General features: G+C 42.6%; 1 pseudogene; it reads left to right on the forward strand.

Moving 5' to 3' along the window:
- Positions 1 to 22,687: 22,687 nt before the first annotated feature.
- LOC115107849 (terminal nucleotidyltransferase 5A-like) lies at positions 22,688 to 27,289 on the forward strand (annotated as a pseudogene).
- Positions 27,290 to 72,089: the final 44,800 nt, after the last annotated feature.

Raw genomic sequence — 72,089 nt, forward strand, 5'->3', positions numbered from 1 at the left:
AGCCGTTACCATGGTGGAGAATAGAGCTATGATGATAACTATACTGAATAAAAATCTAAACGCAACATACAACCATTTCAAAGATTTTACTGAGTTAGTTTATATGAGGAAATCTGTCAATTGAAATAAATAAATAAGGCCATAATCTATGGATTTCTCATGCCTGAGCAGGGGCACAGCCATACGTGGGAGGCAGGCCCACCCACTGGGGAACCAGACCAGCCAATCAGAATTAGTTTTTCCCCACAAAAGGGCTTTATTACAGATCAAAATACTGCTCAGTTTCATCAGCTTTCCAGTTGGCTGGTCTCAGGCGATCCCGTAGTTGAAGAAGCCGGGTGTGGAGGTCCTAGTTTGGCGTGGTAACACGTGGTCTGCGGTTGTGAGGCTGGTTGGACATACTGCCAAATTCTCTAAAATGACGTTGAGATGGCTTATGGTAGAGAAATGAACATTCAATTCTCTGGCAACAGCTCTGGTGGACATTCCTGCAGTCTCATGCCAATTGCACACTTCCTCAAAACTTGACATCTGTGTCATTGTGTTTTGTTGACAGAACTGCGCATTTGAGGGACCTTTTATTGACACCAGCACAAGGTGCACCTGTGTGATGATCATGCTGTTTAATCAGCTTATTGATATGCCACACCTGTCAGGATTATCTTGGCAAAGAAGAAATAATGACTAACAGGGATGTAAACAAATTTGTGCACAACATGTGAGAGAGAGAGTTTTTGTGCGTATGGAACATTTCTGGGATCTTTTATTTCAGATCATGAAACATGGGACCAACACTTTACATGTTGCATTTGTTTTTATACTGAACAAAAATATGTATACTTTAGTTAGGCATAAGCTAACTAGTAGAAGCCTTACAGCTAAAGCTAGCTACAACCGTGAAGATAGCTTGCTAACGTGTCACTATCAGCTACCCTTGCTAAGGCGCATTGTAGCTAGCATCGTGTTGGTCGAAGGCTTGTGCTAACCTGGTCAGACGAAGCTTAACGGTGAGGGCAAACCCAACCTCGATAGCTAGCCATGTGGAGCCATGAATTCTATTCAAAGCAAAAATCTTTCTGTCGGTACCAAACTATTGACAGAAGCTGAAGTTCTATGTTTCGCAGCTAATGCTGCGGTTCGCGTGATCAGTTCAGTAGGAAACCAGGAATCTAGTCAACTAGTCAAGCTGAGTAGAGTTTAGTGAACATATTCTCCTATGTAAGGATGAGAGGTGAGAATTACCAGTTTGGCGGGAGAGTGGCTCCCCTTGTGGAGGAGAGGGGCTCACCCCATTCGCCACTCGACCTGTCTGTCTCCAACAGACTCTGTTTGATTGGATGCTTTGAGCTTATGGACACACTCAGGCGCATCTCATAGTACGACATTGAAAAGAGTATTTGAAATGTAACTAGGTAATTCCTATAGACATCATTATATATCATAGTCTGAGTTAACCCTTGTATTTAATTTTTATTTTGCATGGTCTCGATGCACACTCACAGCTTCCACACACTCACGTGCACTGACACTCCAACACACACATACTGTAACATTCACTCACATTAACAGTATACTGACTCTAGACACACACACACTCACATACAATTATAACGGATGCTGTTTCTACCCTGTTTATCATATATTCTGATGCCTTGTCACCTTTCCACTATACATATCTACAGTGCCTAAAGAAAGTATTCACACCCCTTTACTTTTTCCAGATTTGTTGTTACAGCTGAATTGAAAATGGATTAAATTTAGATTTCGTGTCACTGGCCTATGTGTCAAAGAAATTAACTATGTCCTGAATACAAAGTGTTATGTTTGGGGCAAATCCAACACATCACCGAGTACCACTTTTCAGATTTTCAAGCATGGTGGTGTCAGTATCATGTTATGGGTATGCTTGTCATCGGCAAGGGCTGGGCGATATGGCCAAAATATATCACAGTATTTATTTATTTATTTAAGAGGGGGGGGAAGAAGAAAAATAAATTGACGGTATTTGACAGTATTTTATGTTTTTGAGTAATAAAAGTTCAACATGTTCTTTATGAGTAGTGCATGACCCTAGGGTGGCAACACATCCAGTCTACATGATTTCAATGGGTATTTCTCCATTCCCATTGTTTTATATTGTTCAATTCTATTTGACTTGTGATTTAAAGAAAAACACTTTGGTGAACTGTTGGGAGTCATGGAAATAGAATGATTATTCTAATTCTATAGTTAGAATATAATGGTGAATACAGTGTTGTTCGAAATGACTACGAATGAAAACGCCAGGGAGGAGTTATTGTGACAGGGTAGGAACCAAAGTGTTTCCTAGGGGACCCTGTAGTATTTGGCTACATTGAATGTTCAATCTTAGCTACTTCATGTAGCTAACATATTCTTGCTTCACGTATTCCTCTTTGATTTAGAACAGTGGTTCCCAAACTTTTTATAGTCCTGTACCCCTTCAAACGTTCAACTTCCAGCTGAGTACCCCCTCTAGCACCAGGGTCAGCGCACTCTCAAATGTTGTTTTTTGGCATCATTGTAAACTTGCCACACACACTATATACAATACATTTATTAAACATAAGAATGAGTTTGTCACAACCCAGCTCGTGGGAAGTGACAAAGTGCTCTTATAGGACCAGGGCACAAATAATAATATAATAATAATCAATCATTTTGCTCTTTATTTAACAATCTTACATATAAAATTGTGAATAACTCAGAGTCCACTCTCACATAGGTACGTGGTTGCAAAGGGCATCAGTGCGATTTGCCAAGGCAGGATACTCTGAGCACAGCGCAATCCAGAAATCTGGCAGTGGCTTCTGATTTAAATTGAATTTTCACAGAACCGCTTGCTGCAATTTTGATGAGTCTCTTGTTCAAATCAAATTTTATTTGTCACATACACATGGTTAGCAGATGTTAATGCGAGTGTAGCGAAATGCTTGTGCTTCTAGTTCCGACAATGCAGTAATAACCAACAAGTAATCTCGCTAACAATTCCAAAACTACCACCTTATAGACACAAGTGTAAGGGGATAAGAATATGTACATAAAGATATGAGTGAGTGATGGTACAGAGCGGCATAGGCAAGATACATTTTACATTACATTTAAGTCATTTAGCAGACGCTCTTATCCAGAGCGACTTACAAATTGGTGCATTCACCTTATGACCTCCAGTGGAACAGTAGTGCATCTAAATCTTTTCAGGGGGAGGGGGGGTGAGAGGGAGTACTTTATCCTATCCTAGGTATTCCTTATAGAGGTGGGGTTTCAGGTGTCTCCGGAAGGTGGTGATTGACTCCGCTGTCCTGGCGTCGTGAGGGAGTTTGTTCCACCATTGGGGGCCAGAGCAGCGAACAGTTTTGACTGGGCTGAGCGGGAACTGTACTTCCTCAGTGGTAGGGAGGCGAGCAGGCCAGAGGTGGATGAACGCAGTGCCCTTGTTTGGGTGTAGGGCCTGATCAGAGCCTGGAGGTACTGAGGTGCCGTTCCCCTCACAGCTCCGTAGGCAAGCACCATGGTCTTGTAGCGGATGCGAGCTTCAACTGGAAGCCAGTGGAGGGAGCGGAGGAGCGGGGTGACGTGAGAGAACTTGGGAAGGTTGAACACCAGACGGGCTGCGGCGTTCTGGATGAGTTGTAGGGGTTTAATGGCACAGGCAGGGAGCCCAGCCAACAGCGAGTTGCAGTAATCCAGACGGGAGATGACAAGTGCCTGGATTAGGACCTGCGCCGCTTCCTGTGTGAGGCAGGGTCGTACTCTGCGGATGTTGTAGAGCATGAACCTACAGGAACGGGCCACCGCCTTGATGTTAGTTGAGAACGACAGGGTGTTGTCCAGGATCACGCCAAGGTTCTTAGCGCTCTGGGAGGAGGACACAATGGAGTTGTCAACCGTGATGGCGAGATCATGGAACGGGCAGTCCTTCCCGGGAGGAAGAGCAGCTCCGTCTTGCCGAGGTTCAGCTTGAGGTGGTGATCCGTCATCCACACGGATATGTCTGCCAGACATGCAGAGATGCGATTCGCCACCTGGTCATCAGAAGGGGGAAAGGAGAAGATTAATTGTGTGTCGTCTGCATAGCAATGATAGGAGAGACCATGTGAGGTTATGACAGAGCCAAGTGACTTGGTGTATAGCGAGAATAGGAGAGGGCCTAGAACAGAGCCCTGGGGGACACCAGTGGTGAGAGCACGTGGTGTGGAGACGGATTCTCGCCACGCCACCTGGTAGGAGCGACCTGTCAGGTAGGACGCAATCCAAGCGTGGGCCGCGCCGGAGATGCCCAACTCGGAGAGGGTGGAGAGGAGGATCTGATGGTTCACAGTATCGAAGGCAGCCGATAGGTCTAGAAGGATGAGAGCAGAGGAGAGAGTTAGCTTTAGCAGTGCGGAGCGCCTCCGTGATACAGAGAAGAGCAGTCTCAGTTGAATGACTAGTCTTGAAACCTGACTGATTTGGATCAAGAAGGTCATTCTGAGAGAGATAGCGGGAGAGCTGGCCAAGGACGGCACGTTCAAGAGTTTTGGAGAGAAAAGAAAGAAGGGATACTGGTCTGTAGTTGTTGACATCGGAGGGATCGAGTGTAGGTTTTTCAGAAGGGGGTGCAACTCTCGCTCTCTTGAAGACGGAAGGGACGTAGCCAGCGGTCAGGGATGAGTTGATGAGCGAGGTGAGGTAAGGGAGGAGGTCTCCGGAAATGGTCTGGAGAAGAGAGGAGGGGATAGGGTCAAGCGGGCAGGTTGTAGGGCGGCCGGCCGTCACAAGACGCGAGATTTCATCTGGAGAGAGAGGGGAGAAAGAGGTCAGAGCACAGGGTAGGGCAGTGTGAGCAGAACCAGCGGTGTCGTTTGACTTAGCAAACGAGGATCGGATGTCGTCGACCTTCTTTTCAAAATGGTTGACGAAGTCATCTGCAGAGAGGGAGGAGGGGGAGGGGAGGAGGATTCAGGAGGGAGGAGAAGGTTGCAAAGAGCTTCCTAGGGTTAGAGGCAGATGCTTGGAATTTAGAGTGGTAGAAAGTGGCTTTAGCAGCAGAGAGAGAGGAGGAAAATGTAGAGAGGAGGGAGTGAAAGGATGTCAGGTCCGCAGGGAGGCGAGTTTTCCTCCATTTCCGCTCGGCTGCCCGGAGCCGAGCGGAGTGCAGTATATACATATGAGATGAGTATGTAAACAAAGTGGCATAGTTAAAGTGGCTAGTGATACATGTATTACATAAAGATGCAGTAGATGATATAGAGTACAGTATATACATATACATGTGAGATGAATAATGTAGGGTATGTAAACATTATATTAGGTAGCATTGTTTAAAGTGGCTAGTGATATACGGTAAGTGGACTGTAGACAGGCCATGAAAGGGATAACGAATCCAGTTATTTGTGTCATCAGTTTCGGGACAGTACCTGCATAATTGCGCAGCCAACTCACTCAGGTGCTTTGCTATATCACATTTGACATTGTCCGTAAGCTTGAGTTCATTTGCACACAAAAAAAATCATACAATGATGGAAAGACCCGTGTGTTGTCCTTGTTAATGCAGACAGAGAAGAGCTCCAACTTCTTAATCATAGCCTCAATCTTGTCCCACACGTTGAATATACACTGCTCAAAAAAATTAAGGGAACACTAAGATACAGTGCCTTGCGAAAGTATTCGGCCCCCTTGAACTTAAAGCTTGGGAAATCTTTTTGTATCCAAATCCGGCTTTAAACTTCTTCACAACAGTATCTCGGACCTGCCTGGTGTGTTCCTTGTTCTTCATGATGCTCTCTGCGCTTTTAACGGACCTCTGAGACTATCATAGTGCAGGTGCATTTATACGGAGACTTGATTACACACAGGTGGATTGTATTTATCATCATTAGTCATTTAGGTCAACATTGATTCATTCAGAGATCCTCACTGAACTTCTGGAGAGTGTTTGCTGCACTGAAAGTAAAGGGGCTGAATAATTTTGCACGCCCAATTTTTCAGTTTTTGATTTGTTAAAAAAGTTTGAAATATCCAATAAATGTCGTTCCACTTCATGATTGTGTCCCACTTGTTGATGATTCTTCACAAAAAAATAGTTTTATATCTTTATGTTTGAAGCCTGAAATGTTGCAAAAGGTCGCAAAGTTCAAGTGGGCCGAATACTTTCGCAAGGCACTGTAACACATCCTAGATCTGAATGAATGAAATATTCTTATTGAATACTTTTTTCATTACATAGTTGAATGTGCTGACAACAAAATCACACAAAAATTATCAATAGAAATCAAATTTATCAACCCATGGCGGTCTGGATTTGGAGTCACACTCAAAATTAAAGTGGAAAACCACACTACAGGCTGATCCAACTTTGATGTAATGTCCTTAAAACAAGTCAAAATGAGGCTCAGTAGTGTGTGTGGCCTCCACGTGCCTGTATGACCTCCCTACAACGCCTGGGCATGCTCCTGATGAGGTGGCGGGTGGTCTCTTGAGGGATCTCCTCCCAGACCTGGACTAAAGCATCCGCCAACTCCTGGACAGTCTGTGGTGCAACGTGGTGTTGGTGGATGGAGCGAGACATGATGTCCCAGATGTGCTCAGTTGGATTCAGGTCTGGGGAACGGGCGGGCCAGTCCATAGCATCAATGCCTTCCTCTTGCAGGAACTGCTGACACACTCCAGCCACATGAGGTCTAGCATTGTCTTGCATTAGGAGGAACCCAGGGCCAACCGCACCAGCATATGGTCTCACAAGGGGTCTGAGGATCTCATCTCGGTACCTAATGGCAGTCAGGCTACCTCTGGCGAGCACATTGAGGGCTGTGCGGCCCCCCAAAGAAATGCCACCCCACACCATGACTGACCCACCGCCAAACCGGTCTTGCCGGAGGATGTTGCAGGCAGCAGAACGTTCTCCACGGCATCTCCAGACTCTGTCACGTCTGTCACGTGCTCAGTGTGAACCTGCTTTCATCTGTGAAGAGCACAGGGCACCATGAATTTGCCAATCTTTGTGTTCTCTGGCAAATGCCAAATGTCCTGCACGGTGTTGGCCTGTAAGCACAACCCCCACCTGTGGACGTCGGGCCCTCATACCACCCTCATAGAGTCTGTTTCTGACCGTTTGAGCAGACATGCACATTTGTGGCCTGCTGGAGCTAATTTTGCAGGGCTCTGGCAGTGCTCCTCCTTGCACAAAGGAGGAGGTAGCGGTCCTGCTGCTGGGTTGTTGGCCTCCTCCACGTCTCCTGATGTACTGGCCTGTCTCCTGGTAGCGCCTCCATGCTCTGGACACTACGCTGACAGACACAGCAAACCTTCTTGCCACAGCTCGCATTGATGTGCCATCCTGGATGAGCTGCACTACTTGAGCCACTTGTGTGGGTTGTAGACTCCGTCTCATGCTACCACTAGAGTGAAAGCACCGCCAGCATTCAAAAGTGACCAACACATCAGCCAGGAACTGATAAGTGGTCTGTGGTCCCCACCTGCAGAACCACTCCTTTATTGGGGGTGTCTTGCTAATTGCCTATAATTTCCACCTGTTGTCTATTCCATTTGCACAACAGCATGTGACATTTATTGTCAATCAGTATTGCTTCCTAAGTGGACAGCTTGATTTCACAGAAGTGTGATTGACTTGGAGTTACATTGTGTTGTTTAAGTGTTCCCTTTATTTGTTTGAGCAGTGTAGTTGCGGAGAGTCCCTGTAATCCTAGATTCAGATAATTCAGCCGAGAAAAAACATCACCCAGATAGGCCGGTCGTGTGAGAAACTCGTCATCATGCAAGCGGTCAGACAACTGAAAATTATGGTCAGTAAAGAAAACTTTAAGCTCGCCTCTCAATAAAAAATAAAAAAAACGTGTCAATACTTTGTGATAACCAGCGCACTTCTGTATGTTGTAGAAGTGTGACATGGTCTCTGCCCATATCGTTAGATGTGTAGAAAATACACAATAGTTCAGGGGCCTTGCTTTAACAAAGTTAACCATTTTCACTGTTGTGTCCAAAACGTCTTTCAAGCGGTCAGGCATTCCCTTGGCAGTGAAAGCCTCTCCGTGGATGCTGAAGTGTACCCAAGTGTCGTCGGGAGAACTGCTTGCGTTACCACTCCACTATGTTTCCCTGTCATGGCTTTTGCACCATCAGTACAGATACCAACACATCTTGACCACCAAAGTCCATTTGATGTCACAAAGCTGTCAAGTACTTTAAAAATATCCTCTCATGTTGTCCTGGTTTCCAGTGGTTTGCAGAAGAGGATGTCTTCCTTAATTGACCCCCCCATAAACGTAATGGACATATACCAGGAGCTGTGCCAGGCCCACCACATCTGTTGATTTATCCAGCTATAACGCATATACAGTGGGGCAAAAAAGTATTTAGTCAGACACCAATTGTGCAAGTTCTCCCACTTAAAAAGATGAGAGAGGCCTGTAATTTTCATCACAGGTACACTTCAACTATGACAGACAAAATGAGGAAAAAAATCCAGAAAATCACATTGTAGGATTTTTTATGAATTTATTTGCAAATTATGGTGGAAAATAAGTATTTGGTCACCTACAAACAAGCACGATATCTGGCTCTCACAGACCTGTAACTTCTTCTTTAAGAGGCTCCTCTGTCGTCCACTCGTTACCTGTATTAATGGCACCTGTTTGAACTTGTTATCAGTATAAAAGACACCTGTCCACAACCTCAAACAGTCACACTCCAAACTCCACTATGGCCAAGACCAAAGAGCTGTCGAAGGACACCAGAAACAAAATTGTAGACCTGCACCAGGCTGGGAAGACTGAATCTGCAATAGGTAAGCAGCTTGGTTTGAAGAAATCAACTGTGGGAGCAATTATTAGGAAATGGAAGACATACAAGACCACTGATAATCTCCCTCGATCTGGGGCTCCACGCAAGATCTCACCCCGTGGGGTCAAAATGATCACAAGAACGGTGAGCAAAAATCCCAGAACCACACGGGGGGACCTAGTGAATGACCTGCAGAGAGCTGGGACCAAAGTAACAAAGCCTACCATCAGTAACACATTACACCGCCAGGGACTCAAATCCTGCAGTGCCAGACGTGTCCCCCTGCTTAAGCCAGTACATGTCCAGGCCTGTCTGAAGTTTGCTAGAGAGCATTTGGATGATCCAGAAGAAGATTGGGAGAATGTCATATGGTCAGATGAAACCAAAATATAACTTTTTGGTAATAACTCGTTGTGTTTGGAGGACAAAGAATGCTGAGTTGCATCCAAAGAACACCATACCTACTGTGAAGCATGGGGGTGGAAACATGAGTTGGGGCTGTTTTTCTGCAAAGGGACCAGGACGAATGATCCGTGTAAAGGAAAGAATGAATGGGGCCATGTATCGTGAGATTTTGAGTGAAAACCTCCTTCCATCAGCATGGGCATTGAAGATGAAACGTGGCTGGGTCTTTCAGCATGACAATGATCCCAAACACACTGCCCGGGCAACGAAGGAGTGGCTTCGTAAGAAGCATTTCAAGGTCCTGGAGTGGCCTAGCCAGTCTCCAGATCTCAAGCACATAGAAAATCTTTGGAGGGAGTTGAAAGTCCGTGTTGCCCAGCAACAGCCCCAAAACATCACTGCTCTAGAGGAGATCTGCATGGAGGAATGGACCAAAATACCAGCAACAGTGTGTGAAAACCTTGTGAAGACTTACAGAAAACGTTTGACCTCTGTCTTGCCAACAAAGGGTATATAACAATGTATTGAGATAAACGTTTGTTATTGACCAAATACTTATTTTCCACCATAATTTGCAAATAAATTCGTTAAATCCTACAATGTGATTCTCTGGATTTTTTTTCTTCTAATTTTGTCTGTCATAGCTGAAGTGTACCTATTATGAAAATTACAGGCCTCTCATCTTTTTAAGTGGGAGAACTTGCACAATTGGTGGCTGACTAAATACTTTTTTGCCCCACTGTATACAGTTTCAGAGTGGAATAATTTAGTCATTATCTTAAACATCCAAATTCTTCTATCAGGGCCTTTTCCCCCATTAATGTCACCGCCATATCCGCGGCAGCAGGAAGAATTGTGTCCTCCACAATAGTATGGGGTTTGCCTGTCCTCGCCACTCGGTAGCTCACCATATAAGACATTTCTAGCCCCTTATCAATGATATCTGTTGCTTTTATACATGTCTACTACTCGAAAGTTGTCTTAATTCTCACTCAAAAATCTCCTGTGACTTAATTTTCAAATTGGCATGTTTTGTTTCTAAATTTCTGTGAGTGAAGGTTTCATCGAGTTGTTAGAATACTTTTGCACATATAACACACTGTGGCTGAGGAAAGACACTACTCCCAATATAAGTGAACCCCAAATCAATGTAGTTCTCATCATATTTGCGCCTCTTCGATGGTCCAATGCCCCTGGTTGTTCGGTGCTTTCCCGGGTAAGGAGGCAGTATCTCTTCGACTGCATCATGTTCACAATTGTCAGTGTCCATGATAGCTAGACAAACAACAAATGTAGAATTACTGATGCTAACATTGGATGTGCTCGTGGAAGCAGAACAACTTGTCTCGTTGACAGGTGCAGGTGTAGTACTGCTGGTAGTAGCAGTACTACCAGTAGAGCTGGTATGTGTCTCTATGGACGTGGGCCATTTTTTTTAACCATTTCAAATTTTTTGAGCAAACAGAATGAGAAGCAGCTACGTTTGGCTACATTACAGACCGTTAGTGGAATTCCCTTGAGAGAGTAACGGTTAATGTGATTGGATATTAATTATTTGACTAGGTTACCTGTATTTGATATTGTGTTGTTATTTTACTGAAAACTAGATGGTTTAATTGTATTTTTGCCAGTGAAACGAGGCTACTCAGGTCGAGGGAAAAAAACTCACCCAAATGTATAGCCCCGTTGGAAAATATAAATGGACTGTTTGAAAATGTGAAGAAACATTGTTTTTTAAACGTGAATACATTTTTTATTTGGCGTACCCCCGACGGCATTGCACGTACCCCAACGCATACACCAGTTTGGGAATACCTGATTTAGAAGATACTGTTGCACAAACATGTTGATTTAGGTCAACACCATTACTGGTATTATCAGGCTGTATAAAGTGGCTTGTGAAAGTATTCACCCCCTTGGCATTTTTCCTATTTTGTTGCCTTGTTTTTAGGGGGTTTGTATCATTTGATTTACACAACATGCCTACCACTTTGAAGATGCCAAATATTTTTTTATTGTGAAACAAACAAGAAATAAGACAAAACTAAAAAAAACTTGAGCGTGCATAACTATTCACCCCCCAAAGGCAATACTTTGTAGAGCCACCTTTTTCAACAAATACAGCTGCAATTCTCTTTGGGTTATGTCTCTATAAGCTTGGCACATCTAGCCACTGGGATTTTTTTCCCCATTCTTCAAGGCAAAACTGCTCCAGCTCCTTCAAGTTGGATGGGTTCCACTGGTGTACAGCAATCTTTAAGTCATACCACAGATTCTCAATTGGATTGATGTCTGGACTTTGACTAGGCCATTCCAAGACATTTAAATGTTTCCCCTTAAACCACGCACATGTTGCTTTAGCAGTATGCTTATGGTCATTGTCCTGCTGGAAGGTGAACCTCTGCCCCAATCTCTGGAAGACTGAAACAAGTTTCCCTCAAGAATTTCCCTGTATTTAGCGCCATCCATCATTCCTTAAATTCTGATCAGTTTCCCAGTCCCTGGCGATGAAAAACACCCCCACAGCATGATGCTGCCACCACCAGGCTTCACTGTGGGGATGAAGTTCTCGGGGTGACGGGTTTGCATCAAACAAAGTGTTTTCCTTGATGAGACAAAAATTGAGCTTTTTAACCATCTGAACAGTTTGGGGAGTCTCCCACATGCCTTTTGGCAAACACTGAATATGTTTGCTTATTTTTTTCTTTAAGCAATGTTTTTTTTTTGGCCACTCTTCTGTAAAGCCCAGCTCTGTGGAGTGTACGGCTTAAAGTGGTCCTATGGACAGATCCTCCAATCTCCGCTGTGGAGCATTGTAGCTCCTTCAGGGTTATCTTTGGTCTCTTTGTTACCTCTCTTATTAATGCCCTCCTTGCCTGGTCCATGAGTTTTGGTGGGCGGCCCGCTCTAGGCAGGTTTGTTGTGGTGCCATATTCTTTCCATTTTTTAATAATGGTGCTCCGTGGGATGTTCAAAGTTTCAGATTTTTTTTAGAACCCAAACCTTATCTGTACTTCTCCACAACTTTGTCCCTGATCTGTTTGGAGAGCTCCTTGGTCTTCATGGTGCCGCTTGCTTGGTGGTGCCCCTTGCTTAGTGGTGTTGAAGACTCCGGGGCCTTTCATATACACACACCTGTTCTATAGGTGTATATATACTGAGATTATGTGACAGATCATGTGACACTTAGATTGCACACAGGTGGACTTTATTTAACTAATTATATGACTTCTGAAGGTAATTGGTTGCACCAGATCTTATTTAGGGGCTTCATAGCAAAGGAGGTGAATACAAATGCACGCACCACTTTTCCGTTTGAAATTTTTTGGACTTTTTTTAAACAAGTCATTTTATTCCTTTCACTTCACCAATTTGGACAATTTTGTGTATGTCAATTACATGAAATCCAAATAAAAATATATTTAAATTACTGGTTATAATGCAACAAAATATGAAAAACGCCAAGGGGGATAAATACTTTTGCAAACCACTATAGCTACAATACCAGTCAAAAGTTTGGACACATACTCATTCAAGGGTTTTTCTTTATTTGTACTATTTTCTACATTGTATAATAATAGTGAAGACATGGCAGCACTAGCACACTATTTGGTAGACAGAGATACTAATGAATATCCACCAACAAACTTCATTCTAGAGCTGGCAGAATATGTTTTGACGTACAACTATTTCAGGTTTGATGATGAATACTACCTCCAAACGAATGGAACATCGATGGGCTCCTTATTCGCTCCTAGCTATGCTAACCTTTATGTGGGTATTTTTGAAGAACGTTTCGTTTATAATGAAAACGAAAATCCATTTTTGAATAAAGTCCTGAAGTGGTATGGATATATTGACGACATTTTCTGCATATGGGAAGGAACTGAAAAAGAGCTGTCAGATTTTATGGCACGACTCAATGACATTGACCCCAATCTCAAATTCACGATTGAATGTGTGACACTCAACGTGTTCATTACCTCGATATGTGGATTGAGAAATCAAATGGAACACTGTTTACAACTCTGTATTGAAAAGAAACGGACAGAAATACTCTATTACAGAGGGCCAGCTTCCATCCTGGGCCATTAAAAAAAAGAGGACTTCCAAGAAGTCAATTTTTCAGACTGCGCCGTATATGCCACTCCACAGAGGATTATCTAGAAAAAGCAGTGGAGATGCGCATTAGGTTTCTAAGAAGAGGCTATTCGCCACTATGTGTGGATGAAGCTCTTAATTTGGCATTGGGAAAAACACGAGATCAACTGTTACAAAAAAAGACCCGCTGAAGTTAAGGAACACTCCGTAATGTTCACAACCACATATGCTTTGAATTCGCGAACAGTGGGAGGTGTGGTCAAGAAACACTGGCATATTTTATCATCGGACCCAGTTTTGCCGGCTGAATTTACAAATCCACTACTTATTGTGTATAGGAGAGGTCGCAATTTACGCGATAAATTGGTTCATGCCAACTGCCAGCCACAAAAGAAAATCAGCCAGGCTCTTTTACGCCAAATGGTAGCTATAAATGCAGAGGATGCGCACAGTGCAATAACAATATATATATTTCTGCCACAGGGATGATCCAGTCGCAGTACATTTTAATGATTTAAAGCATGACATTTCTACCTTTTTAGATTTTGTGGCATAGAGAAAGTTAAGATATCAGACAGGGGAGGAGATATTAATAATACTCTGAGTAAAAGATAATGTTTTGGGATTTTCACCCTCCAGACATGATTTCTTAAAGGACTTATTTATGAAATGCCTATGTATGTTATGTTGTGAATTTGAACATGACATGACACACAGGAGAAATCTTGTAGATTATTCTGACGTTTTTCGTACGATGTACCCAGTGACTAATGAAAACTTACTATGTCCTCATTGAGATTTTACAGACGTGTTTAATACTCCTTATTTATACACTTTTGTAAAATTTATTAAATGCATATTGTTATTTTGTAGCACTTATTTGTTTTTCCTTTGCCTCCAACAGTCTTCGATGTGTAGAACGGATGTGGGTGGGGCCAGGTCTACATAAGGGTGAAAAAAAAAAAAATCACAAAAGCTCTGACGAAGGCCGTGTGGCCGATACGTAAGCTTATTAAATATCGGTGATATTTTCAAGAGCAGTGTGCGGTTTCCTTTTTCCTTCAGTCTGTAACACAGAAAAATGTGGAATGTTAATTGGTATGAATACTTTCTGATGGCACTGTATTTCTATCACTCCAGTATCCCTGCACAATGTAAATATGGTATTGTAACTGACTGTATATAGCTTCTTACTTACTCATGTTTTTATTTATTTTTATTTCTCCTGTGTTTTTTCTACCTTATGCTATTTTTAGTGCTATATTGATTACTGCATTATTGGGTTTGGAGCTTGCAACTAAGGCATTTCACTGTACTTGTGCATGTGACATTAAAATATAGTAGTTATGACCACTTCAAGCCTGACTGTGACTCACCCTTCAGTGCATGCGACAGAGACTGTGCGCTCATGGTCTCACCAACTATAGATCCTGACTCCAAACCAGCTGGCTCAGACTCACTGACTGTATAATGCCCACATGAGTTAGTAAGTATGGTCACTGTCTGCATTTTCTCTCCAGCCTAAAACCATCAGAACAGTGATTGATACAGCATGGAACGTAAATAACCTCAGGATAAGCAGAGAGAGGATTAGAGTGTTTACAGAAGGATATTTGATTGAAAACATGGCTATTTGAAGAGATAAAATAATAACCTTCGGGCCCTTTTCAATCAAATGTTTCCGGATGAGTCAAAATCGAATTCTTCCCATGCAAGAAGACAACATTTGCATTTCCTAATGTCTCTTATAAATATTTATTTGAATTTAATAGGGCCCTTAGCGGAGTTATTTTTTTAAACTTCCTGTATGGTCATTGAACCAGATAATAGCCCATGGACATAACACAGTACACACTACAGCGTTATATAATGGTCTGTAATACACACGTAACTATCTTACTTATGAGCGTGATATTAAGATTGGATAGTGGTCCAACAGCCCCTGAATGATCATATACTGTGGGAAACCCCAGATACTGTATGTTGATTTAACCCCACAGTATGTTTCTGTAGTGCTTCTACACCTGCATTGCTTGCTGTTTGGGGTTTTAGGCTGGGTTTCTGTACAGAACTTTGAGATATCAGCTGATGTAAGAAGGGCTATATAAATTGATTTGATTTGTAGTGTTGGTGTTACCAGGGAGAAATCCCTGTAGGAGGTGAATGAGGGGTTGACAGGTTGTATCAAATCCAGTAACCTGTAGACCCCAAATGTAGAACCAGAATTGCTTTACAAATGTCACAATAAAGTTGTATTCTATTCAGTACTCCAGGCTACAGAAAGATGGATGACATAAACCCTCAGAACCCAAAAATTTACTTCAGTGTTTGTAAATAATGTACATGTAAACAAACATTATGTAGCCTCAAAACAATAATTTTAATATCATGGATGGTCAGAACTTGTATCCATAGCTCTATGAATTTGAGGGTGGTTACATTTCTCCAGACCCATCGCTCAGCTTTTTACTGAAACAGGTGTGGAGAGCAGTTTGTTGTTTCTACTGCTTATAGACTAAAATATATCTGAAATCAATCAATTACTACCAGATATGGGAGAAATAACTCCTCTAGTTGCATAAAAAGTAATGTGCATCTGATTTTCATTTGTGTTTGAACTTTTGTTTAAATCACAACGCTGTGTTTGACAACCAGCAGAAGAGAACCTGCTTACCACTTGAGACATCCTTACTGTTTGACTGGAGAGGACAAAAGGACTCGAGCATTCTGTCCCATCATTTCTTTGCCTGGGTGCAGTGAATGAGAGCTGGGGCCGTTGTAACTGTGTGAAGAATGCCACCTAGTGGTTACATTTCTCCAGCCCATCACTCAGCCTTTTACTGAAACAGGTGTGGAGAGCAGTTTGTTGTTTCTACTACTTATAGACTAAAACATATCTGAAATCAATCAATTACTACCAGATATGGGATAAATTACTTTTTTATGCAATTAGAGAAGTTATTTGCATATAAGTGTCTCAGTCACCATAATGACAAACACTAGTTGACGTTATTCTCATTTGTGTTTGAACTTTTGTTTATATAAAAATGCTTTGATTTGACAACCATCAGAAGAGAACCTACTTACCATTTGAGACCTTACAGTTTGACTGGAGAGGACACAAAAGGACTCAAGCATTCTGACCCCTCCTGCATTTGCTGGGTTTGCAGTGAATAACTGTAAAGACTGCCACCTAGTGACAGCTAAGAGGGAGACTTCTTGGAGGCATTTCCATTGATAGAAAGTCTCTCGTTGATGGACCTGGTGCTGTTTAGTCCAGCAGATGGCAGAATGGTACCTTATAGTTGTATGACTTGTTAGACAGTGAGTGAAAGGGAGAGACAAGACAGTTCTGGTTCCCTACCTTTCTACCCAAGTGTACACTTTAGGGAGCAGGGTAGAGAATCTCACAGCAGCTTGTGTGTGACGGGGTGAAAGACTGTGCTGTATCATAAGAAGATGTATTGTGGGTAGATAAGCAGCAGGAAAGTATGGGGTGTTGCTGTGTGTGCCTTTGTGAAATAATTGATAATAATATTAATGTGGAGATCACATTTCGTTACATGGAATCAAACAGGAACTGAGTCAGAGTTCTCTCAGCTAACTGACTCACTTCCTGTTTATGTCGCCGTGGCAATCAATGTCAGTCTTCCGGAAAGGTCACTCAACATGAGGGGGAAACAGCCTGATTAAAGACAATCAGCCATGGAAATAGATTGGACATAAGTAGAATGGACATGGGTTTCAATCCGACATGCAATGCAATAGCTATGTTTCCATTAACTTGATCAGTGATTTTTTTCTGTCGACATTTAGAATGTTTGCATAGAAAATAGATGTGACAATTGTCTGCTAGGCTCCGTTTCCATTTAACCATCTTGTGTTGATAAAAACACCTGGACATAATGACACACCAAAAATGTTCACATAAAACTACAATGTCAAATCAAAGGTAGTGGTTGAAGTGTTTCTATTACCCATTTTGACAAATTAAGCATTAACAAATGCCCAGTGGCGACCTGTCATTCAGGGCAGGTGGGGCCCAACCTGTTTTGAGACCCACATTTTTAGCATGTTATTTTTGCATTAATACATGTCACATATCAGTATGCAAACAAAGTGAAACAAATATATAGATATCATTGAGTTAATAAAGCTGCATACAAATATGGTCTCTTTTTTGTTTTCTTGAGTAAGGCACTCCAAAATGCAGGTGTTTCAGCCCAGCTCAGTGCTTTCTGTGGTGGTGGTGCAAGCCAGCAGACCGTGATTGGCTCAGTGTTCTGTCACTCATGGGGATACAACATCACCGCTAAGTCTAAGGGTAGAGCTAGAAAATGCAAGCCCCTTGGGTGCTGCCATTGTTAAATTAGAAATGCCCATCCAAGAAGGCTCAAGGTAATTGGCCACAGATAAAATTACATCAAATCACATATCTACAGTAGCTTTGATTGGACTGATTATGTCAACATCATACATTCGAAATCTTAGCTAGCAGTCATTATGAATCAAGTCGACAATCAACTGGCAAATCCTTTTTAATCCTTGTCATATGAAGATAAATAATAAAGAGAAATTATAGATACAATGTATCGGTGTTCATCGGCCATTGGACATTATACAACAAGTTGGAAATCCCAAATTCAACAAGTGAGCACTGCACAAGGTGAGTCCAAAAATGATGTAATATGCCAGGGAGAGATAAACTCAGTAAAAAAAAAAAAAAGTCTAAGTAACTTCACAGATCTTCATTGTAAAGGATTTAAACAGGGCTTATTCAATTAACTATCAACAATTAATGAACATGCGCCTGTGGAACGGTCATTAAGATATACAGCTTCCAGACAGTAGGCAATTAAGGTCACAGTTATGAAAACTTAGGACACTAAAGAGGCCTTTCTACTGACTCTGAAAAACACCAAAGGAAAGTTGCCCAGAGTCCCTGCTCATCTGTGTGAACGTGCCTAGGCATGCTGCAAGGAGGCCTGAGGACTGCAGATGTGGGCAGGGCAATAAATAGCCATTTCCGTAATGTGAGACACCTAAGACAGCGCTACAGGGAGACGGGACGGACAGCTGATTGTCCTTGCAGTAACAACACCTGCACAGGATCGGTACATCTGAACATAACAACTGAGGGACAGGTACAGGATGGCAACAACTGCCCGAGTTACACTAGGAACGCACAATCCCCTCCATCAGTGCTCAGACTGTCCACACTAGGCTGAGAGAGGCTGGACTGAGGGCTTGTAGGCCTGTTATAAGGCAGGTCCTCACCAGACATCACCGGCAACAACGTCGCCAATGGGCAAAAACCCACCGTCGCTTGACCAGACAGGACTAGCCAAAAGTGCTCTTCACTGACGAGTCATGGTTTTGTCTCACCAGGGGTGATGGTCGGATTCGCGTTTATCGATGAAGGGTTGAACCGAGGCCTTACTCTGGAGCGGGATCGATTTGGAGGTGGAGGGTCCGTCATGGTCTGGGGCGGTGTGTCACAGCATCATGGGACTGAGCTTGTTGTCATTGCAGGCAATCTCAACGCTGTGCGTTACAGGGAAGACATCCTCCTCCCTCATGTGGTACCCTTCCTGCAGGCTCATCCTGACATGACCCTCCAGCATGACAATGCCACCAGCCATAATGCTCGTTCTGTGCTTGATTTCCTGCAAGACATGAATGTCAGTGTTCTGCCATGGCCAGCGAAGAGCTCGGATCTCAATCTTATTGAGCACGTCTGGGACCTGTTGGATCGGAGGGTGAGGGCTAGGGCCATTCCCCCCCAGGAATGTCTGGGAACTTGCAGGTGCCTTTGCAGAAGAGTGGTGTAACATCTCACAGAAATAACTGGCAAATCTGGTGCAGCCCATGAGGAGGAGATGCATTGCAGTACTTAATGCAGCTGGTGGCCACACCAGATACTGACAGTTACTTTTGATTTTGACCCCCCCTTTGTTCAGGGACACATTATTCCATTTCTGTTCGTCACATGTCTGTGGAATTTGTTCAGTTTATGTCTCAGTTGTTGAATCTTGTTATGTTCATACAAATATTTACACATGTTAAGTTTGCTGAAAATAAACACAGTTGACAATGAGAGGACGTTTCTTTTTTTGCTGAGTTTATATACTGTAGCTAAGAAAGTAATACTAAGTGTATGTTGTGTAGTAAGCTGTTAGTAGCACATGTGCCTCACCCTAATCATTTGGTCCCTTTCCCCCACATAACTTAGCCAACTGTTCTGACTTGGTGGTGCACATGGGCCTGTTTTAGAGAAATGTCATCATCGAATATTGTAAGAGCTTTCATTTTCTGCCTATATGTCCCCTTTATTTATCGTACGGTTCTGAATTGGTGTACAGGGAGACTACTGTAAGAACGGGCCATGTTATGAATTATGTCGCTGTACATTTCAAAAGTGCTGAACAAATAGTTTTGTTGACTATGTCCTTCTTAACTCGCTTATTAATGTCTTCATCGAAAGGAAATCATTTAAAGTGATGTTGCCTTGTGAACAGCAATGCCTTAAATAGCCTAATTAACAAGTTACTAATTTATCAAGACACACAGTCACACTGTTACATAGTACCCTTTAGGGATGGGAGCTGTCCATCTTGGTTTAGCAGGCAGGCAGAGTCAGCGAATCTCATTAGCAATGGAGCCGTTTAGCTAAGGCTTACTAAGTGTGCTCCAGAAGGTCAGTTCTGGAGCGGTAGCTCATTAAGGTCAGTGCCACAGGGAGGGGTGAGAGTGGCCATATAGAAATGCAACCTGTAGAATGAAAATATGTCTGTAATTTTACACCTATTGTATCATGGGCCAACAATTCCAAAGTACATTGTCTAGAAAGGACACTACTCCACCTGTGCTAGCACTTCTATTCCACAAACCATGTGCTTTTTACCAGCTATATATCCTTGTTAGAATCTATATTTCACAGACGTGTGTGATTGCAATACAACTGAAGTTACCTCTCCAAACTGTAATGTCCAGTGAGTTCTATGTACTTTCTATCTATGAGTATCAATTAAGCACAGTAGGTCAATGCATCTTTTCTGGGCCTGCTCTGAGGGACAGTGGGAGGGAGGAAGGGTGGGGATGTACATTCGGCTCTCACAGGCTCATGGTAATCTTATAATGAATTTCCGGAGGGGAGGGGAGGATCTGCAGTCTTCACCTGTTCATCTAAATGGCTGTATCATGGGGAGGGTCTCCTAAGCCTGACATTGAGTCAATAGCTGATTGGAGACTGTTAAATGGATCCTCTATTTCTCACCTATACGCTATAGCTGATATCCTTTTTATACAGGTACATCATATTTCTGCACTATAGCTGTGTGTGTACTTACTATGTAGCCTAATGTGCATGCTCTGCAACCTTGAAGAAATACAGTTTTACTGTATTGTATAATGTGTAATTAATTTATTGCACTGCATTTTATTATATTCTATTGCAAGCTTCCTTGTGGGACAAATAGAAGCTAACACATGGTGAAAAAGGCTAGGTAACTAGAGGATTCATAATTATCTCTTGTTACAATAAGTCTTCAAAGATCCTTTTGTTATTCTTGGTAAAATCAGCCTCTATAAACCAATCAGTTCACTCAACTGCCCTCTCTTTCCCCTCCTGTGTGAACGTAACTATGTATAATCTCAACCGGAAGCACGTAGCTGCATTCTGACCTCTAACCCTACTACCTCTACGACTTAGACACACAGAACGTCCCCGAGACTTGAGTAGATGGTCCAGGATTGTGTAACATTATGTAAGTCCTATGTCTTACCCCTTCCCCCAGATGTTGACCACCATCTTCCTTAATCCATTATGATTCTGGGGTTAAATTGTTTGGGTGGAGGTGAAGGTAGGCTATACTGTGCTGAATTTCTTGAGTCATTTCATTGGCAAGTTTGCAAGTCTGGGAAAGTAGGCACACAGAAATGGTGGGTTGAAATTGCAGTCATTCTTTCTGCATGGACTATATTCCAGATACTATTGTGAAACGATTCATCTAAAAACCACTGTGTAATTATGATATCCAAATGTAGTTAATGGAACTATTTTCCATTCTGTTCCTGGATAGGGACTCCCTTTTCAGAGGTGTGACATGTCAGAGTGTTGTCTTTCGCCACCTCTTCCCTCACACGCCTCTGTCTTTTCCAACAGGTTAGCCCTGGGGAAGAGTGTATGGTTTCATAGCGTGACTGTGCAAAGGTTTCTCTTCCAGGTCTCTGTTTATAGACCCAAAATGGCCATGCCCTCTGTGTCACTAAAAGAGTGGTTTTACAATGCGGAGCATGCACAGGGCCAGGTCATTTGCCAGGGTGGTCTTTCCTTCCTGGTTTCTGCCAGGAAGTTATACATGTAACACTGTAAAAGAGCAACTTAGGTTTATCAGTCATGGGAAAAACACAGGCCTACTAGGAACAGTATGAGCTGTGTGTGTGTGTGTGTGTGTGTACATACAGTACATACATGCGTGTGTGGGACTGTGTGTATGCATGTATATGTGTGTGTGCGCGCAACTGTGTTACTGTACATACAGGGTAATCTGCAGTAAGATGGTTTATGGGCTAGTCAACAGTGACGCAGATATGCCAATGAAGCTCTATCTGATGGATTCTGAGTGAAAAGTACTGTAAAATTGGGAATTGGGAATAATGACTTTTTAAAGATTTGACATGTGACGCTTACACTTCGAGAGAGATTTTGCCACCCCTAGAGGGCGATATAGGGAAGGATCGTGCATAGCCCAGTTTATATCAAGAGATGAATATGACTGATAGTTAACATTAATATTTGTGTAAACAACATGATCTACATATCCGACACAATATTACACATCATTAAAGGTACTCTCTGTGACACATGTGAAGGGTATGATGTACACATTGGAGTTTGTCAAACAACACATGCATGTGGCTTTTAATAGTGAATCTTCAGGGTGTAAAATAACTGAAAAGCTTATCAAAATCCCTGTGCAAAGGGTGTTGCGTCTTTAAAAACAGCCTTTGTCAGTTTGCAAGACTTCTGGTAGAATGTGACAGATCTAAAATCAGCGTTCATTCTGCCAATATAACGTTAATCTATGGGGTGGGTGAAACTGACCTCAGATCAGCATATGGGACAACTTTATTCGCTTACTACATTTGCACACACTGTACATATATTTTTCTATTGTGTTATTGACTGTACGTTTGTTTATCCCATGTGTAACTCTGTGTTGTTTTTGTCGCACTGCTTTGCGTTACCTTGGCCAGGTCGCAGTTGTAAATGAGAACTTTTTCTCAACTGGCCTACCTGGTTAAATAAAGGTGAACAAAATGTTTAAAAAATAATTGCGCGTTGCGAGCGATGTACCCTGAAGCACCGATTACAGCGATTGGTGGAACGAGCTGCCACTCAAACTAACCACCCCCGCTGTTCCTTCGCAGGGGAAAACATTTTCGACGTCAGAACCTCTCAGTGGTGCGACGCACTGCCATCAAGCGAAACACGGGAAACATGTAACGCGCAAGTAGAAGCAATACACCATTTTATGTCATGGTATGTGAAGGTGTATAGGAATACGTCTTTCGTAGGTTAAATCTGATGCGTAAAAGAGCAGCAGAGATATTCGAAAAGACGCGAAACCTGCTGCGTATAAAAGTGGGAGGAAAATAAACTTTTGGAGGTGCTGAAATGTTTTTGATTCTAACAGAAGAGGCGATTTATGTTAGGGGTGGGGATACAATTTAAGAAAGTGAAAGACGCTATTCTGTATCAATGCTAATTGACAGGCGCAACTTTAGGCGATGGCGACCCAGACGGAAGAGAAAGCGCACAGTGACCTAACGAATACGGGACAGTGAGCTAGGCCCATGGCTGTACAAGCCATTGAGACCCGCCCAACAATCGAATAATATCCCGGTGAACTTGGGGAAAGGGAAGAGATTGGACAGCTAGCTTTACGCAGCGCAACGAGCTGAACATATACCCCGACTTCACTACAAGCAACTGAGAAGTGGAACTACGTCTGCTGTGCGTAAATTGGAGACGACACGGCTTGTTATGATGAACAACGTTATCTAAAGGACGGCGATAAAGGTAAATACAGCCAGTTGATGTGGCCAAAGCACTCTGGCAAGCTACTCCTGCGGCAACACGGCTGCCTTATTTCACAGCAAAGCAAGAGACGGAGGGAGTGAACAATTTTGTCGTTTACATTTTCATATCTACCTTTTATCAGTATGGGCGAGAAAGTCGACTCGAGACGACCGACTCCAGTGGAGGGCTGTTTGGTCGACGGGGAGAGCAGCGACCTCAGCGTGCTGAACTGGGAACAAGTGCAGCGCCTGGACGCCATCCTGGCTGGGTCCATCCCCATCCACGGCCGCTGGAACTTCCCTACCCTGGAGATTAAACCGCGGGACATAGTCAAAGTGGTCCGGTGTCGCATGGAGGAGAAACGCATACATGTCCGGGAGGTCCGCCTGAACGGTTCCGCGGCCAGCCATGTTCTCCACGAGGACAGCGGTTTGGGATGGAAGGATCTGGACCTGATATTCTGTGCCGACATGAAGGGCGAACTAGAGTTTCAGACGGTGAAGGATATAGTTCTTGACGCTCTACTAGACTTCTTACCCGAGGGAGTGAACAAGGAGAAGATCACACCAGTGACCTTAAAGGTAATTCAACTTTTATTATCATTTGACATGATAATTTCAGATTCATACTGCTGGTTAATACAGTGTATTACGTAACAGTTTAGATGCGCAAATGTTTGTATGAACATTGAATGCTGCGTATTTTTTGTATTTTATTTTACTTTTTTTAAACTAGGCAAGTAATTTACAACAAATTCTTATTTTCAATGACTACCTAGGAACAGTGGGTTAACTGCCTTGTTCTGGGGCAGAACGTATCACATGGCTGGCGTTACAATGCAACCAGTGAAAGTTATACTCCAGTATGAGAATGCAGTACATTCGTCTTACATCTTAATTTCCCCTCAATGAGCTTACTGCATGCAATAAGTTATGCATGTTACAGCAGCCTATAAATTACAGTTATGCCAATCCACATCGTATTAACATACATTTTTTGCAGTATGCTTGTGATGCATTCAGATTTCTGCCCTGGATTCTAAGCTGCATGGTGATAAGGCTGCAGATAGTAGAAACTGTGGTTTCCACTACAAAGAGGATTCAAACTAATCCAATTGGAACGGGATCCGCTCATTTACCCAGATACCTACTTACGCATGACCCGACACTAGAGCTGTCCAGCAGACCAAATGAGGGAGAAGATTACCTCTGTTCAATGCACAACCTATAGGGTGTTTCTCAATATGCATACTACCGTGCTCCACACTCATATTCTGAGTGCATTCTCCGAGGACGTTCTTGTAGGGACGAGAGTGTGGAGAATACATAAAACAATACATTTGAGAAGCACTCACACTCCCCCTACGATATATCGTCAAAAATAATATCCCGATATGTAACTATATCAATGATTTCCGCCCCTCATCACTAATAGATATGCTGTTAATACTATACTTAAGCAATAAGGCCCGAGGGGTTGTGGTGTCTGGCCAATATACCACTGCTAAGTGCCTGGATACAGCCCTTAGCAGCAGTATATTGGACTTTTTCCAACAATCCTCAAGGAGCCTTATTGCTATTATAAACTGTTTACCAATATAATTAGAAGAGTAAAAATAAATGTTTTGTAAGGTATATAGTCTGATTTACAATTGTTTTCAGCCAATCAGCTTTCAGGTCTTGAACCAACCAATTCATAAAATAAAAATATAATTAATGGATTTAATGTATCTAATCTTTCATTTATTATTACAATTTACCATAGATATGTGTTCTTATGACTTTGTTGTTGTGTTTTCAGGAGGCCTATGTGCAGAAGATGGTGAAGGTGTGTAATGACTCAGACCGCTGGAGCCTCATCTCCCTCTCCAACAACAGAGGCAAGAATGTGGAGTTAAAGTTTGTGGACTCTCTGCGTCGCCAGTTTGAGTTCAGCGTGGACTCCTTCCAGATTCGCCTGGATTCCCTTCTCCTCTTCTACGAGTGCTCCGAGCACCCCATGGCAGCCACCTTCCACCCCACCATCCTGGGAGAGAGCGTCTATGGTGATTTCTCCGCCGCCCTCGACCATCTACGCAAACGCCTCATCTGCACGCGGAGCCCTGAGGAGATTCGCGGTGGTGGTCTACTGAAATACTGCCATCTGCTGGTCCGGGGTTTCTGTGCGGCTTCCGGACCCGAAATGAAACTTCTGCAGCGCTACATGTGCTCCAGGTTCTTCATAGACTTCCCAGAGGTGGGCGAGCAGAGGAGGAAGCTGGAATCCTACCTCCAGAACCACTTTGTGGGTCTCGAGGACAGGAAATACGACTATCTGGCCACTCTGCATGGAGTAGTGCGGGAGAGCACAGTGTGCCTGATGGGCCACGAGAGGAGACAGACACTGGGCCTCATCTCCTCCCTGGCCCTTCGGGTCCTTGCCGAGCAGAATGTTATCCCCAACACGGCCAACGTCACCTGCTACTACCAGCCGGCCCCTTACGTCGCAGACGGCAACTTCAGCAACTACTACGTGGCCCAGGTGCAGCACGTTTACCCGCATTACCCCCCTCAGCATTACCCCCTCAGCATTACCCACCTCAGCATTACCCACCTCAGCAGTACCCACCTCAACAACACCCTCCGTCACAGTATCCCCTTCCACACCATCCACCTCCACACCACCCCATGTACACTGCATGGATGCCCTGCAACTGAGTGTGTGTGGACACACAGTCACTCATGGAACGACAGGATTCTCATCCTAACGAATGGATAGATCACAGCATGATCATGGTCCCTCTCTGTATTCTGATAGAGAGATAAAGATAGGTGTAGTTTTGCTTTGGTTTCGAGCAGGATGGATGGGAGAGAAAAGGCCACTTGGATGTGGTCAGACCCTGGAGAGAAGGCTTTCATACAGGGCAGAAAGCCAGCTGTGGAGGAGAGGAGGGTTAAAAGAGGCGATTGGTTGGCTAATAAGACAGAGCGTTGACATTTCTCTGACCAGTGAAAACAAGAAGTGTGAGAGTCTGACCGCAGACAATGCAAAAGAAGAACTGGACATAGTTTACAAACCAAAGATCTATCTTGTCGATACCCACCATTTGGCTGATCATGGGGGAAAATATGCAATATGTATGTGAATATTTTGCTTTAAGTGCCTACATGTCTAAAAGGAAGAAATAGGTTGTTATATTTTGTCAATAAACCCAGGCCTGTTCATTTTAGACAAAGGACCATGGGCCTTTTTAAGGGTGATAGTGTGTTACCTGTGTAAATGAATGTATTTTGGACCAGAAAGGGACACAATCTGGAATTGTTATTGAAGTAGAGGGACACGGTTGGGACCTTTGACTTGGTGTGTTTCATATCTCCCAACTCAAGAAAGTATAATTGGATGACGAGAGGGAGATGGGTTAGAGTGCAAAAGAAAGTAAGTGAGAGAAGGAGTTTACAAGGAGAGTATGTCAACAGAGCGTACTGTAGGTGTTTTTACCAGTATAGAGAGCGTCCTGAAAGTGTATTTCGGAAATATCTTTTAGAGTGTGTATGGGAAATGTGTTTTTTCACAAGGTGGAAATTGTCCTTTGCCATTTTCTTCTTTGTGACATTTCTAATGTTTTATTTGGGAGAGGTTTCCATGTGACGTGAGAAAGGGGGAGCGTGAGCATTTTTACCTGTGCAAAGTTTGCACCTGTAATTTTTTAAGTAATTAAACATAAAATAAAGAACAAAGTAAAGATTAAGAGAAGAATATCTAAGTTAACATCTCAATAAAGGTATTTTTTTAAATGATCTTGTATTCCCCTTATAAAGATGTTGGGTGCAAACTTTGAGCAGGTGAAAATATTGGGTTAAACTAACCCTATCAATGCAGACACCTCACATCATTCTATTAAACCTGTTCTTGGATATCTTATTTTTGTATCAATCTCTATTTTTTGTACATGTTCGGCTCATGCCATAGTTTCTTGATTGCCTCGTTCCAAGAGGCTGTACAGAGAGTGTTAATGCAAGTGTGCGTGTGTGTTTGCATGTGTGGGAGAGTGTTATTTCAATCAAATCTCTGGTTTTCCCCAAATCCTGATTGGAGAATTCCCGGAATCAGGAAGGAATAAGCTGGAAATCTCGAATCCTCCAACCAAGAGTTCTGGATAAACAGGGAATTTATTGAAAGTTACCAGAATTTTGCAAACCTAATGATGACTCATACACACAAGGTTAATGGTGTTGCTCATGTTACCTTTTTTCCTTTCTTTTTTGTTTTAAAAACATTATTTTCTAACTAACACGCAAACCACACCGAACATGCGTGCGTGAGCGTTGCAAAATAAATGTACGCATATGTTATTCAATCATTTCACCCACACAGCCCCCGAACGAACGAGTGTCTGCATAGCCTGCTAAAATAGTACTTGGTTCTATCTGAGATACTCCACGAGCTTCAAGTTCCCTCTTATTGGATATCTGGAAGATACAGACCCACTTGGATGCTTGAAAGGCAAACGAGGAGAGATTAATTATAGATGACTAACTAGGTATCCCTTTATATCTGTGGATTAATCATCGGAGTAGATTTTGTATGACTCTGGGTAATAACCTAATGTTCATCTCCCAGGACAAACTAACTAGCAACCGCTAGCTAGCTAAATGTCCATGAATGTTTAATGTATAATATAATTAATTGGTATTTTGGTATTTTAATCCAATATGTCTGGGACACGTGGCTGGTGTTGTCGGCATGTAAGAAAGTCTTAGTCTTATTGTTGTGTAAATGTCTATTTTGATTGCCATCCAATATGGGGTTTGTCAAAGAGTTGGAAATAATGTTTAAAGCAAGTGTCTGAGATTAAATACTTTTATAATTAAATAGGAAGGAAAATAAGTTATGCACTCCTGTAGTCAGTTATGAATACACTGAGTATACTAAACATTAGGAACACCTTCCTAATATTGAGTTCTGCCCCCTTTATCCCTCAAAACAGCCTCAATTCGCCAGGGCATGGACTCTACAAGGTGTTAAAAGCATTCCACAGAGGTTTTGGCCCATGTCGACTCCAATGCTTCCTACAGTTGTGTCAGGTTGGCTGGATGTCCTTTGGGTGGTGGACCGTTCTTGATATACTAGGGAAACTGTTGAGCGTGGAAAAACCCAGCAGCGTTGCAGCTCTTGACACAAACCGGTGCACCTGGCACCTACTACTATACCCCGTTCAAAGGCACCAAAATCTATTTGTCTTGCCCATTCACCCTATGAATGCCACACATACACAATTGAAGTCTCAATTTACGAAAAGGCTTTCTTTAACCTGTCTCCTCCCCTTGATCTACACTGATTGAAGTGGATTTACCAAATTATATACAGCATTTAAATACTTAACTGTACGTCCGTCATCACCCATGCTCTTTCTGTATATGGTTCTTTTCTGCTCATTAATTCTCATTTCGATGCCAAACCCACCACTAGTGTGCATGGCCAGGGCTCTATTTTCATTTCATCCAACAAATGTATACGCCTTGAGTTTGCTAAACGGCATTGACACTTGGATTGGAACCAGTGCTTTGGTCAGAAGACATGAAAATAGAGCTGTTTGGCCACGCACACCAGTGGTGTGATTGGTGTCGAAATGGTGAATGCAGAAAATAACTTCATACCTACTGTAAAAAATGGTGGTGAATCTTTGACGTTATGGCACTATTTTGATTCCACTGGTCCTGGGGCACTTATGGCCAATGGCATCATTAACTTTACCCAGTACCAGGACATTTTAGCCCCAAAAAATGGGTTGCCTAAAACTTGGCTGCAAGTGGATCTTCCAGCAAGACAATAAACAAGCACACATCCAAATCCATAAAAAAATGGTTAATGGGCCACTAAATCACAATTTAGCAATGGCCATCTCTGTCTCCGGACTTGAAACCACTTGAAAACCTGTGATTTGAATTGAAGAGCCATAAGCGCAGACAAAGGATATCAAGGACCTGGAAGGATTCTGTATGGAGGAATGGTCTAAGATCCCTCCCAATGTTTTCTCCAACTCAAAACATTTTAGAAAAAGGCTCAGTGCCATTATCCTCCCACGGTGAGGTATTGAAAACAGGTGTGTCAATAATTTTGACCCCTACCTTTTTGAGAAACAGTATTGCTTGTTAAACAAAATATCTTTCTCTGAGTAATTGCTTAGCATACAATTGAAGCGTCTGGAGAAGTTTGTTTGGTGCCCCCCCCCCCCCCCCCCCCCCTGTGATTGAATGTAATAAAAGCTTAGACAAAGAGGCAGGGTCATAGTGATTTGCATTAGCAATACACATATAGAAATAGACCACAATGATTAAGTCAATTAAGAACAAATTCTTATTTAAGATGATAGCCTAGGAACAGTGGGGTTAACTGCCTTGTTCAGGGGCAGAACAACATATTTTTTATCTTGTCAGCTCAGGGATTCAATCTAGCAACTTTTTGGTTACTGGCCCAATGCTCTAACCACTAGGCTACCAGCCACCCCAATTTGTCAAACTCAACATATATGCCTCTGTGTGTTTTTGTTTGCAAGTTCAAATGGACAGTGAGCACCTCTAGATCACATTATAGCTCTGTATTTTTTATTATTAAATACAGTCATTTTTACTACTCTTTATCAACGGTGCACACGTCACTCAGGCGCGTCATGCCATTGTTTTTCAACATTCTAAAAAGAGGCCCGCCATAGTGGTGCCCAAAAGCACTAATGCCCAGTCATTCTGAAAGGGGGATAATGACTTAATCTACGGCGAGTAATGTCACTATTCATGGGTTGCACGTTTCATCATAATATTTTTTGAATGTTCTCTCTAAAGTAAATCTGGTGACATCCCAATGATGACAAAAGGTTTTCATATTAATTATTTTCCTCCTTTTGAAATTGTATCGTGTTTCCAAGCCCCACTATGTTACACTTAAGATGAAATCTTCATCAGCACCCATTGAGAATGTATTGAGTGGAACCATCAGTCAAGTTCAAAACAATATTATGACGAAACGTGCAAAAAATGAGTAGTGTGACACGAATCCATGTGGCTCAGCTTTGGCCAATGTTCCAATAGGGAGACTGCCCAATATGCTCGTATCACATCAAGCAGACCGTGTAGGATTTCCCTTTCACAGACGTCATTGTCAGACGTCACCCACCATCACTGGGAGTATATGTCAAACAAAAGCCAGGTGTGTATCTACCAGTAACCGAAAGGTCGCTGGTTTGAATCCCAAGCCGGCTAGGTGAAAAATCTGTCTGTGCAAGGCTCCTGTAAGTCACTCTGGATAAATCTGTTAAATGATGTAAATGTAATGAACTTGAGTGTGGCACTCCCAGCAGAGCAACGTAGAGAAGAGGACTGAATGGATTTGCTCCAGGCCTGCGTCATACTAATGTAACCAGGACAGGCCTCCAGAAATCACTCGCCCTGGTGAAAAACTGGCTCTCCTGGCTCTCTTCTGTCTCACTTTCCCCTTGTCTTTCTGTCATTTCTCAGAGGAGGAAAGGACAAAGGTAGTTTTTCCTCACACCTGTTGCATGAGGTGACTCTCGCTTCCCTCTCTCACTATGTCTGGTCCCTTTGGGGGTATTAGTGTGTATGATCACCAACGGTAGGGAACCAGGGCAATGTTATCCCCTGCTAAGAGGGAGAGTGGCTGCTAAATATAGTGCTGGCCATGATAAGGGCATTTCCCAGTCGTCTGGGAAAGCTGATTTGCTCCTTTATAAGCTTTTGATCACGGTCTACTGTGGTTGCTGCAGGGGTATTTACTACCACTGTATTGATCATCACTCTGTTAGGTCACCCTGTCTCCCCTGCTGACTGAACCAGTTCACTTCCTTCTCAGGTGAACACTTAAAAAAAAAATGCCAGAAATGTTTCTTATGTTGCACAACACAGGACTGACCTAGATAGAGTAATACTGTAGGTGGCCTACATAGCACTGTGATAGTGTTACTAATCAGGTAGCTGTCCATTTGGTGATGGTGCAATAATGAGGTGATAAGTTTGCCACATTGTGATGTCACAGTGAAGATAATGACAGTCTAGGTCGTTATCAATAAAACGGCACAATAAGGTGCAGAGCATTCGATTTCCATGCTGGGGGGGAAGGAGACTCCCAGCTCCACTAAAATAATTGACATCTGCGTGCCGTTTTCAAGGGATTGCTAAATAAATGTTAACTATTTGGTTGTAATATTATCTGCTCTTGAAGGGCATAGTCAGAACTACAATTGTCTGCTTATTTCATGCAAAACTATTGTGCACATTTAGCTCTATCATCAGAGTTATACAGGAAGTAACTGCCTGCTTTTCATGATCAGTAAACATCAACGATCTTGTAATTTCAGATACATGAGGGTAGCCTCAATATAAAGAGTGATATAAAATAAAGGTGAACTATACCTGACAAGTATGAGAGGTTAATTTCACATCCGTTGTGGCCTCCCTTGATTAAAAAAACAGTGGATTGTCCTGGTGTAGCAAAACGCCAGTTTGGATTTGGCTTCACACCAATCAAAACATCCTAACCAAAACTTCCTTTTAGTTTCTGGTCAGCTTGTGTTGATGTCCTGCAGTAGCTAGCTTGCTAAATCATCCCTTTCGTAAGCCATGGATGGAGATGGTAATTTGGACTTGTGGTTTTGTCTTAATTCTCTGTACATGCCAATGATTATGATGGCCATTCTGACCTAACCGTGAATTAATATATTGTGCCACTGGCCTGACACGATTGAAGTTCAATATGTAGCCTAGATGTAGTCTAGTACTTTTAGGCTTACGTTAACCTGCTAGCTAACTTAGCTGGTTCATTGTTGACCTTGCAAAGAAGTTATGCTAGCAAGCATTTTAGCTAGATAGCCTATGACAATAAAACCGAAAATCTTTCTGTATGACAAAGCCAAAGACTGTGAGGTTGAAGGAATTGTCCATAGGGCTCTGAGACAGGATTGTGTCTTGGCACAGATCTGAGGAAGGGTACTGAAACATTTCTGCAGCATTGAAGGTCCCCAATAACACAGTGGCCTCCATAATTCTGAAATGGAAGAAGTTTGGAACCATCAAGACTCTTCCTAGAGCTGGCCGCCTGGCCGAACTAAGCAATTGGGGGAGAAGGGTCTTGGTCAGGGAGGTGACCAAGAACCCGATGGTCACTCTGACAGAGCTCCAGAGTTCCTCTGTGGAGATAGGAGAAACTTCCAGAAGGACAACTTTTCTGCGGCACTCCACCAATCAGGCCTTTATGGTAGAGTGGCCAGACGAAAGCCAGAGGAATGGGAAAAACTCCCCAAATACAGGTGTGTCAATCTTGTAGAGAACATACCCAAGAAGACTCGAGGCTGTAATTGCTACCAAAGGTGCTTCAACAAAGTACTTATGTAAATGTGATATTTCAATTATTATTAAAAACAATTATTTAGCAAAAATGTAAAAAAAAACTGTTTTTCTTTGTCATTATGGGGTATTGTGTGTAGATTGATGATAAATAAACAAAAATGTGATCCATTTTAGAATAAGGCTGTAACGTAACAAAATGTGGAGAAAGTCAAGGGGTCTGAATACTTTCTGAATGCACTGTAACTTTGTTACATGCAATATTTGCTTTGTTGACTTAACTGGACAGATGTTGCTCTCTGGTTTTGTGATGAAACGTATGTGTAGTTGAATTTATTCCGTCACTGTGTGACTGTTTGTTGTCACAGACTTATTGTATACCACGCTGGCAAATGAACAAATGGGTTATAGAGCAAACAACGCAATTATCACAACATAGATTGTAATATGGATTTCTTACTGGCTTGGTTTGGCTTCCTCATTGATTTTACTCATGCACTGCTACTACTACAGTAGATGGATATATCCAAATATTGTTTAATTTGCTTGCCATCTATAGTGGTGATGATGACCGTAGTCCAATTGACAACTTTACCAAGACGAGGACATGCTGATGTCAAGCTCATTCCAAAAGCCTAATCTCTGATTAGGCAATCTTATGACACGTTGTTTGTTTAGCTAGCTAGCTAGCTAGATAAATGACAAATGGTTAGGCTACCCTCACATTATTTACTGTATACTGATAGGGCTCTGATGATAGGGCTAAATGTAGAATAATCGGAAATGTGTAGATCTGACTGTTGCTCTTCAACAGGTGATGCTATTAAAACCAAATAGTCATAACATTTATTTAACAATCCCTTGAAAACGGAATGTAGTTGTCAATGGTTTGACAGTGATAATTGGTAACCTATTGTGATGGTACAAAGACCAGAATAAGAGGGTTTACCTAATTGTGATGTCACAAAGACAGTAATGAGAATACCTCATTGTGATGTCATCAAAACAGGAATTAAAATTCCTCATTGTGATGAGAATACCTCATTGTAATGTCCCAAAGACGGCGATTAGAGTGCCTCATTTAATGTCATATGGACAGTGAGAAGAGTCAATAATGAGGGTACTTTAATGATGTCAAAATGAGGGTCACCTATTGTGAATGTATTGTGAGGTTCCCATTCAGAACTGACCAAATGTGATGATTATTAAGAGGCTGCAACTTAAATGCTTCGAAACAGTTAACACCTCAGAACACTGGGTGAAACAGGCTTCTGTAGCAGGCGTAAAAGAAACATTTGAGCAGCGTTCTGTTTCTGACGAGAGACAAAAAACTGTCTGGGGATGTTCTCTTCTGCACTATTCAACCAATCCAGTAATTGTGGAGGAGTTAAGATGGAGTGTCGCCTTGTTAACACCCAAAAACAGAAGACGCGCGCGTCACAGGCTCTCCATTTCCCCTGAAAATGCTGCTGAGGGTGCTCAACAGAAGAAACGTTGAAATGCTCTGAAATAGAACTGAGCTGCTGGGACTTTCAGTTCCTGTGTTGGCACGCAGGATAGGCCGATGCAGAAATGCTTTCGGGCTGACTTCAAATGAGAAATTCAGAGAATAAGTAAAAAATAACACTGAAACAACAGCGGGGGAAAAACTATCCATCAGTAATGAAATCAGTCATACATGATTCAACGGTCTCCTGATGCACTTCGTTTTTTAGATATCAGGACAACATTAATCATAATAATCATTTCTTCAACTTTTATAGCGCTATTCATTACATACAGCATCTCAACTTGAAGCGCAGGAAATGTTTCTTCAGACATATCCTACAGCGATGTACAGTATATAGCCCATATATCACAGAAAGACTCCCATGTACCTGATTACCCAAGTGCTTTTCTGTATTCAAACTCCCTCCTTTAACATACAGAGTTCATGACTGGTCTCATGGGGGTTGGAGTCACAATGGACTGAGTCACGACACTGATTACAGCTTCGTCTTTTTGGCCAACTTGTAACGATCATGAATTACTTTATTAGGGGTCTAGTGGTTGTTGACCTTTGATTATCAAGGGTGGGTTGCTATTATCATGGCTGTTATGTCTCAGCAAACTAGGTCATCACACACACATCACAGATGGCTTATAGTAGTGCTATCTGCTCCATAGATGTGCTGATACACTCTATGAGGTCGATCTATCACCTACTGTATGATGCAGGTTTTGACCCCAGAGGTCAATTTATTAATGATGCACTACAAACTCTTCTTTTTTCTATCATCCGGCTTGACACTCACCTCAGCGTTGTATTCTGATTGGCTAATGGAGTTGTGGCTGTCATCATTGGTTACATTGGTATGCGCAGGGAATCCTAATTCTTAAACTTACTCCTGTGTCTCCTCTTATGGTCCAATCATTGCAGTGTCATTGCAACCAAAAGTAAAATTCTGTGTGCCATTGCATTAAGAAGGCCATTTAGCTAGACGACTAATACTGCACTCCAGCTACTCAGGTCTATTTCTCTCAAAGTCACAGGACTGAGGGGGAAAATAAGTGAATAAGATAGAGTTGGAACATTATGTATTCTTGTTTATCCAAACACAGTAAATCAGAGAGACTAAGGGATCCTAATGTTGTAGAGCCAGTCTCTTGTCTCTTAATAATCAATGTGTACAGGAATCTTTAATCATGTACACACGCAAAAACACTCACACATTCCCATGCATGCATGCGCACGCACACACACACCACACCAGCACACACCACACCAGCACCAGTAGTCCATCCAACACGACCCAGCCAATGTCAAAGGTCAGAGACTAAATCAAACAACGGCGGGGTGAAACTGTGAGAAACAGCTCTGCCTGTGTATGTGCTACATTGATAAGGAAAACTGAGGGAGGGTGTCTCATTTTTAGTTAAAACCATCTGTGGATATTGTTGCTTTTGCAGATTATTTTGTTCCAGTCATTGGCTAAATATAATCTGGTTGATTTTTAGGCCATTTTAAAAACAATGGAAAATTACAAATTTTTCTCTTCTCTATACAACTAAGTTATAGAACATTCCCAGCATCCATTCCAAATAACTGCCTTTGGTTTTTAGTAATAAATCATTCATAATCTGGCGTGTTTGTGCCTGATGATAAATATTTTGGCAGGCGAACCAAGTGCCTGAGCACAAATCATCGCTTTCTTATAAAAACGTATTTTCAGGAAATGGAAAAACTTCCATGTTTTACCCTTAACAAACATACAATTTAGAAATTTCAGAAGCTGTACAGTGGGGAGAACAAGTATTTGATACACTGCCGATTTTGCAGGTTTTCCTACTTACAAAGCATGTAGAGGTCTGTAAGTTTTATCATAGGTACACTTCAACTGTGAGAGACTCAATCTAAAACAAAAATCCAGAAAATCACATTGTATGATTTTAAAGTAATTATTTTGCATTTTATTGCATGACATAAGTATTTGATACATCAGAAAAGCAGAACTTAATATTTGGTACAGAAACCTTTGTTTGCAATTACAGAGATCATATGTTTCCTGTAGTTCTTGACCAGGTTTGCACACACTGCAGCAGGGATTTTGGCCCACTCCTCCATACAGACCTTCTCCAGATCCTTCAGGTTTCGGGGCTGTCGCTGGGCAATACGGACTTTCAGCTCCCTCCAAAGATTTTCTATTGCGTTCAGGTCTGGAGACTGGCTATGCCACTCCAGGACCTTGAGATGCTTCTTACGGAGCCACTCCTTAGTTGCCCTGGCTGTGTGTTTCGGGTCGTTGTCATGCTGGAAGACCAGCCACGACCCATCTTCAATGCTCTTAGTGAGGGAAGGAGGTTGTTGGCCAAGATCTCGCGATACATGGCCCCATCCATCCTCCCCTCAATACGGTGCAGCCCTACTGTCCCCTATGCAGACAAGCATCACCAAAGAATGGTGTTTCCACCTCCATGCTTCATGGTTGGGATGGTGTTCATGGGGTTGTACTCATCCTTCTTCTTCCTCCAAACACATAATCTTGAACTTCTTCCATTTTCTAATAATTGTGCCAACAGTTGTTGCCTTCTCACCAAGCTGCTTGCCTATTGTCTTGTAGCCCATCCCAGCCTTGTGCAGGTCTACAATTTTATCCCTGATGCCCTTATACAGCTCTCTGGTTTTGGCCATTGTGGAGAGGTTGGAGTGAGTTTGGTTGAGTGTGTGGACACGTGTCTTTTATACAGGTAACGAGTTCAAACAGGTGCAGTTAATACAGGTAATGAGTGGAGAACAGGAGGGCTTCATAAAGAAAAACTAACAGGTCTGTGAGAGCCGGAATTCTTACTGGTTGGTAGGTGAGCAAATACTTATGTCATGCAATAAAATGAAAATGAATTACTTAAAAATCATACAATGTGATTTTCTGGATTTTTGTTTTAGATTCCGTCTCTCACAGTTGAAGTGTACCTATGATAAAAAATTACAGACCTCTACATGCTTTGTAAGTAGGAAAACCTGCAAAATCGACAGTGTATCAAATACTTGTTCTCCCCACTGTATGAGAATACAGTTTCTTGGTTCTAGACTCAGAAAATTGAGGGGAGTTACTGCAACGATGAAAATATGGAGTTACAAGGTTTTCATTAGACAGTGACGCATGTTTGGGTCCTGCAGCAGATGAATTTGAGAGGAGGCCATTAAAGTAACTGGCTACTCTTTTTAATAGGAATGAACAGACTGGGCATAGTCAATTCTAAGTCATTTTGTAGATCTATCCACTTATACTGAGAGCCTGGGGCTGAGGCCTGAATAAATATAAAATCACTCCAGACAGAGAGCATGCACACACACACAAATATGATTCTTCCTTGAGTGTCCTTCTCCTTGAAGATTTCATCGACACACACACTGGCACAGACATACGATGTGCACGAGCTCGTGTGTGTGTAAATGTACCACATCTATGCCAGATCAGTGATTTATCACAGGCTTTACTATAACAATACTTCTGATTCCTCCTGATGCCAGTGCTCTGTCACTGTGTGCGTCTCTGTATTTCCACAACTGTTACAATTCTCTATGATGGGCCAGATGGAAGGGTCCTCCTCGTTGCAAAATAACATCTGCTGGGTGACTTATACACAAAAACAGGGAGAGGAAAAACACACAGATGAGAAGATGAAGAGATGAAAATGTCCCAATCCCCCTATTGCTTGACAGAGACACTAATATAGATGAAAGGATGTAAGCCTAGAATATTACATATTAATATCCATATTAAAAATCTGTTCGTAGCTTACGGATATTAGCACATGAAGAACTTTCCTAAAAGTCATCCAGATGCACACACAAATCATTGCAACTGATAGTCAATGAGAAACCTAATACTTTATCTCATAAAGTACCTAATACAGTAGTAACATTTATTTGAGACATTCATAGTATGAAGATGGTTCATTTTCACACAAAAAATTACAGGGCCAAATCTGAACTTAATATCTTGATATCTGTCTTTTGCGACTCTTGTGCGATTTGAGTTACACACAGATTTCAGTTTGAAATTAGTAACATATTTCCTGATGTCTCTGGAGATCTTGTTCAATTTCGACTTGCCTGTCAGTGCCCAGACACAGTACGTCAACCATTAAAACAACACACCTTAAAAATATAGTTTTCTTTGGATCTTTTCCCTCGTGTCTGGCTCCCCCTGGACTGCAGCAGTGTGTGTGTGTGTGTGTGTGTGTGTGCGTGCACATTCACGTGTGTGTGTCATAGGTGAAATTTCCACGGGGGATGCAGGGACATGTCCCACCCCCCCAATATTTTGTTCAATAAAAGCAATGGCAAAATGTGTAGAATTGCAGGAAATTAGCTTTAACGGTCGACTTTGGCACGAAAATGATCAAACTCCCCCCCTTTCTAAATTTTAAAACAGAAATGGGGTGTCCCTTTAGAGATTAATCTATGTGTCATTCTGGCCATGCGCTGCAACCAACGTAACTAGTTTGTTAGTTAAGCTATCTACTTGTAGCTAGCCAGTACATAGGTGCTGGAAGTAGTTTGGGGTGGAGGTACTGCGGGATTGGATTTTTTTTTTGCCCACGCTGCAGTTGGCTATATATATATATAGTCCTTTAATAGTCCTGTATTTACATATATATCCTTTAATAGTCCTTAATACAGGATATATATATATATATATATATATATATATACCCTTTAATAGTCCTGTATTAACATATGTGTTAATACAGAGTCCTGTATATGTTAATACAGGACTATTAAAGGCCCAGTGCACTACTATTGTGAAAAAAAAAAAAAATCTAATATTATTATTTATTTTTGTAAATATTCTGGTTTTCAGGGGGTGCTGCAGCAGTTTTTTTTCTATGAAATATGACCTAAAATTAATTACCATATGAGTGATATAGTTCTCCTTCCAAAAATTGTAATTAAGTTAGAATGGTGTGGGTGTGCCCCAACAAAATAATGGTGTGGGTGTATACCGGCCATTAAAAATATAGACTGCTGATTGGCCAGCTCATCCTCCTCGGGAGGGATACAGTGTATTACATTCCTAAAGCTAAATATGCTAATGTAAATTGAAAGCTATTCCCCTACTATTTTTTATAGTACTAATGTTTAGGATACAGTGCCTTTAGAAAGTATTCACACCACTTGACTTTTTCCACATTTTGTTGTGTTACAAAGTGGGATTCAAATTGATTGAATTGTTGATGTTTTTTGCTTAGCTCTATTCCGTTTATTTTTATCCTAAAAAACTCCCTAATCTTTGCCGATGACAAGCATACCGATAACATGATGCAGCCACCATTATGCTTGAAAATATGAAGCGTGGTACTCAGTGATGTGTTGTGTTGGATTTACCCCAAACATAACACTTTGTAGTCAGGACAAAAATTACATTTCTTTGCCGTATTAAGTTTCTTATTGCAAACAGGATGCATGTTTTGGAATATTTTTATTCTGTGCAAGCTTCCTTCTTTAAACTATTTTTTAACACAGATTTTAGTATTGTGGAGTAACTGCAATGTTGTTGATGCACCTTCAGTTATCTCCTATCACAGCCATTAAACTCTTTAACTGTTTGAAAGTCAGCATTTGCCTCATGGTGAAATCAACTGAGTTAGGAAGGGCACCTGGATCTTTGTAGTGACTCGGTGTATTAATACACCATCCAAAGTGTAATTTTTAATGGCACCATGCTTCAGTCTATAGCTAGATGACTACTCATATCTCCAGGAGAGATAAGTATAATGTAGGTCTTTATCTGTTATTGTATAGTCTACTTTAAGGGCTGCCTTTCTTCCCAGTAGCCTACTTGGTGTGTGAACCCCTAACGGCTCATAACTTGCAAATAGTTGTTGACACATCAACCATGATTAAGGGGCAGGGCAGTTTGTGTCTTGTTTTGGTAATCAGTGGCTGTATTGGAAGGGGAGTGGTTTCACCTCTCCTGGGCAATTAGAAATTAGTACTTCAGTCTCCCCTAGTTTCTCTGTGGCAGCAAAAGCGGTGGTCATCTCAGTGGCGGTCTCATCAGCAAAGCTAAGACCATCGCGGAAACAAAGACTGAGGACATTCTTTGAGGAAGGAAAGAGAGGAAGGCTCCACACCACTCTCTCACTTGAGTATTTTACCTAGTTATTTTCTGATTATCTAATTTATTCTCTTTTGTAGCTTTGGAAACTGTGTGTATTTTCTATACCTGTTCGCTCCTCTCCCTGTAGGCTTTACAGATGCTCCCCACTCCTTGGCTGCAACCCTTCTAATTTAGTGTACACTGTGCGCACAACCATTTGGAATTCTGGGCCTTTGGCAGCGTTTGGAACTGGCAATCTGCGGTCAAGAACGTTGAATTAATCTCAGCCTATGCTGCCCTTCAGTCCCTTGACCTTTTGGCCCTGACGGAGACATGGATCACCCAAGAGAACACTGCTTCTCCAACTGCTCTCTTCATCTGACTATGTTTTCTACTATAGTCCAAGAGCATCTGGTCATAATGGTTGTGGCACAGGTCTACTCATTTCTCCTAACTTGAGATTTTCTCTTTTCCCTCTCTCTCACCTGTCCATTTTCTCATTTGAATTCCATACGGTCACTTGTCCACTCAAGCTTAACATTGTTGTCATTCATCACCCACCAGGTGAGTTTGACACCTTGATAAGCTAATTTCCCGATGATGGCTCACCCCACTTCGTACTTGGCGACTTCAACCTCCAGACATCTGCCTTTTGACCTCACCCTTTCCCAATCCCCTTCAACTCACAAGGCAGGCAATACGCTTGATCTCATCTTTACTAGAGGCTGTTCGCCTACTAATCTTACTGCAACCCCCCTCCAGGTCACTGATCGCTACATTCTTTACCTTTCTGTCTCCCTTTCCTTCAATCCTAGCCACTCAGCCCCTAACAGATGGTCATGTGCCATCGCAATCTTTGCTCTCTCCCCCACTACTCTCTCCTCTTCTATCCTATCTCTCCTTTCTGCTAAATCCTTCTCCCGTCTGTCTCCTGATTCTGCCTCTTCTACCGTACTCTCCTTCCTTTCCGCATCCTATGACTCGCACTGTTCCCTTTCTTCCTGGCCGGCTTGGCCCACCCCTCCTGCTCCACGGCTGAGTGACTAATTGTGAACTTACAGAACAGGGCTGCAGGCAGCTGAGCAAAAATTTAGAAAATATAAACTTCCAGAGGACCTATCATCCTTTTACTCTCTCCTCTCTACCTTCGCTTCCTATGTATCCACTGCTAAAGCCAGCGATTTTTTTATGCATGTGTTGTGAGAACATTCTCTCCATTCCAGAATGTGATTGTTACGCATTTAATTCGCGCTGCCCTCAAACCAAGGCACGCAGACTTTTTTTTATTTATAGGCTGTTCAACTTGTCAATTTCAAATTATTTTCCAACAAGTTTTTATTTTCTAAGAACAGTTTGAATTGAGGTGTGTTCCGCCTCCTCATTCATTCACATAAAAATAATCATTTTTACTTTTACATTTTTTTTTTACATTTCTGACCAGGACAAAATTCCTCAAGCACTTCGCAATTGTTTGTGCAGTTCAAGTCTGCAGACATTTGTGCATGTCCCGTCAGAACAGGATCTGCACACGTGTTCACATTTTCCGTCTGTTGCCGCATTGCAGTCATTGTTGTATTCGTTACCAATAATAACTTTGGAAATGTGTTTGTTTCTATCAAAGTAAGTGCCTTATTATGTTATCATAGGTTCTGTATGTCGTGTTATGTTGTTTCTACTGTAGTTCAATATGTATGGAGCATAGTATATTTGTCTATATTCCTTATAACCGCAGACACGCAAGGTAACGTTACTCATTCCATAACCTTTATGGTGTTATATTCAATCATGCTTATGTAGCTAGCTACATTATTCTATTGGTTATGTAAAACAATGCTAATTGCGTCAGAGAAGTATTAGATTGTGTTGTATTTTGAAGCTACACTGGCCTTACGGCTCCCAAGTGGCGCAGCGGTCTAAGGCACAGCATCTCAGTGCTAGAGGTGTCACTACAGACACCCTGGTTCAAATCCAGGTTGTGTTTCTATCAAAGTAAGTGCCTTATTACGTTAATAGTTTCTGTATGTGATTTACAAGTGAACTGTATGTCCAATTACAAAAAATACCTTCAGTATTCATCTCACCTGTTAGTTGGCTGTGAACTATATGGTCATTGAGGGCAGCGTTGATCAGATGCCGGCATCCCCTTCCTGTTCGACCTGACTGTGCCACAGGCACCTGTGCTGTTGGAGAGCAGATGCTGGAAGAGTGTGGAACTGCTGTAACAATTGTTCACATACAAAGTGTGTCCCTTGCTGAGATGAGGAGCCAACATGGTCATCACTGTGGACCTGGACACTCCAAACCCCTCATAATGTTGGATGTCAGTGGTGGACCCTGTGTAAACTATAATGTCCTGGACAAATCCTGTCTTCATGTCATTCTTTCCTCAGTTAGCGCTAGGACAAATGAAGCCTCCATTTTCCGGTTTGGATGATTGTGTTATGCTGTAGATACTTCTGTGAATGTCTGAACATTGCATCCAAAAATAAACTGCTCACATTCTGGACATAACTTTGTAAGGACTGCGTTTGTGCAAAATGTTTCTGAAAAAACAGTGTGGCTCAAATGCTGATTGTTGCGTCATTCAAAACTGACCGTTCTAAATAAGCGTTCTAATCACACCGGTTTGATCGTATGCTACAGGGACCACTGTAGAATGTTCACACCTGTGTCATGGTAAGTCTGAAAAGGTTAATCCTCCACCCCCTACCTCTCTCCTCCTTACCTGCTAACAACTTTGTTAACCACTTTTAAAAGAAGGATGACGACATCCGCTTCTCATTCAGTAAACCTATTGTGTTCACTGGTCCCTCTTACACAGAACTACCCTATGCCTTGACCTCTTTCTCTCCTCTCTCTCCAGATGAATTCCTGCCACTAGTAAGATCAGGCCACCCGACAACGTGCCCGCTCGACCCCATCCCCTTCTTCCTTCTCCAGACCATCTCTGGAGACCTTCTCACTTCCCTCATCAACTCATCCCTGACCACTGGCTGCATCCCCTCTTACTTCAAAATGACTCGAGTTGCTCCCCTCCTCAAGAAACCAACATACAATATCAAAAACTATCATTTATTTTCTTTCCAAAACACTTGAGCGTGCTGTTTACGATCAACTCTCTCGTTATCGATTTTCTTGACCCTAACCAGTCATGCTTCAAGACGGGTCACTTAACTGTGACTGCTCATCTCTGTGTCACGGAGATGCCAAAAGCTGACTCTCTTTCCTCATCCTCCTAGATCTATCCACTGCCTTTGACATCATGAACCATCAGATCCTCCTGTCCAGCCTCTCAAGGCTGGGCGTCTCAGGCTCTGCACACTATTGGATTGCATCCTACCTGGCAGGTCGCTCCTACCAGGTGACATAAATAGGATCTGTGTCTGCACTACATACTTTCACTACTGGTGTCCCACAGGGCTCAGTTTTAGGCCCTCTGCTCTTCTAATTATACACCAAGTCACCCGGCTCCGTCATATCCTCACATGGTCTCTCCTATCATTGCAATGAGGATGACAACTAATTTTCTCCTTCCTCCCTTCTGACACCCAGGTGGCAACATGCATCTCTGAGTGCCTGGCAGATATCTCAGCTTGGATGTTGGCCCACCACATCAAGCTCAACAAGATGGAGCTGCTCTTCCTCCCGAGGGAGGCCTACCCACTTAAAGACATCTCCATCTCCCTTCCAGAGTGCAAAGAACCTTGTCGTGACCCTGGACAACACCCTGTCATTCTCTGCAAACATCAAAGCAGTGACTCTGCTCCTGCAGGTTCATGCTATACAACATCCGTAGAGTACGGCCCTACCTCACACAGCAAGTTGCTAATCCAGGCACTTGTCATCTCCTGTCTGGTCTACTGCAACTCGCTGCTGGCTGGGCTCCCCGCTTGTGCCATCAAACCCCTGCAACTTATCCAGAATGCTGCAGCCCGCCTGGTTTCAACCTTCCCAAGTTCTCCCATGACACCCCGCTAATTTGTAAAGATTTCTGAAAACATATTTCCACTTTGACATTATGTATCAAGGCACAAGGCGAGACCCAAATGCAGACACAGGAGGCAGATGGTTGTAGTCTTACAATGTTTATTAATCCAAAGGGGTAGGCAAGAGAATGGTCATGGACAGGCAAAAAGGTCAAAACCAGATCAGAGTCCAGGAGGAACGAAGTGCCAGACAGGCTCGTGGTCAAGACAGGCAGAATGGTCAGTCAGGCGGGTACAAAGTCCAGAAACAGGCAAGGGTCAAAACCAGGAGGACTAGAAAAACGAGAATGCAAAAAACAAGAGAACGGGAAACCGCTGGTTGACTTGGAAACATACAAGACGAACTGGCACAGAGAGACAGGAAACACAGGGATAAATACACTGGGGAAAATAAGCGACACCTGGAGGGGGTGGAGACCATCACAAGGACAGGTGAAACAGATTAGGGCGTGACATTATGGGGTATTGTGAGTAGATCATCGACACACAATTTAAATTTAATACATTTTAAATTCAGGCTGTAACACAACAAAATGTGAAAAAGATAAGGCGTGTGAATAATTTCTCAAGGCAGTGTAGGAGGCCAGTCCCATATAGGCTAAAATTAATTTTATATGTAATTTTATTCTGTTGATGGCTGTTTACACTACTGAATCGGTCTCCCAGGGAGGACTTGGCCTACAGGCCATGATTCATTTTTGAAAATCAAGATTATAGACTGCCTTTTTTGCACATACCCTCTATTCTTATGTTTTTATATACACTCCCGAGTGGCGCAGCGGTCTAAGCCACCGCGGTCTAAGACACAGCATCTCAGTGCAAGAACGGTCACTGTAGTCACTGGTTCAAATCCAGGTTGTATCACATCTGATTTGCCCAAACGGCCGTGCACAATGGGCCAGTGTCGGCCGGGGTATACCGTCATTATAAATAAGAATTTGTTCTTAACTGACTTGCCTAATTAAATAAAGGATACTATATATATATATAGTGTAGAGCACCTAATTGAGGGTACACCATGTTTAAGGTAATTTAAACCATATTGCTAATAATAATAAAGATAATGGATCAAGAGCTATTACTCCTACAGCCATCCTATTTGACTGTTTAGACGTGCATATCTGTTATATCTAGACTTTTATTTCATTTCCCACCCTAACTCATCAAGTCTACTAACTTACATTTTAAAGGTCTGAAGGGGTAAATGGTTACTTATTTGGTGTTTTAGTTTATTTATTAATACTGTACCTTAAGTGCTAAAAATATACATATGTTTCTTAACTGCTTTTGGACTGGGGGGCAGTATTGAGTAGCTTGGATGAATAAGGTGCCCAGAGTAAACTGCCTGCTACTCAGGCCCAAAAGCTAGAAAATGCATATAATTAGTAGATGTGGATAGAAAACACTCTGAAGTTTCTAAAACTATTTGAATGATGTCTGTGAGTATAACAGAACTCATATGGCAGGCAAAAACCTGAGAAAAAAATCCAACCAGGAAGTGGGAAATCTGAGGTTTGTAGTTTTTCAAGTGATTGCCTAGCTACTATGAAGGGGGAGCGAATAAGAGCTGTTTGACTGAGGGGTCTGGCAGAATGCCATGAGCTAAGTCACGCGCTCAGCCGTGAGAGCGAGCTCCGTTCCTTTTCATTTCTAAAGACAAAGGAATTGTCTGGTTGGAGTATTATTGAAGATTTATGATTAAAAAAACATCCTAAAGATTGATTATATACATCGTTTGACATATTTCTACAAACTGTAATGTAACTGTTTTGACTTTTCGTCTGAAAAAAGTGCCCGCGCCTTGTGAATTTGGATTTGTGAACTAAACGCGCGAACAAAAAGGAGGTATTTGGACATAAATTATGGACTTTATCGAACAAAACAAACATTTATTGTCGAACTGGGATTCCTGGGAGTGCATTCCGATGAAGATCATCAAAGGTAAGTGAATATTTATAACGCTATTTCTGAGTTTTGTGACACCTCTCTTTGGTTGAAAAATGGCTGTATGTTTTTCTGTGGCTAGGCGCTGACCTAACATAATTGCATGGTGTGCTTTTACCGTAAAACTCTTTTTAAATCTGACACAGCGGTTGCATTAAGGAGAAGTTTATCTTTAATTGTGTGTTTAACACTTGTATCTTAGATCAATGTTTATGAGTATTTCTGTAATTTGACGTGGCTCTCTGCACTTTCACCGGATGTTGCTGAACATAACGCACCAATTTCAAATTAGGTTTTTGGATATAAAGATGAACTTTATCGAACAAAACACACATTTATTGTCTAACATGGAGTCCTGGAAGTGCCATCCGGTGAAGATCATCATTCTTTTGGTGTTTTTCAGTCAGTAGAAGGCCTCTTTAGTGTCCTAAGTTTTCATATCTGTGTCTTAACGACCGTTCCACAGGTGCATGTTCATTAATTGTTGATGGTTCATTGAACAAGCATGGGAAACAGTGTTTCAACCCTTTAAAATGAAGATCTGTGAAGTTATTTGGATTTATATGAATTTTCTTTGAAAGACAGGGTCCTGAAAAAGGGACATTTCTTTTTTTTGCTGAGTTTATGAGCTTATCAACACTAAAGATAGCAATTAAATTAAATGTTCAATAATACCATTATTTTTTAAATATAATGTCAATGCTAGCTATTCTCTCTTGGAATTGAAAGGCCTTAATAGTCCTATTAAACTGTCTTGATATCCTTGATTTCCTATTGGAAATGGACAGCTCATGGTGCTGAAAGTAGGCTAATTCGAGTAGGTATAGTTAATTTCAACCGTCTTCATCTTGCGTGCGAACTAGCCTATAGCCTATGTTCTGTTCAGTTTGAGAAGGAGAGAGCGAAGATGAGTTGTATAGGACCAGAGGTCAACTTTGATTGTTTGCTACCACTATAATTTATTTTATTAAAAACAATATGTTTTTTGCTTATTATTTATACATCAGAGTTATTGACCTCACAATAAGCCATATTCGAGTAACCAACTTTGTGGTGCTGAAGCAGCCGCGGCTCAATCAATCGGAAATGGACAGCTCATGGTGCTGAAAGTAGGCAAATTAATTTAATTATTAAACCGTCTTTATTTTAATTAGACTTTACTAACAACAACAGGGTTTTGTGTTGGACCCTATTTCTCCCTATTTAAGAAATCAGAGGCAGGCCTACCTGTTTGACAGACAAAATTAGGCTATAGACTGCTATTTCCATACTGTAGTGTCAGTGAAGGGCTGTGAAGTTAAAACCAAGACTTGAATTGAGGGTGTATGAGAGGGTATGCCATAGTCCTACTTTTTTTTGTATACTTTTTTTTTCTCCCTTTTTTCTCCCCAATTTCATGGTATCCAATTGTTTTAGTAGCTACTATCTTGTCTCATCGCTACAACTCCCGTACGGGCTCGGGAGAGACGAAGGTTGAAAGTCATGCGTCCTCCGATACACAACCCAACCAAGCCGCACTGCTTCTTAACACAGCGCCATCCAACCCGGAAGCCAGCCGCACCAATGTCTCGGAGGAAACACCGTGCACCTGGCAACCTTGGTTAGCGCGCACTGCGCCCAGCCCGCCACAGGAGTCGCTGATGCACGATGAGACAAGGATTTCCCTACCGGCCAAACCCTCCCTAACCCGGGCGACACTAGGCCAATTGTGCGTTGCCCCACGGACCTCCCGGTCGTGGCCGGTTACGACAGAGCCTGGGCGCAAACCCAGAGTCTCTGGTGGCACAGTACAGCGCCCTTAACCACTGCGCCACCCGGGAGCATAGTCCTACTTTTTATTAAGGAAAATGACAAAAATAAATCTGATCAGATTATATAAAATGATCCACAGTATAAAATAGCTTTGATCCGTGATGCTTTATGCTAGAAACAAGCTATAAAATACCCGGGATAGTCTCTGATGCATATGGGGATATTATTGTTTTGTTTCTTTGACATTCAGAGGCTGAGCTAAATCCACTTATAGCTGAGGAGACACATTTTTTTTAAACTTTGCTTGGGAAGTAGTCTAATTCTGTCACTATTAACTGACTAAGCTATTCCCTGTACAATAGAATATTTTAAAACCCAGGCAGCTTTTAGGGAAACACCTTCTCTCATTGGGTTAAGCCACAGAAGAAGAGTAGACATCAGTTAAAGCTTTCATTTTTCTGCATCGGTAGGCCTACTCTGTCTGGGGTGGAAAGGTAGGCCTAACTTTTGAAAGTACCATAATCAGATTCTGAACGAAGTCTCTGTTACGTTTGTTCGTTTAGAGATGGATTGGACCAAGGTGCAGCGTGGTAAGCGCACATCATTTTATTAGATTAACACGAAACAAAAATAACAAATTACAAGTGAACAAGAAGCTATATGCAGTGCAATCGCAACTACACACAAACAAGATCCCACAAACTAAAGGTGGAAAAAAGGCTGCCTAAGTATGACCCCCAATCAGAGTCAACGATAGACAGCTGCCTCTGATTGGGAACCATACCCGGCCAACAAAGAAATAGAAAAACTAGAATGCCCACGATCTAACCCCGATCTAACCAAATAGAGAAATAAAAAGGCTCTCTAAGGTCAGGGCGTGACAGGTCAGGGCGTGAAAGCTCTGGACCGCAGACCGTCGCTGGAGGCTCTGGACTGCCGACCGTCGTTGGAGGCTCTGGACTGCCGACCGTCGTTGGAGGCTCTGGACTGCAGACCGTCGCTGGAGATTCTGGACTGCAGACCGTCTCTGGAGGCTCCGGGCCATGAATCATCACTGGAGGCTCTGGGCCATGGATCATCACTGGAGGCTCCTGGCCATGGATCATTACTGGAGGCTCCGGGCCATGGATCATCACTGGAGGCTCCGGGCTATGGATCATCACTGGAGGCTCCGGGCCATGGATCATCACTGGAGGCTCCAGGCAAGGGATCATCAAATCAAATCAAATGTATTTATATAGCCCTTCGTACATCAGCTGATATCTCAAAGTGCTGTACAGAAACCCAGCCTAAAACCCCAAACAGCAAGCAATGCAGGTGTAGAAGCACGGTGGCTATGAAAAACTCCCTAGAAAGGCCAAAACCTAGGAAGAAACCTAGAGAGGAACCAGGCTATGTGGGGTGGCCAGTCCTTTTCTGGCTGTGCCGGGTGGAGATTATAACAGAACATGGCCAAGATGTTCAAATGTTCATAAATGTCCATAAATAATAAGGCAGAACAGTTGAACCTGATCAGCAGCATGGCCAGGTGGACTGGGGACAGCAAGGAGTCATCATGTCAGGTAGTCCTGAGGCATGGTCCTAGGGCTCAGGTCCTCTGAGAGAGAGAAAGAAAGAGAGAAAGAGAGAATTAGAAAGAGCACACTTAAATTCACACAGGACACCGAATAGGACAGGAGAAGTACTCCAGATATAACAAACTGACCCTAGCCCCCCGACACATAAACTACTGCAGCATAAATACTGGAGGCTCAGACAGGAGGGGTCAGGAGACAAATCAAATCAAATCAAATGTTATTTGTCACATACACATGGTTAGCAGATGTTAATGCGAGTGTAGCGAAATGCTTGTGCTTCTAGTTCCGACAATGCAGTGATAACCAACAAGTAATCTAACTAACAATTCTAAACTACTGTCTTATACACAGTGTAAGGGGATAAAGAATATGTACATAAGGATATATGAATGAGTGATGGTACAGAGCAGCATACAGTAGATGGTATCGAGTACAGTATATACATATGAGATGAGTATGTAGACAAAGTAAACAAGTGGCATAGTTAAAGTGGCTAGTGATACATGTATTACATAAGGATGCAGTCGATGATGTAGAGTACAGTATATACGTATGCATATGAGATGAATAATGTAGGGTAAGTAACATTATATAAGGTAGCATTGTTTAAAGTGGCTAGTGATATATTTACATCATTTCCCATCAATTCCCATTATTAAAGTGGCTGGAGTTGGGTCAGTGTCAATGACAGTGTGTTGGCAGCAGCCACTCAATGTTAGTGGTGGCTGTTTAACAGTCTGATGGCCTAGAGATAGAAGCTGTTTTTCAGTCTCTCGGTCCCAGCTTTGATGCACCTGTACTGACCTCGCCTTCTGGATGATAGCGGGGTGAACAGGCAGTGGTTCGGTGGTTGATGTCCTTGATGATCTTTATGGCCTTCCTGTAACATCGGGTGGTGTAGGTGTCCTGGAGGGCAGGTAGTTTGCCCCCGGTGATGCGTTGTGCAGACCTCACTACCCTCTGGAGAGCCTTACGGTTGAGGGCGGAGCAGTTGCCGTACCAGGCGGTGATACAGCCCGCCAGGATGCTCTCGATTGTGCATCTGTAGAAGTTTGTGAGTGCTTTTGGTGACAGGCCGAATTTCTTCAGCCTCCTGAGGTTGAAGAGGCGCTGCTGCGCCTTCTTCACGACGCTGTCAGTGTGAGTGGACCAATTCAGTTTGTCTGTGATGTGTATGCCGAGGAACTTAAAACTTGCTACCCTCTCCACTACTGTTCCATCGATGTGGATAGGGGGTGTTCCCTCTGCTGTTTCCTGAAGTCCACAATCATCTCCTTAGTTTTGTTGACGTTGAGTGTGAGGTTATTTTCCTGACACCACACTCCGAGGGCCCTCACCTCCTCCCTGTAGGCCGTCTCGTCGTTGTTGGTAATCAAGCCTACCACTGTTGTGTCGTCCGCAAACTTGATGATTGAGTTGGAGGCGTGCGTGGCCACGCAGTCGTGGGTGAACAGGGAGTACAGGAGAAGGCTCAGAACGCACCCTTGTGGGGCCCCCGTGTTGAGGATCAGCGGGGAGGAGATGTTGTTGCCTACCCTCACCACCTGGGGGCGGCCCGTCAGGAAGTCCAGTACCCAGTTGCACAGGGCGGGGTCGAGACCCAGGGTCTCAAGCTTGATGACGAGCTTGGAGGGTACTATGGTGTTGAATGCCGAGCTGTAGTCGATGAACAGCATTCTCACATAGGTATTCCTCTTGTCCAGGTGGGTTAGGGCAGTGTGCAGTGTGGTTGAGATTGCATCGTCTGTGGACCTATTTGGGCGGTAAGCAAATTGGAGTGGGTCTAGGGTGTCAGGTAGGGTGGAGGTGATATGGTCCTTGACTAGTCTCTCAAAGCACTTCATGATGACGGAAGTGAGGGCTACGTAGTCGTTTAGCTCAGTTACCTTAGCTTTCTTGGGAACAGGAACAATGGTGGCCCTCTTGAAGCATATGGGAACAGCAGACTGGTATAGGGATTGATTGAATATGTCCGTAAACACACCGGCCAGCTGGTCTGCGCATGCTCTGAGGGCGCGGCTGGGGATGCCATCTGGGCCTGCAGCCTTGCGAGGGTTAACACGTTTAAATGTCTTACTCACCTCGGCTGCAGTGAAGGAGAGACCGCATGTTTTCGTTGCAGGCCGTGTCAGTGGCACTGTATTGTCCTCAAAAACGGGCAAAAAAAGTTATTTAGTCTGCCTGGGAGCAAGACATCCTGGTCCGTGACTGGGCTGGGTTTCTTCTTGTAGTCCGTGATTGACTGTAGACCCTGCCACATGCCTCTTGTGTCTGAGCCGTTCAATTGAGATTCTACTTTGTCTCTGTACTGACGCTTAGCTTGTTTAATAGCCTTGCGGAGGAAATAGCTGCACTGTTTGTATTCGGTCATGTTGCCAGACACCTTGCCCTGATTAAAAGCAGTGGTTCGCGCTTTCAGTTTCACGCGAATGCTGCCATCAATCCACGGTTTCTGGTTAGGGAATGTTTTTATCGTTGCTATGGGAACGACATCTTCAACGCACGTTCTAATGAACTCGCACACCGAATCAGCGTATTCGTCAATATTTTTATCTAACGCAATACGAAACATGTCCCAGTCCACGTGATGGAAGCAGTCTTGGAGTGTGGAGTCAGCTTGGTATGACCAGCGTTGGACAGACCTCAGCGTGGGAGCCTCTTGTTTAAGTTTCTGCCTGTAGGCAGGGATCAACAAAATGGAGTCGTGGTCAGCTTTTCCGAAAGGGGGGCGGGGCAGGGCCTTATATGCGTCGCGGAAGTTAGAGTAACAATGATCCAAGGTTTTACCACCCCTGGTTGCGCAATCGATATGCTGATAAAATTTAGGGAGTCTTGTTTTCAGATTAGCTTTGTTAAAATCCCCAGCTACAATGAATGCAGCCTCCGGATAAATGGTTTCCAGTTTGCAAAGAGTTAAATAAAGTTAGTTCAGAGCCATCGATGTGTCTGCTTGGGGGGGGATATATACGGCTGTGATTATAATCGAAGAGAATTCTCTTGGAAGATAATGCGGTCTACATTTGATTGTGAGGAATTCTAAATCAGGTGAACAGAAGGATTTGAGTTCCTGTATGTTTCCTTCATCACACCATGTCTCGTTAGTCATGAGGCATACGCCCCCGCCACTCTTCTTACCAGAAAGATGTTTGTTTCTGCCGGCGCGATGCGTGGAGAAACCCGTTGGCTGCACCGCATCGGATAGCGTCTTCCCAGTAAGCCATGTTTCCGTGAAGCAGAGAACGTTGCAGTCTCTGATGTCCCTCTGGAATGCTACCCTTGCTCGGATTTCATCAACCTTGTTGTCAAGAGACTGGACATTGGCAAGAAGAATGCTGGGGAGTGGTGCGCGATGTGCCCTTGTCCTGAGTCTGACCAGAAGACCGCTACGTTTCCCTCTTTTTCGGACTGGTTTTCTTGGGTCGCTGCACACTGTGGCCCCATCCGAGGACACCCCCGGACAGGGCCAAACAGGAAGGATATAACCCCACCCACTTTGCCAAAGCACAGCCCCCACACCACTAGAGGGATATCTTCAACCACCAACTTACCATCCTGAGACAAGGCAGAGTATAGCCCACAAAAGATCTCCGCCACGGCACAACCCAAGGGGGGGGGCGCCAACCCAGACAGGAAGATCACATCAGTGACTCAAGCCACTCAAGTGACGCACCCCTCCTAGGGACGGTATAAAAGAGCCCCAGTAAGCCAGTGACTCAGCCCCTGTAAGAGAATCCCAGTGGAAAGAGGGGAACCGGCCAGGCAGACACACCAAGGGCGGTTCGTTGCTCCAGAGCCTTTCCGTTCACCTTCCCACTCCTGGGCCAGACTACACTCAATCATATGACCCACTGAAGAGATGAGTCTTCAGTAAAGACTTAAAGGTTGAGACCGAGTTTGCGTCTCTTACATGGGTAGGCAGACCATTCCATAAAAATGGAGCTCTATAGGAGAAAGCCCTGCCTCCAGCTGTTTGCTTCGAAATTCTGGGAACAATTAGGAGGCCTGCGTCTTGTGACCGTAGCGTACGTGTAGGTATGTACGGCAGGACCAAATCAGAGAGATAGGTAGGAGCAAGCCCATGTAATGCTTTGTAGGTTAGCAGTAAAACCTTGAAATCAGCCCTTGCCTTGACAGGAAGCCAGTGTAGGGAGGCTAGCACTGGAGTAATATGATCAAATTTTTTGGTTCTAGTCAGGATTCAAGCAGCCGTATTTAGCACTAACTGAAGTTTATTTAGTGCTTTATCCGGGTAGCTGGAAAGTAGAGCATTGCAGTAGTCTAACCTAGAAGTGACAAAAGCATGGATACATTTTGCATCATTTTTGGACAGAAAGTTTCTGATTTCTGCAATGTTACGTAGATGGAAAAAAGCTGTCCTTGAAATGGTCTTGATATGTTCTTCAAAAGAGAGATCAGGGTCCAGAGTAACGCCGAGGTCCTTCACAGTTTTATTTGAGACGACTGTACAACCATTAAGATTAATTGTCAGATTCAACAGAATATCTCTTTGTTTCTTGGGACCTAGAACAAGCATCTCTGTTTTGTCCGAGTTTAAAAGTAGAACGTTTGCAGCCATCCACTTCCTTATGTCTGAAACACATGCTTCTAGCGAGGGCAATTTTGGGGCTTCACCATGTTTCATTGAAATGTTCAGCTGTGTGTCATCCGCATAGCAGTGAAAGTTAACATTATGTTTTTGAATGACATCCCCAAGAGGTAAAATATATAGTGAAAACAATAGTGGTCCTAAAACGGAACCTTGAGGAACACCGAAATTTACAGTTGATTTGTCAGAGGACAAACCATTCACAGAGACAAACTGATATCTTTCCGACAGATAAGATCTAAACCAGGCCAGACCTTGTCCGTGTAGACCAATTTGGGTTTCCAATCTCTCCAAAAGAATGTGGTGATCGATGGTATCAAAAGCAGCACTAAGGTCTAGGAGCACGAGGACAGATGCAGAGTCTCGGTCTGATGCCATTAAAAGGTCATTTACCACCTTCACAAGTGCAGTCTCAGTGCTATGATGGGGTCTAAAACCAGACTGAAGAATTTCGTATACATTGTTTGTCTTCAGGAAGGCAGTGAGTTGCTGCGCAACAGCCTTTTCTAAGAATTTTGAGAGGAATGGATTTGGCATTGTAGAAATATGATAAGAGGCTTATCTCTGTCCATTCTTAGCCTGTAATTTCGGTAAAAGATTCTGCTAATATGTAAAATGGCATAGAATCGCATTGTCTGACTGCAAATACGATGATAGATTCATGCAATGCTTTTACTATGAAGGAGATCTTTCCACACCTACTCTTCTCCACGGTGGTCTGCAAACCCACAACCGTCTGGCCCACAGCCCTGTGCACTATCAAATTCCCTGCACTGCCATATAATGCTTACAGGACAAAGAACACTTTCTAAAACTGCATATATAATGCTCTGGTCTGTTAAAGAAATGAGGTTAAATGGTAGACATGTTCTCTGCTATCCACCTTATGTTTGAATTATTATTTTGGGTATAGGGGAGGGTCACTTGTTTTTTTCCCTAAGCGTTCGGGGAGTGTTTAGGTAAAATATATTTTGCTGAGGGGAGGGCCATCCATTTTAATTTCAGAGCGTTCCAATTTTTTAACACTTATTATAAATAACGCTCACTCTCATACCCAGAAAAACTCACAGCTGTAATTGCTGCCAAAGGTGATTCTAACATTATTGACTCAGGGGTGTGAATACTTATGTAAATGAGATATTTCTGTGTTTCATTTTCAATATATTTGCAAACATTTCTAAAAATATATTTTCACACTGTTATTATGGGGGATTGTGTGTTGATGGGTGAGAGAAAAAATATATTTAACCCATTTTGAATTCAGGCTGCAACACAACCAAATATATAGAATAAGTGAAGGGGTATGAATACTTTCTGAAGACACTGTAAACTCTTTATGTATTTCTTACTGTTGCTTTGAGTGGCAGCCTATGGGTACATGTTTTATAAACGTATAAAGTAAAATGGATAATGTACCTGTGACCCCCCCCCCTCAACAAAAAAATGACAAAAAAAGAAAAGTGAAACAGCAAATGAGACCACAAAAACTAAACAGTAAATGTAACCACAAAACATAAACCAAGAGCCAGAAAATAGGCACATTTTAGTAGTCGACATATTAGCATTTGACAGAAAAACATGGAGACAAGCCAAGTCTCTGGTGTATTGGCTTGGTGCTTGTCTTCCCACTGCCAAACACACACACACACACACACACACACACACACACACACATCCTGCTTTGATGGATAGTGTGTGTGAACTAAACCTTACCCTATTGGATAAGTCTTACCCAACTTGGGGGATGTTTTCCTTCTGGAACGCTCTTTTACGTTTCTGTGTCTTATACGTGCTTATCCAGACCTTCAGACAAGAGTCCGGTAGTACCTGAGATTTATCAGAAGCAGCTCCCTTATAATGGCTGGAGGCACGTACCTCTCTCTGTCTCTCTCTCTCTTCCGCTACCATGTCAAATGTCTGTGTTTTAACAGGGAAACGGCAAACATCTAGCAGACACTATCATTAATCTTTGTAAGATCTGCCAAAATCCGCTTTTATTAATCCAACACTTACTGTGACAAATACTACACCAAATTTTCTGTAAGGCTATGGGCTCTGGCCATCCAATGGAGCATCACTGTTTAAGCCCTCCCTCCAATGCTTTGGTCTCCTCACGCCCTCCCTTCTTTTCTAGAAAACGGTTTATTTGGTATTGTTCTCTGTCTGTCTGAGAAAGGTTCAATGACCTGGGTTAGCCACAATGATGACAGAATGTAGCTGTTGTAATACTAGAGAGATTCTGCTACACATTCTGTCGATCACTGACCACATTTAGTATGCCTGTCTTGGCTGTCTGTGTTTGTGGGTGTGGGCGGTGTTTGGCTCCAAAGATGAATATATGAAATTGATTCTGTTTCTTATGAGCCCATAAGAATGTGATCTGAGGAAGGACTGAGTCTGCTTCACACTCAAGAGAAACGAGAAACGAAATGAAGCCACAGTCTTGCTCTAACACACACACTAACACAAGGAAGCATATATGCTCAGGCATATACACATACGCGCGCGCGAACGTGTGCACACACACACACAGAGAAAGAGATAGAGGGAAAATGGCCAAGATGTTTTTCAGCTGATAGAAAAGGAAGATACTATTTTGTCCTCACACATTGTAAATAAACTTAAAGTATGTGACATGTGAATACAGGCCTATAACCTTTAGAGAAAGGGAAAGATGTATGAATGAAATGATGAGAAGACCCCTCCTGTCTCAGCCTCCAGTATTTATGCTGCAATAGTTTGTGTCGGGGGGCTAGGGTCAGTCTGTTATCTGGAGTATTTCTCCTGTTTTATCCGGTGTCCTGTGTGAATTTATGTATGCTCCCTCTAATTCTCTCTCTCCCTCTCCCTCCCCTCCCTGAGGACCTGAGCCCTGGGACCTTGCCTCAGCACTACCTGGCCTGATGACTTCTTGCTGTCCCTAGTCCACCTGGTCGTGCTGCTGCTCCAATTTCAACTGTTCTGCCTCTGTCTCTAACTCTGAATGCTCGGCTATGAAAAGCCAACTGACATTTACTCCTGAGGTGCTGACCTGTTGCTCCCACTACAACCACTGTGATTATTATTGCGAACAGTCAGTATCTAAATAATATGTGTAAAATGCTTGATAGTGTATGTGATGTAAACAGAGAGGTCTACTTTCTTGGGGACCTGAATATTGACTGTTTTTCATCAAGCTTTCCGCTCAAGAGGAAGCTTCTACCTGTAACAAGTGCCTGTAATCTGGTTCAGGTTATTAATCAACCTATCAGGGTGTTTACAAACACTACAGGAACTAGATCCTCCACATGTATCAACCACATTTTTACTAATACTGTAGAACTTTGTTCTAAAGCTGTATCTCTACCCATTGGATGCAGTGATCACAATATAGTGGCTATATCCAGGAAAGCCAAAGTTCCAACAGCTGTGCCTAAAATAGTGTATAAGAGATCATACAAAATATTTTGCCGTGACGCTTATGTGGATGATGTTAGAAATATTAGTTGATCTGATGTGATTAATGAGGAGCATCCAGGTGCTGCACTTAATGAATTTATGAAATTGCTTCTTCCAATTATTGATAAACATGCACCTGTTAAGAAACTGACTGTTAGAACTGTTTAGGCTCCGTGGATTGATGAGGAATTTAAAAACTGTATGGTTGAAAGAGATGGGGCAAAAGGAGTGGCTAATAAGTCTGGCTGTACATCTGACTGGCTGACTTACTGCAAACAGAGAAATTATGTGACTAAACTCAACAAAAAGAATAAGCTTTATTATGAAGCAAAGATCAATGATATAAAGAATGATAGATTTTTTTTTTTTACCTTAAATGAAAGTATGGGCAGAAAGACAAATTCAACTCCATCTTTCATCGAATTTGATGTCTTATTCATCACAAAACCATTTGATGTTGCCAATTATTTCAATGATTATTTCATTGGCAAAGTGGGCAAACTTAGGCAGGAAATGCCCACAACAAACCATGAGCAATTATACTCATGCACAAAAAAAAACAAATAATGAAAGAAAAGCAGTGCAAGTAAGAATTTTGTAAAGTTAATGTGGGAGAGGTGGAAAAATTATTGTTAACGATCAATAATGACAAACCTCCTGGCATTGATAACTTAGATGGAAAGCTACTGAGTGTGGTAGCTGACTCTATAGCCACTCCTATCTGTCATATTTTTCATCTGAGCCTAGAGGAAAGTCTTGTACTCAGGCCTGGAGGGAAGCCAAAGTAATTCCGCTACCCAAGAGTGGTAAAGCGGCCTTTACTGGTTCTAACAGCAGACCTACAGTATAAGCTTGCTCCCAGCTCTTAGTAAACTGTTGGTAAAAAATGTGTTTGACCAAATACAATGCTATTTCTCTGTAAACATATTATCAACAGACTTTCAGCATGCTTATAGAGAAGGGCACTCAACATGTACTACACTGACACAAAGACTGATGTTTGTTTGAAAGAAATTGATAATAAGAAGATTGTGGGAGATGTACTGTTAGAGTTCAGTGCAGCATTTGATATTATTGACCATAACCTGTTGTTGAAAAAAATGAGGTGCTATGGCTTTTCAACCTCTGCCATATCATGGATTCAGAGCTATCTATCTAATAGAACTCAAAGTTTTCTTTAATGGAAGTGTCTCTAATGTCAAGCATGTAAAGTGTGGTGAACCGCAGGGCAGCTCTCTAGGCCCTCTACTCTTTTCTATTTTTACCAATGGCCTGCCACTGGCATTAAACAAAGCATGTGTGTCCATATATGCTGATGATTCAACTGTTTACACATCAGCAACCACAGCTAATGAAGTCACTGAAACCCTTAACAAAGAGTTGCAGTCTGTTTTGGAATGGGTGACTAGTAATAAACTGGTCCTGAACATCTCTAAAACTAAGAGCATTCTATTTGTTACAAATCATTCCTTAAGTGCTAGACCTCAGCTTAATCTGGTAATGAATGGTGTGGCTGTTGAACAAGTTGGGAGACTAAATTACTTGGTGTTACCTTAGACTGCAAACTGTCATGGTCAAAAAATATTGATTCAATGGTTGCAAAGATGGGGAGAGGTCTAGCCGTAATAAATAAATGCTCTGCTTTTTTGACACCACACTCCAAAAAGCAAGTTCTGCAGGCTCTAGTTTGATCTTATCTTGATTATTGTCCAGTCGTCTGGTCCAGTGCGGCAAGGAAAGACCTAGTTAAGGTGCAGCTGGCCCAGAACAGAGCGGCACAGAGGGCTGATATAAATACTATGCATGCAAGTCTCTCTTGGCTAAGAGTTGAGGGGAGACTGAGTGCATCACTTCTTCTTTTTATAAGAAACATTAATGTGTTGAAAATCCCAAATTGTTTGCATAGTCAATTAACACACAGCTCTGACACACACACTTATCCCACCAGACATGCCACCAGGGGTCAAGAAAACATACAGTATTATATAGAGCCCTTAATGCATGGAACTTCATTCCATCTCATATTGCTCACATAAACAGCAAACCTGGTTTAAAAAAAACAGATAAAGCAACCCCTCACAGCACAACACCTCTCCCCTATTTGACCTAGATAGTTTGTGTGTATGCATTGATATCTAGGCTACGTGTGCCTTTTAAAAAATTTATATAGTTCTGTCCTTGAGCTGTTCTTGTCTAATGATGTTTTGTATTATGTCATTCTGTATTATGTGTCATGTTTTGTGTGGACCCCAGGAAGAGTAGCTGTGGCTTTTGCAACCAAAAATACCAAACATTTCTTCCTAGGTTCCTGCCTTTCTAGGGAGTTTTTCCTAGCCACCGTGCTTCTACATCTGCATTGTTTGCTGTTTGCGGTTTTAAGCTGGGTTTCTGTATAGCACTTTGTGAAATCGGCTGATGTAAGAAGGGCTTTATAAATACATTTGATTGATTGACTGAAGAGTGGGGGATGAGGCAGAGGGAGGAAGAGAAAAAATGGGCAATGAAGTTCAGGGAGAGAAAGGAGTGGGTGGGGTGGTAGGGTTTGGACAGAGGGGAGAGAGAAGAGGGGATCAATGCATGTGGAGAGGTAAGGCAGTGAGGAGAAGGAAGAATGTGTTGACTTATTAACAATGGGGTCTGATGTCTTTGATCATTCACTATAACAACTTCAACTCCTTCACAGGCCATAGGCAAAGACAGGACATAAAATGTGTGTGTGTGCCTGTGCGTGCTTGAATATATTTACACACAGCAAATATAATTCCTGTATGCCCAGTGACTAATCAACTTCCGTTTTCAAAAGAACTGCTAGAAAGAGGATCCTCAAAAAGAGTGTCAGATTACAAACACTTGTCTTAAAGCTGAACTGCGTAACCATGCGTGTACAGGTGTTCATCTGGCAAGAATGCAGTATTTTTTCAAGATTTCAACACAATTACTGAAGATTATAACATAATTGTTCTTGACCAGAGAGTGGAAATACAGGCAAAAATACATAGCCTGCTAGCTAAAGTATGTGGTTACCGATCTGATTCTACTCTGATTCAGTGTTGCCCCCCCCCCCCCAGAGTGCAAAGAACATGGGCTGGACCCTGTCGGTCTCTGTAAATATCAAAGCAGTGACTCTCTATAACATCCGTAGAGTACGACCATACCTCACACAGGAAGCGGCGCAGTTCCTAATCCAGGCACTAGTCCTGTCCCGTCTGGACTACTGCAACTCACTGTTGGCTGGACTCCCCGCTTGTGCTATCAAACCCCTGCAATTTACAGTGCATTCGGGAAGTGCTTCAACAAAGTACTGAGTAAAGGGGGGCCTGGAGTGAAAACGTTTGGGAACCCCTGCACTACAAGACCATGGTACTTACCTCTGGAAAAGCAAGGCAGGGCAGCTCCCGCTCAGCCCAGTCAAAGCTCTTCTCAGTCCTGGCACCCCAATGTCTGAACCAGCTTCCCCTTGAAGCTAGGACAGCAGAGTTCCTGCCCATCTTCTGAAAACATCTAAAACCCTACCTCTTCAAAGATGATCTTAAATAATCTTCTTCCTCACCTCGCCCCCCCCTCCCCCACACACACACACAACAACAAAAAACTGGACAAGCACTTGCAGTTGACCCCCCCCCCTTCTAACGCTGACTCTACTGGTAGTTATTTTAATGTGGAAAAAATGTACCTTCTATGCCTGTGTAACCGGTGTGAAATGGTTAGCTAGTTAACGGGGTGCACGCTAAAAGCGTTTCAATCGGTGACATCACTCGCTCTGAGACCTTGGAGTAGTTGTTCCCCTTACTCTGCAAGGGCCGTGGCTTTTGTGGAGCGATGGGTAACGATGCTTTATGGGAGGCAGTTGTAGATGTGTGCAGAGGGTTGCTGGTTTGAGCCCAGGTAGGGGCGAGGAGAGGGACGGAAGCTTAACTTTTACATTGATGCTGTTGACCCGGATCACTGGTTGCTGCGGAAAAGGAGGAGGTCAAAAGGGGGTGAGTGTAACCAATGTGAAATGGATAGGTAGTTAGCGGACTAGTAACCGAAAGGTTGCAAGTTCAAATCCCCGAGCTGACAAGGTACAAATCTGTCGTTCTGCCCCTGAACAGGCAGTTAACCCACTGTTCCTAGGCCGTCATTGAAAATAAGAATTTGTTCTTAACTGACTTGCCTAGTAAAATAAAGGTAAAATAAAAAAAAAAAATAGTGTTTCAATCAGTGAAGTCACTCGCTCTGAGACCTTGAAGTAGTTGTTCCCCTTGCTCTGCAAGGGCCGTGGCTTTTGAGGAGCGATGGGTAACGATGCTTCGTGGGAGGCAGTTGTAGATGTGTGCAGAGGGTCCCTGTTTCGAGGCGAGGAGAGGGACGGAAGCTTAACTGTTACACCTGTGATATGTGGTTGTCCCACCTAGCTATCTCATGATGAACTGTTGCTCTGGATAAGAGTGTCTGCTAAATTACTAAAATGTACAAAAAATAATCGTTGAAAATGCAAGTCTGCCAATGTCCAAAATATCTTATGTGTGTGTATGTACAGCCTTAAAGTTTGCCTATAGTTCTGCTTCGTTGCTATTGAACAGATCTGAAAAGCACAAAGAGACCGGTTGCAGAGCATTACAATTTACAGCAGAGAATTTAGGAAGACGAACTGCATGCTAAAACATTTATTCTCTGTAGCACAGTACATCAAGGCAGCCCTGCGATCGCGCTGGTCAGGCCTTTCAAGCAGACCATGTCCATCTAACCGGGCATGTACACATGTTGTTCTAAAGCAGACATGAATAAGGACAGGAGGATACGTTTCCCATTGAAACTCTGACTTTGTCTAAAGGTGGTTATGGCTAACCATAGCAGTTTGGTTGGGTTAAATGAAAATAGTTTTTTCATGCAATCCACACATGGCGCACGTCCCAGGAGAAAGTATTTGCTTATTTGAATAATCAAATGTTCAGATAAATGGTTTGGTTCAGGCACAAAAGGGAAACTGTGTGTGGGTAGCTGGTGGAGAGGAGGTATTTGGATAAAAGCTAAAACGTCAGGAGCAATTTGTTCTGGTGGATAACCGGGCAGATCAACAGTGTTGTTGGTTTGCACATATTGTACCATAAAAAGGATATGAAAACAGGAAAAGGTGCAGGAGAGGCTTTCTCCTTTCAACTCAAGTTCATTGTTCAGAGTTCAGTACATGCACAAGACTGACATGACATATACATATGGTGGGATTGAGTGGGAAAGCCACTGATCTCTGTGCCCCTGTAATGATAGACGTGCTACCTTGTCTGTGGACTCATGATTGACCCTGCCTAGGGGACAAAGGTAGGGGTCAAGGGTGAGCCGGAATAAAGAGTCAAAGTCAGGTCAGAGAAGGACATAAAGTATGGAAACTGCACCGTCAGCAGCGAGAGAGAGACAGAAAGAGACAAAGAGAGAGAGAGAGAGAGGAAAGCCTACAGAGACTGAATGCCAGCTCTCTCTATGAATTTGGGAGTGGTTACATTTCTCCAGCCCCATTTCTCTGCTTTTCTTTGTACAGTAATAGTGGCGGGGAGGCCTTTGTTATTGTTTCAATTTCTGATTGCCGCTTTAAGGGGTGTGTGCTGCATGACAAAGCAGAAAACGTATTTCCAAGGTTTGAGTTTAAAGTGCCTCTCTTGAATCGTAGTCAGTTATAAACAAACAACACACACACACCGCACTAGCACACACACACACAGATCTCCTATGTTGGTGGTTGAATTAGATATAGATTCAGTAACTGACCCACTAAGCTCACACAATGAGCCCCTCATAAATCCATTCTAATGAGACAGATCCCACCATTCAGCCAGCTGAGAAGACAGAGAGAAATAGGTTGATAGAAAGAGGGGGAAGGGGGAAGGGGGAAGACCTGGGCCCTCAGATCCTCAAAAAGTTATACAGCTGCGCCATTGAGAGCATCTTGACTGACTGCTTCACCGCTTGGTATAGCAACTTCTTGGCAACAGACCTCAAAGGCGTTAGAGAAGGTAGTGCATACAGCCCAGGACATCACTGGGGCCGAGATCCCTGCCATCCAGGACTTCTATACCAGGCGGTGTCAGAGGAACCGGCCTGTACCCTACCGGCACTAAGCTCTCTCCTGGTCCCTTACACTAAGTCTGTGTTTGTCTTGCTAGGTGACCTAAACTGGGACATGCTTAAACCACCTGACCAAGTCCTAAAGCAATGGGACTCCCTAAATCTTTCTCAGATTATTACCAATCCCACAAGGTATGACTCCAAATACCCAGAAAGGGCTATTCTTCTTGATGTTATCCTCACAAATAATTCTGATAGGTATCAGTCTGGTGTTTTCTGTAATGACCTTAGTGATCACTGTTTTACAGCCTGTGTTCGTAATGGCTACTCAGTGAAACAACCTGTCCTGATTTGTCATAGACGCTTACTAAAAAAACTTTAATGAACAAGCCTTCCTTCATGAACTGCCTTCTGTAAAGTGGTATAGAATCAGCTGTCAAAGACGATTGGACCTTCTTTTTTGATATATTTAGTGTATTGTTAACAAACAAGCCCCCGTAAAGAAAATGAGAATTAAAAACTGGTTCAGCCCCTGGTTCGACAACCATACTTGTTCAGGCAAACGAGAAATAAGTGCACTCAGACTATACGGAAGGCCAAAGTTAGTTACTTTAAGGAGCAGTTCTCTCTCTGTGTGTCTAACCCCAAGAAGTTCTGAAAAACGGTTAAAGACCTGGAGAATAAACCCTCCTCCTCACATCTTTCACAGCTCCTCACTCCTCTTAAACAATAGTAAAACTAAATGCATGCTCTTCAACCGTTCGCTGCCCGCATCCGCCTGCCCGCCTAGCATCACTACTTTGGACAGTTCTGACTTGTGTGAATATGAATATGTGGACAACTTCCAATACCTAGGTGTCTGGCTAGACTGTAAACTATCCTTCCAGACTCATATTAAACATCTGTAATCCAAAATTAAATCTAGAATCGGCTTCCTATTTTGCAACAAAGCCTCCTTCACTCATGCTGCCAAACTTACCCTCGTAAAACAGACTATCCTACCGATCCTTGACTTCGGCGATGTCATTTACAAAATAGCCTCCAACACTCTACTCAGCAAACTGGATGCAGTCTATCACAGTGCCATCCATTTTGTCACCAACGCCCCTTATACCACCCACCACTGCCACCTGTATGCTCCAGTCGGCTGGCCTTCGCTACCTATTCGTCGCCAGACCCACTGGCTCCAGGTCATCTCTAAGTTTATGCTAGGTAAAGCTCTGCCTTATCTCAGCTCACTGGTCAAGATAACAACACCCACCCGTAGTACACACTCCAGCAGGTATATCTCACTGGTCATCCCCAAAGCCAACACATCCTTTGGCCGCCTTTCATTCCAGTTCTCTGCTGCCAATGACTGGAATGAATTGCAAAAATTGCTGAAGCTGGAGACTTATATTTCCCTCACTAACCTTAAACATCAGTAACCGATTGCTGCAGCTGTACATAGCCCATCTGTAAATAGCCCATCCAATCTACCTACCTCATCCCCATATTGTTTTTATTTACTTTTCTGCTCTTTTGCACACCAGTATCTCTACTTGCACATCATCATCTGCACATCTATCACTCCAGTGTTAATTTGCAAAATTGTAATTACTTTGCTACTATGGCTTATTTATTGCCTTACCTCCTCATTCCATTTGCATGAAACATCTGGGTCAGATGGTTTCGACATTTTCTTCCTTAAGGTTGCTGCCCTTTTTATCGCCAAGCCTATCTCCAACCTTTTTAACCTGTCTCTCCTTTCTGGGGAGGTTCCCATTGCTTGGAAGGCAGCCACGGTTCATCCTTTATTTAAAGGGGGAGATCAAGCTGATCCTAACTGTTATAGGCCTATTTCTATTTTGCCCTGTTTATCAAAAGTGTTGGGAAAACTTGTCAATAATCAACTGACTGGCTTTCTTGATGTCTATAGTATTCTCTCTGGTATGCAATCGATCAAATGTATTTATATTTATATTATATTTATTTATCTTACATCAGCTGATGTCACAAAGTGCTGTATAGAAACCCAGCCTAAAACCCCAAACAGCAAGCAATGCAGGTGTAGGAGCACGGTGGCTAGGAAAAACTCCCTACAAAGGCCAGAACCTAGGAAGAAACCTAGAGAGGAACCAGGCTATGAGGGGTGGCCAGTCCTCTTCTGGCTGTGCCGGGTGGAGATTATAACAGAACATGACCAAGATGATCAAATGTTCATAGATGACCAGCAGGGTAAAATAATAATAATCACAGTGGTTGTAGAGGGTTCAACAGGTCAGCACCTCAGGAGTAAATGTCATTTGGCTTTTCATAGCTGATCATTCAGAGCATCTCTACCACTCCTGCTGTCTCTAGAGAGTTGAAAACAGCAGGTCTGGGACAGGTAGCAAGTCCGGTGAACAGGTCAGCTTTCCATAGCCGCAGGCAGAACAGTTGAAACTGGAGCAGCAGCATGACCAGGTGGACTGGGGACAGCAAGGAGTCATCAGGCCAGGTAGTCCTGAGGCATGGTCCTAGGGCTCAGGTCCTCCGAGAGAGAGAGAGAGAGAGAGAGCATACTTAAATTCACACAGGACACTGGATAAGACAGGAGAAATACTCCAGATATAACAGACTGACACTAGCCCCTGGACACAAAAAGTATTGGAAGATGAGACGGGAGGGGTCTGGAGACACTGTGGCCCTGTCCGACAATACTCCCGGACAGGGCCAAACAGGCAGGATATAACCCCACCCACTTTGCCAAAGCACAGCCCCCACACCACGAGAGGGATATCTCCAACCACCAACTTACCATCCTGAGACAAGGCCGAGTATAGCCCACAAAGATCTCCTCCACGGCACAACCCTCTTCCGTGCCATCCCTAGGAGGGGTGCGTCACTTGAGTGTTTTTTAAAAGTTTTTATTTTACCTTTATTTAACTAGGCAAGTCAGTTAAGAACAAATTCTTATTTTCAATGATGGCCTAGGAACAATGGGTTAACTGCCTTGTTCAGGGGCAGAACGACAGATTTTTACCTTGTCAGCTCAGGGTTTTGATTTTGCAACCTTTCGGTTAATATTCCAATGCTCTAACCACTAGGCTCCCTGCCGCCCTATGGTAGCAATGTTGTGTTGCTGCCATGCTGTGTTGTCATGTGTTGCTGCCTTGCTATGTTGTTGACTTAGGTCTCTCTTTATGTAGTGTTGTATAGTCTCTCTTGTCGTGATGTGTGTTTGTCATATATATATATATATATATATATATATATATATATATCACATATATCACACATTTTATATATATATATATAAAATTATCCCATCCCCACAGGAGGCCATTTGCCTTTTGATTGGCCATCATTGTAAATAAGAATTTGTTCTTAAAACTTCTTGACGCTACCCATCCCTGTCGCGGGATAATTTTCGTCAGCAACCGCTGAATAGCATAGCGCAACAGTCAAATAATACTACAAAAAAATATGAATATTCATGAAATCACAAGTGCAATATTGCAAAACACAGCTTAGCCTTTTGTTAATCCACCTGTCGTCTCAGATTTTGAAATTATGCTTTACAGCGAAAGCAATCCAAGCGTTTGTGTATGTTTATCGATAGCCTAGCATAGCATTATGTACACTTAGCATCAGGTCACGAAAACCCGAAAAGCAATCAAATGAACCATTTACCTTTGATGATCTTCAGATGTTTTCACTCATGAGACTCCCAGTTACACAACAAATGTTCCTTTTGTTCCATAAAGATTATTTTTATACCCAAAAGGCCGACGTTTGTTTGTCGCGTTATGTTCAGAAATCAACAAGAAAGAGCGGTCACGACAACGCAGACGGAAATTCCAAATAGTCTCCATAATGTCCACAGAAACATGTCAGATGTTTTTTTATAATCATTCCTCAGGTAGTTTTTAAAATATATATTTGATAATATATCAACCGAGTGTGTAGATTTTTCAATAACAGCGGGAGGAACAATGGCGGCTTTACTCTGTAGCGCAAAAACTCACTCTGAGAGCCCCCACCTATCCACTTACGCAATGTGATCTTTCACGCTCATTTTTCAAAATAAAAGCCTGACATTATGTCTAAAGACTGTTGACACCTTAGGGAAGCCAGAAAAAAAAGGAATCTGGTTGATATCCCTTTAAATGGAGGATAAGCATGCAAAGGTACAGAAGGGTTTCAAAATAAGAGGCACTTCCTGATTGGATTTTCCTCAGGGTTTCGCCTGCAATATCAGTTCTGTTATATTCACAGACAATATTTTGACCGTTTTGGAAACTTTAGGGTGTTTTCTATCCTAATCTGTCAATTATATGCATATTCTAGCATCTGGTCCTGAGAAATAGGCCGTTTACTTTGGGAACGTTATTTTTCCAAACATAAAAATAGTGCCCCCTAGCTTCAAGAGATTCAATTACTTGCCTAGTTAAATAAAGGTTAAATAAAAATAAATTTAAAAAAGAAGAAGGCCATAAAAATAGTTAAAGACTGTTCTCTCTGCTACCGCATGGCACCGATGGTACCAGCAGGACCCTGAACAGCTTCTACCCCCAAGCCATAAGACTACTAAATAGTTAACCAAAAAGCTACCAGAACTTTCTCCCACGTAGACGCTGGGAGTCGAGAAGCAGGTGGTAAGTTTAATATAACAAGAAATATGCAACGATACACCGTAAGAGTAGCTAGACATGAACAACAGAAAACAATACTGTCTGGGGAAAGAACCTAAGGGAGTGCCAGATAAAGGGGAGGTAATGGAGTCCAGGTGTACCTAATGATGAAGCGCAGGTGCACGTAATGATGAATGCCAGGTGCGTGTGATGATGGTTCCCAGGACCGGTGGTTAGTTAACCAGCATGTCAAACGCTGGAGGGGAGGAGCAGGAGTAGATGTGACAATCTGCATTGACCCTCTTTGCACTAACTCTTTTGACTCATCACATACGTTGCTGCTACTGTTTATTATCTATCCTGTTGACCAGTAACTTTACCCCTACCTATGTCTACCTCAATTACCTCGAACCCCTCCACATCGACTCTGTACTGGTACACCGTGTATATAGCCAAGTTATCATTGCACATTGTGTATATATTCCTTGTTTTATATATTTTTCTCTGCATTGTTAGGAAGGCCCAGAAGTAAGCATTGCACTGTTAGTCTACAACTGTACATTTTGTTTGATTTAGATTTTTAAGAGAAAATTAAGCACGCTTCAGCTCGTTTTCACATTGTCCTTACAGTCATAGTTATGGCTTATTAAATGGTTTGTTTGTGGGTTCTTTTTTACATTGATTTGCTCATCGAGGATGAAGAGCGGGAGGAGACAGAGGGAAAGAAAGGGAAGAGATGGAGGGAAAGCGAAAAACAAGTGGGGGCTTTGATGATCCCTTTTATGGAGTGTCACTGGTGTGAGTGTGTATGTGCATGCATGTCCATGTGTGCGTGTGTCAGTCCTTTTCCCATAGTCTTATCTTAGCCATCCGAGAACAGCTGGCAGCAAGCATCTGGCTCTGTGAGAATGAGATAGAACAATATGAGAAAGAGAGAGGGAGGAAAGGTTGGGGTTAGGGCAAGGACAAAGGTACTGTAGTTTGAGGTGAGACTTCAGTCTAGGGTGCGATGAGGGGTAAGTGTGTGTTATTTGAGTGTGTGTTATCACATTTTATTTGAAGGTGTGGGAAACATTTGTGTTATGGATGGGGAGAGTTGAAGTGTGACATTTGGAACGATGAATAGAAATAGGACAGAAGCCAGAAACACCACAGAGATGGCAAACTCCAAATGCCAAGGTGAAAAAACGGCGACACCGTCACTAAATTGTCTACTGTGCTGGAGGAGGTGATTATTGTTGTGTGCAGCTTAGTAGTGAAACCAAAAACCTAAATTACAGTTCTCTCTCATAGCCTCACTGAACTTCATCAGACCATAAGAGTCTCTATCTTTGTAATGGGAATATTTAAGATTTATAAAGTTCATATTCAGTTAATTAACACAAGGTTACGCATATTTAAATATTTTCCCATTCTGTAATAAATATGATTCCAGCGTTCTATTTGTGACATTCATTTCTGTGCAGGTTGATGGTCACTAGACTTGATACTGAATGTTATGTATTGTTCTCAGGTCTTTTGATAGTGATTGACGCCAGAGTTACTGAAAGTACAAGGACAGAGGACACACTGATTATTATTGTATTGATGACATTGTGAACACCGTGTGATTCTGTAGCAGTTGGCAAAGTACTGTATGATTAGAACATAAAGTGCCTGTCTCCAAGAGGCCAGTTAGTCATTTTCTGTGCTGGAGGTGTCTCCCTTTTGCAACTTATAGTTAAACCGGGTTGATTTTGAGTGATTTTATCAACGACTGCTCTCCTTTCTGTTCAACTGTAAATTCCTACTACAATCTCTATGAGCCACTACAGCTGACTGACTACAAACAGACAGCCTGCTTCCAGATAACTGGACAGCTGTTATCTGTACACAGGGTTCCAAAGGGTTCCAAAAGGGTTCTTCGGCTGTCCCCATAGGATAACCCTTTTTGGTCCTTGGTAGAACCCTTTTTAGTTCAAGTAGAACTCTTTTGGGTTCCATGAAGAACCTTATGTGGAAAGGGTTTTATATGGAACCAAAAAGGTTTCTTCAAAGGTTTCTCCTATGGGGACAGCCGAATAACCATTTTAGGTTCTAGATCGCACATTTTTTTCTAAGAGTTTATGGACCCAGCTGGGATGGACCTGGACCTGAGAAAGTATCCCCTAGACACTGATCTAAGGCCAATTTTGCCCTTTCTCTCTCTAATCTTTAAGGCTACGGTATGGGAAGAGAAGAATGATCCTGGATCTGTGTCCAAGGTCAACCTCTATTTGAACCATGCATGAATGCCTGCGCTATAATCTGTGTGATATGGGCCACAGCTGTGTTTGAGAGGTGAGGCCTGTATTGTTTGGTTTCTGGGTTCAGAGCAGACCTTATCTCTGTGAAGTGTTTATGATCCACAGTGTTATCGCCAGAGGAGTTTTATTTGATTTACTTCACCTTTATTTAACTAGGCAAGAACAAATGATTATTTACAATGACGGCCTAACAAAAGGCAAAAGGCCTTCTGCAGGGACGGGGACTGGGATTTAAAATATATATATAGGACAAAACACACATCACAACAAAAGAGACACCGCAACACTACATAAAGAGAGCACGAAGACAACATCACATCATGGCAGCAACACATGACAACAACACGGTAGCAACAGAACATGGCAGCAGCACAACATGGTAGCAGCACAAAACATGGTACAAACATTATTGAGCATAGACAACAGCACAAAGGGCAAGAAGGTAGAGACAACGATACATCACGCGAAGCAGCCACAAGTGTCAGAAGTGACATGTTATACCTTGCTGTGCTGTTTCCTCCACTGCTGTAGGTCTGATGGGACCACAGAGGGATGGTCACCCTGTATGAGGAATCTGGAGAGATTCTATGCATTCTCTTTCTGTGAAATGGTGTGCAGGCACACACGCGCACACACATGCACACACTCACACACCTCCTCATGGTCAGTCTTGCCAGGACAGTAAGAGCTCCTGGCCATGTTGGATCTTTATGGATTCAGTGTTTGCACCGTGTGGTTACAGCCTATCCAGCAGGCACAGAAAACTTCAAACCCAAAAACCGACAAAGAAAAAAAAGAAAGGAATCACCCCCCAACAAACTAAGAGGTGGAGGCAGATGAATCCATGCTGTCAGCAGACACCAGGTTGGTTAACTTCTTACTGTTGTTCAATGAATGAGAGGAATGGGAGAGAATAACAATTATAAGGAGGACAAAACAGATGAGAGGAAGAGGAGAGGAAGAGTGAGATTTACCTTAAATGTAATATGACTGTTTAACTTGTTTTTAACTAGGACAGAATCATTTATAACTGACTTTTTCCGACAGCAGATCCCCTTATTGTACCGGGACCCTTTTAAATGCGCCTTTAGAGGCCATGCAATTCAGTACTCATATTTAAAACAAAAACAATTTAGGTCAAAAGAGTCCATATTAACATTGAAGGACTAACAGTACAGTGAGATGGCAATAAATACTGTACGATAGAGGCACAGAATAAGTTAGAGGACAAACAAAAATAAATGAAGGAACTTATTCAAGAAAGATCCAGTGTAATATATTATAAAAAATAAAGTGAACTGGATGGAATATGGGGAAAATGCACCAAATTCTTTTTCAATCTTCAACATAGAAATGCTACCAAAAATGTTTATTGAAACTTGTTACAAATGATGGAGTCACACATGATTCACCGAACAATATTTTGAAAGAGGAAGTAAAGTACTTTAAGAATATGTTTTCGTTTCAGTCTCCTTCATCTCCACTAACCAAAGCTAGTTGTATGGATTTTCTTCCTATTAATCATTTAAAATTAACATCTGTACAGAAAGACTCATG

Source organism: Oncorhynchus nerka, linkage group LG24 (genome assembly GCF_034236695.1).
Source record: "Oncorhynchus nerka isolate Pitt River linkage group LG24, Oner_Uvic_2.0, whole genome shotgun sequence".
NCBI classification, from domain to species: Eukaryota; Metazoa; Chordata; class Actinopteri; order Salmoniformes; family Salmonidae; genus Oncorhynchus; species Oncorhynchus nerka.